Source organism: Uloborus diversus, unplaced genomic scaffold (assembly GCF_026930045.1).
Source record: "Uloborus diversus isolate 005 unplaced genomic scaffold, Udiv.v.3.1 scaffold_853, whole genome shotgun sequence".
NCBI classification, from domain to species: Eukaryota; Metazoa; Arthropoda; class Arachnida; order Araneae; family Uloboridae; genus Uloborus; species Uloborus diversus.
The window spans coordinates 11,293-83,381 of NW_026559070.1; the positions used below are offsets into that span (position 1 = coordinate 11,293).

General features: G+C 33.1%; 1 protein-coding gene across 1 annotated transcript; it reads left to right on the plus strand.

Annotated features, from left to right (window-relative positions):
- Nucleotides 1–10,120: 10,120 nt before the first annotated feature.
- On the plus strand, nt 10,121–49,868 carry LOC129233976 (protein ced-11-like). The gene is made up of 16 exons (XM_054867886.1): nt 10,121–10,240; nt 11,408–11,551; nt 21,955–22,182; nt 25,078–25,252; nt 26,715–26,780; nt 28,054–28,162; nt 28,243–28,420; nt 30,727–30,866; nt 30,944–31,089; nt 32,317–32,497; nt 34,991–35,149; nt 35,287–35,373; nt 36,554–36,647; nt 37,134–37,235; nt 38,632–38,847; nt 49,733–49,868. The coding sequence occupies exons 1-16, from the start codon at nt 10,121–10,123 to the stop codon at nt 49,841–49,843; spliced, it is 2,256 nt and encodes a 751-aa protein (XP_054723861.1). The 3' UTR covers nt 49,844–49,868.
- Nucleotides 49,869–72,089: the final 22,221 nt, after the last annotated feature.

The window sequence follows — 72,089 nt, forward strand, 5'->3', positions numbered from 1 at the left end:
TACCTTGATGAGTGATTTTCTAGTAAAATAAGATGTTTTAAAAAAAATTGCTTAAATCAGAATGATTTCATTATTTCAGAAATGTTTTGCACCAACATTTCGTGAAATTCATGCGAATGGTCATAGTTCTACACGATCTGAAATCTCTCTAGAACAAAAACCAAATACTATTCTTTTTTATGTTAGTTAAATAAATAAAAATATCCATTTATGCGTCAGACTTCTCCCGCACTTAACCACTGCTATTTAAAAACCATCTCACTCAGGGAGCTAATTTAAACGCTCTGTTAGTGGTTTGCTCATCTTCCTCAAAACGTGCTTACCTTATCAAATACATTATCGACCCTGGATTGAAGCTCGAAGAGAACTTTTACGACTCACACGATGGTGATATATTTTATGCGATATAAATATGAAATTTTGTGTCACATCAAATTAACGCGCTTTTTCAATAGATGAACAGTTTGCGGACCATTAGTATGTTACTGTAAGTTGTTAAACGTATTTCACCTGTTTTTCAAAAATTCTTTAGCAAGCAATTACATGTTGTTCCAAAAAAAACGAACCATTTTTATAATCAGCAAGTTTATTTAAGTAATTGAGTACATTAATAAAACAAGAGCATACATACAATATAAGGAATTTAATAAAATCCAGCATAATAGCGCACGAAGATCTACGTCCCATTATGGGACGGTGACATCCTTTAGATAAGTGGTTTTTAATCTTTTCTCTGCTGAGGACCACTTGGTACCTATCTGAAATCTAATTGTGAAGACAAAAAAATTCATTTTAAGCGTGTGTTAAGAGCAATCCATTGCAATTGACTCTGTTCATGAATGTTTTGTCTATGACCACTGACATAGATGTAAATGTAATTAACCAATGTTGTCTTTGTTTTGCAAGAGGAAAAATAATTCATCCTAAGTACGGTGTAGGAGTACTTCATTGTAGCTGACTTTATTTCTATGTGTGTCGTCTCAATGACGTAACATCTAGCTTGAAATTAATTAAATTAAAATATCGTTTGTATTAAGAAGACTAAATAATTCATCCTAAGCGTGAGTTAGTATTCCATTGTAATTGGCTCTTTGTTCATTGATGTTTTGTCTATGAACACTGACATATCTGTTAACGTGTTACTTATCAAACATGTCATTTGTTTCATGAACACAAAATGATGCCTCTAAGCATGAGCAGAGAGTATTTCAGTGAAATTGACTCTTTGTTCATAGATGTTTTGTCTATGACCATTGACATAACTGCTGAAGTGTAACAAACCAAATAGGTCATTTGTTTTGTGAACACAAAATAATTCCTCTAAAGCATGAGTAAAGAGTATTCCATTAAAATTGACTCTTAGTTCGTAGATGTTTTGTCGATGACCGCTGACATAAATGCAACGTGTAACTAACCAAAGATGTTGCTTGCTTCGTGAAGACGAATAATTTATCTTAAGTACGATGTATCCATTGTACGATGAGTAATCCATTGTAAATGACTCTTTATTCAAAGATGTTTTGTCTTAAACCGATGACATAACTGCTAATATATAATTAATTAAATCTCCCATGTCGGTTCGTTTGTGAAGTCATCAATTCATCCTGAGCATGGCGTGCAAGTGCTGTTTTTGAAATAAGAGATTTTCTTATCTTTAACTGACAGAATATTTGTCATTTATTCTTAAACTCTCTTATGATGCATGACGAAACTGCTCACACGTCATCCATTTAATTAAGAAAAGCTGTCGCGCCTTTTGAGAATATACAAAGTAATGTTTCCTATGTGCAATGCATGTTTCATGCTTTTTATCACAGACATAGTTTCACTAGTTTAAAATACAGATGTTTAACCTTTTAAGCACATCTTAGCTTGAAATAAATTACGAAATCGCTTAACTGAAGCATTTTAATATGTAGAGAACGTGTCAGTATAGTTCTTGGTATTTTGTACAAATTAAATCATGCTGAAAATAGAGTTAAAGTTAAACTAAAACTGGAGCCGTTTTAGAATCAAGAAGAGCTTGATATAAAAAAAAACTGATATTTTATTGCATTTTACAAAATTTTATTCTATTTTTTCTTGAATTTTTCTTTTAAATTAAAAAATAAACAATTTTTAAAGTGACCAAGAGAAAGTCACAAAAATTACTTCTCATTACTTATTTCTTTAATTTTGATTTGTATACTAATTGTGCTTGGGAAAAAAAATGGTAATTTAAGTGGGGAGGTGGAGCAAAAATAAAACAGCAATTTTATTTCTTATCCGTTATGTGGGGTGAAAATAGTTCTTCATTTTTAAAGAGTTTTTTCTTATTTTTTGAAAGGCACAATGTTTATAAAAGGAGAAGGATTATTTGGTAAACACTTAGCAGAGAAAAGAAATAATATTTAAAAATTGCTGTCCATTAAATTGCAAGAAATATGTATTTCATTCTTTGAACTAATTTTTTTTACTATCATTCTTTGAATGACCAAGTGATTGTACATGAAAAAAAGAAGAATATAAAATTGACAAAATTTAAATTTAATGTTTTAATTAAATTGCTATGCATACTGACTAATTGCAGCAATCGCACCTTAGTTCTATTATTTGCTGCGTTGAATTTGTAAGGTATGAAAAAATTAGATTTCATGAACTGTGAGATGATGAAATAAATATTCATTTATTAATTTTTTTACAGACTTTGACTCAGATGATGAAAGCGACAATAAAACTCTCATTAACGACTCATCTGATCAAAATGATAAGTAAGTTTCTGTTTTTATCATTGCTATAATACAAATGATTAGTATGGGCTAAGGCACCGGCACCAATGCTGAATATGAATGCCTTAAAATGAAATAAACTATGTTAAGTCAAAATCAGTAAATTAGTACTGTTAGCACTTAGTACCGTTCAGCTCGATTCAGAATGGGGCACATCTGCTTGTACCACCACCTATTGGCTGTTTGGTGAAAAATTTAACTTAGTAATGTTTACCATTGGAAAAATAATGGAAGAAATGTCACATAAAGTGTTCCAATCCAATGTTCAGAAAAAATGGACATAACACAGTTTACTTCTGAGGCACTAATAGACAGGGGCGCCTAGAGCCAAGGCGGATCCTTTGTCAGTCTATTGACCGGGTCGATTCAAGGAACAGCCTTTTCAAAGCAAAGTAAGTGAGCCTTTGGATGTGAAGATATTTGATAAAAGCCAAAGCTAAGTTTAACTTACAGTTAAACTGATGGAATCTTCGGTAAACAACTTAAACCCAGCTCAGATTCAGTCTTTTTCCCGTTTAGCTATTTAGTTACACAGTAATACAAATATGGTACATTGTTAGCACGTTTCAATTCCAAAGTCCTAAATCCGATGCACTCTGTGAGCGACAGTAAAAAAAGAAAATCAGAGAATTGTCTGACTTATTTGGGACGCTTGAAACAAGAACTGGTAATAAATTCTTCTCACTGTTTAACCTATGTTGATAATCACTATTAACAAGACATAGCGAGTTATGAAACTAACAGTATATGAGTTGCATTTTGAAATGCTTTTTCGTTTTAATTTTTGAAATATCATTCTATGTACCCGAATATTTATTGAATGAGAAATAATTTACTTTAGTTAGCAGTCAAGGTGCGTAAAATCTTTAATTGGTTAAGTATTCTCTTTTTTGCAGCTTCTATTCCAAAACCGTTCATTTACTGCTAACATTTCTCATTTGCAAAACTTAGGCTAGTAGTTCTCAATTTAATATAGGGTGCATTTACTAACAAGCATAGGGTTGTTTGCGATTTCAATCACGGGCGCCCCGATAGTAGGTTACGGGAGGTCACTGTGACCTTTCAAAAATTTCCTTATTCCGCAAATTTTGTCTGACGATTCTGCAAAATTATCATCATTGAGCAAAATCTGGAGTTCCATTCGGAAAATTGAGAGTTTCCGCGCTCCCAAATATTTAACTTCGGGCGTCCCAGACTTCAATACTATAAAATATCGATTATGTGCTCAGATTTGAAATTATATTTTTGTACTAATGTAAGACTAAAAAGAGACATCTCAATTGATCACAAGAAGCATTTTGTGACTATAAGTATTTATTGTGATTTTTTAACATTGAATGGGAAATTTAAAAAGAAGCAAATCTATAAGTGCTCATGAGAGCAAGTGGTCAGGGGCAGCAGAACTTTTAAATACTTGAAATTGGGTAATTTATTGAATGGTATTTAAGGAAAAGAAGTAGCTATGTGAATGTACTAGAAGTATTTGTGACTTTAAAAGTGTCTTAAATTAGGACCGGATTAAAATTTTCTTTTTCTTAAAAAAAAAAAAAAAAAAAAAAAAAAAAAAACAGGAGCAGAGGAATGTGGGTCAAAGTGAAATGGTGAAGTATTTACTCTGCTTTGAGCGTTACGTATCTGGTAATATTTCAACTATTTTGTTGCACATGAAGTCTATTCCAGTCAAGAAAAAATTGCATCTAAAGGTCAAAGCAGATGATAATGCAATCAATTTTCAAAACTTGATACTCATATTGTAATATTTTTTGGTAAGGCTTTTTTTTTTTGCCGTCACAAAATGATTAAGTTTCTGTTAACAATATTTTAAATAATATTTTAAAACTACTAATTATTCGGTGCAGCATTTATTTATTTAATATTAAGCATATTTTTATTTTAAATGTTTTGTACAATTAGTCAAATACATGTGGGGCAAAGTGGATGGGGCAAAGAGAAATACTTCATTTTGTTTGCATGTACAATTATTCATTAAATCCCTTAATTATTCATTTACTAATTCATTTATCTATTCGTTCACTCACTATTTTATTCACTTATTTATTGATTAGCATAAATTAATCAATTAATCTATTTATTTATTCGTTTGTTTCATTCTATATTCGTTTACTTATTTATTATTGCATTTACTCCTTGATTTGAGTAAAAATAAGAGTAAAGGTAAGAATTTACTATGAAGAAAACAATGTTTCAGTGCAAGTTTTATTGTAAAATGCATTCATCTTTCTTAATGTACTGTAATTTTCAAAACAAATTTCTAGTCGTTCATTTAAAAAATAAGTAAGTTATCTTAACTATTTCACTTTTCTATACTATATCATTCCTCTACTAAAAGGTTGTTTTAGTGATGGGAAAACATCTGATATTTTTGAAACAGGAATGCCCACTAGGGTGGAGTGAAAGAAATCAAAATCTGATAAATGTTAAGTAATAGTGCGGAATACTTGCCCCTTGTAGAGATATGCAAAAGGATTTCGACAGAAAAAAATATCTTGAGGTCGCCCGCGCCTTGAAGTTGACCATTATTGCATATAAACTGGAAAAAGTTGCAATAATTTCATCAAAAATAAAAATTTGATTAATTTGATGTAGTATCACTTAAGAGTAGACTTTTGTGTAGATTACACACTGCATAAAATCATTTTAATAATAAACTGTACTTTAAAGTTCCAGACATGCTTTGAATTTGACGAATATAGCGTCAAAATTGAATAACATCGTGATGCTCCGTACATTGAGGAAAAAGTATTAGAACTTATTATTTGTTAAAATTTGCTTCCATATGTATTAACTCTTACAAAGATACGGAAAAAATAAACATTTCTTATCCAGTAAAAAAACATAATTCTCCACTTAATCAATAACTTTAGCTCAAAAAGTAAAATTTTCCTACGATAGGGAACAATGTTTAAGTATAAAAATTTGAGAATGTAAATGTAGCTTGAAACAGCCGACATGATAAACACCTCGAAATAAAAGAAGTTGCTAAATAAATTTTAATTTTTTTGAGCCCTCAAACTGTAATCACATTGATTACTATAAAAATGGCATGCGAGTTGAACTATTTGACTCCTGCCAATTTTCGATTTTAGTGTCATATTGTGGCGTATTTCTAGATTCTAATTTGACTCGAATAAAGCCATTTCTTTTGGTTATAAAACAAACTATAGCTAGCGCTTCTTTATCTAATTTTACCTATCGTCCCTCTGCTTTAGTATCACATGTGAGGTTTTGAAAACCATAAAATTCAGTAGGTGCGCCATCAAGCACCATTTCTATCAAAGTTTTATATGAAATTCCGATTTTAGGAAGGTGAAGCTAAGTTTCCCCACTTCTGCTCATCGATGAGCTCATGGCAGTCTCTCCGCTTTGAAATTGAAATCTGAAATTGTAAATTTTCAATGTCCAGTCGAATTTTTCCAAGTTTGTCTTCGTAATTCGAAGCAAACCAAGTTCTCTGATGAAGATCATCTGCATTCTCCAGTGTTATACTCAAAGTAACCAGTGTACAGAACTACAGTATTGTTGATGACCGAAACGTCATTTGAGAACGTGGTTTCCGTCGGAGTACGAAGGCAAAGTTGAAGAACTCGATTGCACAACAAAAATTTATAATTCCAGATTTCAATTTTGATGCTGAGAGACTACCTTACAATGCATCACTAAGGCCAAACATTTTTAGGTTAGGAGTCAGGATAATAAGTCCGACTCGCCAGCCAAAACTATGCTTATTGCGTGAAATGTGGCTACAGTTTGAGAGCTCAAAAACCATTAAAATTTATTTTCTTTTGCTTCAAGGAGCAACTTATGTGGGATGTTGCAAGCTACATATTTATTTTAAAACTTTTATACTTAACCTACGTTCTTTATCACACGTAAATTTTACATTTTACACCTAAGTTATGCGCTTACGTTCTTTATCACACGTAAATTTTTCATTTTGTTATGTGCTCAGGGGAAAACAAACTTCTTCTTTCTCTACGTAAGAAATGCTTTTATTATTATTTTTTCGATATATATATAAGGATTAATTAATACGAGAGCAAATTTTTTCAAATAATGACTTTTGATACTTTTTCTCAAAGTACGGAGCCTTACGATGTTGGTCAGTTTTGAGGATATATTGATTAAATTCAAAGCATGCGCGGAATTCTAATATATAGTCCGTTATTTAAATGATCACATGCGGTGTGTAATCTATACAAAACGCCTACTCTTTAGTATTGCATCAAAGTTATCAAATTTTTATTTTTGATGAAATTATTGTAATATTTTCCAGTTTTTATGCAGTAATGGTCAACTTCAAGCTGAGGGCGACCCTTCATGATATTTTTTTCTGTCGAAATCCTTTGGCATGACTAAATGTCTCTACAAAAGACTTTTCTGCACTATTACTTGACGTTTATCAGATTTTGATTTTTATCACTCCACCCTAGTGCCCACGGAGGTGTTTTCATGGTGAAGACTGCGCCATTGGAAGTTTTTCGGGTCTCTTTCCTCTTTTTTTTTCATATGTAGAAGGAGGGGAGGGGGGAGCATTTTTGGGTATGGACTGTTTAAAACACCCTGGTAAGTCTTTTTCAATTGCAAGTTGTTATAAATTAAACTATGATACAGTGAATAAAGCATGCAAAAATCCAGAATATTTATGAGTGTAAAAGTAAAACAGACGGCTTATAAAACGTTTTTTACCGCAAAAAGAAAAATAACTTTTTATCCAGTTTTTCATAACTGTTCGGGGAAGGTAAAGTACATAAAGTCCTTTTTTCTTTTCTTTTTTTTAAGAATCGAAATTTAAGCACCATTCTATTCAATTTGTTACACTCTATCCAGGGGCATGCAGCACCAATTTTGAAAAACAAATTTTCATACTGTAAGTTACTGAAGAGAAAACTAGTAATACATATCATCAGATAAGAAAGAAGAAGTTCCTCCCAGAACGAAACAAGCCTACTTTCCTGTACACCAACACATTGACTTTCTAGCATCTGTTCAATATTCTCTAAATTAGCTAAAACTGTAGTTTTTTTCACACACTTCTTTTTATCACTTTAAGCTTATTTTTTAAAACAAAATATGCCTCTCTCATCTGATGAAATAGATGGATAAAACATAAATGAACGAACAAATAAAGTAGTATTACATTTCAAGCAATGAAGCTAATATACATTTGTCAATAAAAAATTACTTAATCCTATTTAAAAACGAGCTGATGTGTGCATCACATGACTTCCTTTTACTCCAATTTAATGTCATTTCCCCATTATTCGCTATTTTAATGTGATTCAATATTTATTCTCTAAATATCACCAACAATGGCCAAATTGAAACCAAAAAAAAAAAAACTCCGCCAAACTTGGCGACCAAAAGACTGGCGATATATCGCCAAGTGTCCGACAAATTATAACGCCACTTGAGTTTACATCGAAATTAACAATGATTTCCCCCCAAAAAGGTGCAAAAGACCCCCTTAGGAACATCCGAAAGCAACCAAAAGGGGAGGTGCACAACTAGACCCCACTACGAGTCTATGTACCAAATTTCAACTTTCTAGGACATACCATTTTTGAGTTATGCGAGATACATACGCACATACGCACATACGCACATACGCACATACGCACATACACACATACGCACATACATACAGACGTCACGAGAAAAGTCGTTGTAATTACCTCGGTGATGGTCAAAATGGATATTTCGCGTGTCTATACATTCTTAGGCACTTTTCCGCATGTGGTCGAATCGAAAAAAAAACTCAACATTCATTTGGGGGTGAGCAAAATGGAAATTAAGGGCGATTTTTGAGTGAAAATTTTTTCGTGAATACAATACTTCCTTTTTTGTAAAAGGAAGTAAAAAGGTTAAAATAAAATTAAAATATAAAATAAATAAAATAAAATAGAAAGAAAAGAAGAAATAAAAAACAACGAGCTGATGTGTGCATCACATGACTTCCTTTTACACCAATTTAATGCTATTTCCCTATTATTGCAATTTTAATGGGATTCTCTCTCTAACTCTTTAAATATCACTAGCAATGGCCACATTGAAAGCAGATTTAAAAAAAAAAAAAAAAAAAAATCGCCAAATTTTTCGCCAAGTTGGCGACAAAACTTGGCAACCAAAAGACTGGCGATATATCGCCAAGTGACCGCCAAATTATAACACCACTTGAGTTTGCATCGAAATTAACAATGATTTCCCCCCAAAAAGGTGCAAAAGACCCCTTTAGAAACACCCGAATGCAACCAAAATAGGAGGTGCACAACTAGACCCCACTACGAGTCTATGTACCAAATTTCAACTTTCTAGGACATACCATTTTTGAGTTTTGCGAGATACATACGCACATACGCACATACGCACATACACACAAACGCACATACATACAGACGTCACGAGAAAAGTCGTTGGTAATTACCTCGGTGATGGTCAAAATGGATATTTCGCGTGTCTATACATTCTTAGGCACTTTTCCGCATGTGGTCGAATCGAAAAAAAAACTCAACATTCATTTGGGGGTGAGCAAAATGGAAATTAAGGGCGATTTTTGAGTGAAAATTTTTTCGCGAATACAATACTTCCTTTTTTGTAAAAGGAAGTAAAAAACTTATCAAAATTAATGCATATTATCCAATAAAAAAATCTTTTGCTTCTCTTTCTATTGGGTAAGAAATAAAACCCCTCGGATTTTATTTTTACCCCGATGCTTCCTAAAACTAAGAAGAAAAAACTAACTTTAGAAAATGAATAAATGAGTACTAAAATGCCCTCTTGAATAAATAATAAACTTTGGAATGATATTAAAAGTAAATCATCTCAAGAATCATTGTTTCACGCTACAGACCAGGGCTATGGAGTCGGAGTCAGAAGTTGAGGCTGTAAAATTCCAAGAGTCAGAGTCGGTCTTTTTCCTTCGAGTCTATTTCTGCCAAGGCTGCGGAGTTGATATCGGACTGGGCATTGTTTAAGAGTTGCTATTTATTTGTTCGTTTATTTATTTCTTAGGTATTTATTTCATCAAATGAGAGAGGCATATTTTGTTTTTAGAAAATCAGTTAAAAATGCTAAATAGGTATGTTTGACATAATTTGCACTTTTAGCTAATTAAGAGGTTCTTGATCAGATGCTAAAAATCAATCCTATTCTGTTAGAATAAGGAAAAGTAGGCTCTTCTAGATTTGGACGGAACTTCATGTTCTTTCTTTGATTTTTCGCAAAAGAAAGCTAAAAAAACCCATTTCTTGGAAAATTTTGTTTTTGTGATTCATCAATTTTATCAATCATGTATTTCTAGAAACAAAGGAGCAAAGCAGAGCGCAAAAAACAAAATGATAGACGCAATCTTAAGTCCTTCATCATTTCGAAGATACGCCATACACCATCCGCCCATATGGAAAATGATGTACTTGATGTGGAGTGCTCCAATAACGAAATTTTGGACTTTTCAGGTACATTGAATCTAATTTCTAATGCAAAATAAATTCACTTGGGAGAACCATATTACATTTTTTAAAAATAAGGAGACAGTATTGAACTATTCTTTAAAAAGTAGGATTAGGTAAAAAACAATTTTAACCCAAGCAGATTACTTGGATAATAAACGTGGTAAAGGTTACTGATTACTTCCTGGTAACGTTCCAGGATTTCAAAAGTTTCTATCAGTTTCCTGTGAAAAACAAATTTTGTTGCAAAAAGATATCCTGAATCGCAACAAATTTCATAAATGCCTATTTTACACTGTGGAGCCCCAATCAGCAAAGGAAGTTGACAAGCTATTATTATTTTCATACATGAGCTTTCACTGAAGATTCCCGAGTTATTTTAGCATCATGATTGGCTTTGATTAGGAAGGTTTCTGAATTTTTCGGAAAGACTCTAGGTCAGGATTTCAGGAAGGTTACTAAATTTTAGCGTGAAACTTTCTTGGTTTTTTCCAGATGGCAGAAATCAGGTACATAAGAAACCCATTATTTTCCAGGGAAGTTTCAGATTTTTTTTCTATAAGTCACATCATATGTGTCCTGAAGCTAATATAGTGTAAAAAAATTCTTTCCTCAAACGTTAATAATACAACGTTCAGCAATTTTTTTGACTAAATTTTAAAATTGAACTGGTAGGAAAAAAATGATGAAATGCAATTTTTGGAAGCGATGGTAAAATTTTACTGACGGTATGATTGTTCTAGTTACAACTACAAATTTTTCATAAAAATTTAGGCTTAAAAATGTATCCGAAGTTATCTTAAGATCTTAACTGGTGAAATAATTTAAAGTATACCATCGAGGTGAAATTTGTATAAAATGAAGCTTTTAGTCTACAAGGCTCATGTACATGAAGACTCATGTCTTCAAACCAGTAAGCAGTTTATTTACATTATAGTTTACAACAATCGAACAGTTTACTTTGTATTTTAGCCGTAACATTTTTCTTTCTGGGTTAAATGTATTCGTAGAAAAATTACAGACTATGGTTAATTTGAACTTTTACCACCGGGCCATTTGTTGAATTTTACTCTTCTGATGTATGGTAAATTCCTGAAATGCGTTTCAAAATACTAAGTTCCTCCGTAGATCAATATTATTTTTATGTTGCTAATGATAAATATATTTTATTAGGTGTTTTATGTTGTGTACTTAGCACTATTCAGCATAGCAGTTATGTGGCAGTCATGTGGAAATTATCACCTGGATATGACAGTTTGCTGCTGGACATCTTTAATAGCCTTGGAATCCGTGCATCCGGCAGTAAGAATGAGAAAAGTAATGAAAAAGTTTTGTCCTTTTTAGAACCTTATTGGAATTCTGATTTGCAATTTGTTCTTTTCATTTCGTTTTTAAGTGATGTGAATAAAAATTACCCTTATCAGCTTGAAAAATCTACAGGATCTTCTTTGATTATATTCTTTGTGATGGCCATATTTAAAATCGCTGCTGGAAGTAGGTCAAGGCATATGTTTGAGAAGAAAAAATTTCAAGATTTGGAAAGGAAGTTTGAAGATGTACTTAGTTTGGAAAAAAAGAAAGAAATGGTGAAATTTTAGTAATACATATTCTGATCTATAAGTTTAAGTGTGCATTTCGGGAAATCTGATGCTTCCTATTGACTGATCGGTTACGCACGGTAACAAGAAATTGTGGTCAATGTATATTAAGATATTTTACGCTGCACTAAAATATCCTTCACTAAAAATGCTTTAATTAAAATATCCTACGTTTAGGGACAGGAAATTTTGTAATGAAAATTCAACATGTGTTTTTTTTTCTTTTGAGTAGCAAAGCACAGCGCACATTTATGAAACTAATTCAGTAAAATAAGCATTGTTCTTGCATAGCTCCATGTCTTTGCATTGAAAAAAAAGCGTATATTTTAAACCTAAAACACGTGTGTTGCTATTTACATTGAAAATTCGTGTCGTACTGCATTCGATGTGTTCAATAGCACATGAGTGAAATTTTAGTAGGTAAAGTGTTCACTTTATCTACTTCATTTTGTCAACATTACTCATCCAAACATATAAAAGTTACTTATACTGATGAGCTCTTATTAGTTCCAATTTAAAAGTATGAGATTAATACAATCAAAATTTTTGTCGACGATTATTTAATAAATTTTTTTGAAAATTTTATCCCGCAAAAACAATAAAATGTTTTCTAACAACACGGAAATATGTGACAATTCAATTAGAAAATGTGTAGCGGGTTAAACTTTTCAGCTAATTTTGTGTAGTCGTATTCAAGTGCTGAAGATAGAAAAAATATATTTCTGCATGAAACATCGGACTAACATCGCAACGAAACAAGGGCATAATTTTGAGCAAATATTTCTTTTGATTTTGTTCAAATAAAAACATACTTTATTTACATGAAATACACCGCCAGCTCAGTCAATACCCTAATTGTCCACATTTTCTAATTTATACGTTTCCAGCGGCTTTTTTTTTTTTTTTTAACTGCAGACATGACTGCAGGCATGTTTGTCAACACTGTAAAAAAAAAATCCGGAAACGTTTCTGAGTATATCGTGCAGCTGCGGTTCATGAAATTTTCAAAAACGTTTCTGAGTATTTCGGAATTCTCTTTCTGTAATGTCCAGAAACGTGTCTGAGTATTTCGGAATCCTCTTTCAATGTTTCTGAGTATTTTGGAATACTCTTTCTGTAATTTTCAGAAACGTTTCTGAGTATTTCGGAATCCTCTTTCCGTAATTTCCAGAAATGTTTCTGAGTATTCTGTGCAGCTGTGGTTCATGAAAGTTTCGAAAACGTTTCTGAGTATTTCGGAATTCTCTTTCTGTAATGTCCAGAAACGTGTCTGAGTATTTCGGAATCCTCTTTCAATGTTTCTGAGTATTTTGGAATACTCTTTCTGTAATTTTCAGAAACGTTTCTGAGTATTTCGGAATCCTCTTTCCGTAATTTCCAGAAATGTTTCTGAGTATTCTGTGCAGCTGTGGTTCATGAAAGTTTCGAAAACGTTTCCGAGTATTTCGGAACTCGCTAAACAATTTTCAAAAACGTTTCCGAGAATTTCAGAATTCTTTTTCCGTGATTTTTTCCAAAATATAATTTTTTACTATAGTATTGCATACCATATCAGTTTCAGTTCTTTCATATCTAACAGCAATGAAACAAACAATTTTAGAATCATTCGTGGATTTTTTTTTCTTTTTCTGAATTTCTGATGACAAATAGCATGGTTAACAGCATAACATATGCACAGTTAAAAATTTTTGAAAATTTATGAAATAATATAGTAGTTTCATTCCTATTAACAAAATCGTCAGGGGAGGGGAGGGGGGTACTTTCTCAAAAGTGGGATTGTTTGTTAAACAATCTTAAACTTCAGTTTTTCTCACAATATTTTCAAGACAAAATTATCAACATATTGTATTTTTAATGCAGAACTTAAAAACATATCTTGTATCAAACTTGATAGCTTTTACTTTCGGATGAAATTTGACAGAACTTACCTTCCCTTCGCGTCAAGTCTATTTCTCTGACGAAAAAAGTGTACCGAAAAGTGCCAACAGAGAAATTGGTGAATTTAAATATGACACCAAGTCCTCCTGTTGGAACCATTCGGGGTGATTCTTCTGTTCTTGCCCTTTTCCAGTTCATCACAAATATAAATACTTTATCAAGATAGGTTACTGATTTTATTTTTACAATGTGCGCAAAATGCATTACATATTTTATTTATTAAAACATTGAATTCTATTGCATGATTACTCCATTTCATATATACGAGATCCCCCCCCCCCCACACCATAAGAGTGATGGTGAACCCATAAAATGCTATAAAGCGCCCCCCCCCCCTCCCGCCTTAAAAAAAAGCAATCCCTGAAAATGTCAATGGCAGTCTGCGTGGTGAACGCCCCTCGTCTTCTCCCCATATGTACATTGTATATTTAATTAATAACATAGTATTTAAAAAAGGATCACTTTTAAAACAATGACATGAAATAATTTTTCTTTTTATTTCGGCTTGTAAATGCAGCTGTTCCATTTTTGCCTCTGGCTCATTCCTCCTGACTGTCCTATATTAAACTAGTATATCCACGAAGGAAATGTTATTTACCGAACAACTAATGTCAAGGAATTTTTTATTGTCAACCACATTTAACAAAATGAATAAGCACATGAATTAATTGCATAACTATGTAGCTTACTAATAGATAACTGGGCCATTTTCTAATGGTATAAATATTTTTAAATAAATGAATAAATTATAATAAAAAAAGATAAATAATACTGGCACATTTTTTGTGAAGCATATTACAATACTAGAAAACATTTGCATACCATATTTTTAATGAATTAAACAATTGATTTTTCTTTTTTTTTTTCTTTTTTTTTTTTTTTTTTTTGAACCAATGTATGTTTATTCAAGTATTTCGAAATAACTTTTCTGTGATTGCTTTTCAAATATAAATCTTATTTCTTTTGCGTAATTAATCAGTTTCAATTGGTTACAACAAATAGTACACTGCGCTCACAGGTATGTAGGACAACTTTAAATTAATTCGATAAACCCAAAAACAGTTACAATTGGAGCCTCATCAAATGCAAATCAACAAAAATATAAATGTATATAACAACACGTTTTAAAATATTCATTAACACTTACAAGTGAACATGAGCGAAAGAAAATCTAAGTACCTCCATTACAACTGGATAAGTAATCCAAAGGGTTTCGTTTCATTAAGTATAAAAACGGGTGTTGAAACTATTCACGCTTGAACACACAATATAAATGTAATCATGGTTGCACCGGAAATTGTAAAGAAGCAAATCGTTATTAACTAACTTAATAACTGCGTACATCTTCTAAAAAATCAAGAGCAGCCCAAAATGCAAAGGCGTAAAATAAGTTTCGACACAATTTACTACTCTCTAGACATGAAATAACTTGCAATCCAATGCTTAACAGTTGCTGACTGCAGCAACCATAGAAAAGGAAAAAAATAAGCTCTCGTTATTTTCGACGCACTGGCGCCGAAGGATAAAATACGTTTCGAAGCATTGCGCCTCACTTCCGCTTCTAGATGTCTTGAAATAACAAAAAGCTTTCTGAATAATGAGGAGTTCGCTATTGGATGAAGGATTCTTACTATTTCGGAGACGTTTCCGATATATCTAGAAACGTTTCCGAAATTTGTTACAGTGCATGTACAAATTGGAAAGGCAGAAGAAACCTTGGAATCAAATGAGTTCCAGACAAAAGTGATAATTTTCATGTATTTGGACATAAATTATTTAAAAATTAATTCTCAAAATATAGCATTTTTCTTTTGGTTAACAACTTTTTCAAGATATTTTAAAACTCAAAAATACTTATTTATGCATTTTTATTTTAAGATTGTACATAAATTATTTGAAACTTCTTTCGTCAGTCTAGTAATTGAATAAAGAGGTAAACTTTAAATGCAAGAAAAAAGAAGCTATGCATACAGCCATAAAATTCATACATGGTCATGAAAAATGCATCAATTAAAATGAAGTATTAGTAAAAGAGCATCCTGCAAAAACGTTTCGAAAACCAAAATTAACATAAATGTTAATTTAGTTGAAAATTGCTACAGTTAATAATCATGTTGTCCGAACTTTTGGTGTAAAAAAATACCTGATTGCTTTGCTTTAACAGTCATTAGGTATTCTAAAATTTCACTCCTAATTTTAAAGGATTTATGTCACAAAAAGCGGAGACTTTTTAATTTTTTAAAAATGTAAAAGAATTTTCTCTGGTGGCAGCAGGGCCGACAAGAGACCACGTCAGCTGAGTCGGAAACAAGGAGCCTGACCCTTGGAGGGGCTGGCTCGGAAAAGGAGCAGCATAAATGTTCTAAGTTTTATAGGGTTAGGGGGCTCGTAGATCAAACTGACAAGAAACCCGCCTTGGCGGCCCTGGGTAGCAGGAGACTGAGATTGAACTCCAAAGCAAGAAAGTAGGCATGTCTAAAAATATAGTTACTGATTTAAGCTACATGTACATTAAAAATATTAACTCAAAAAACATAAAACACAAAGAGATGCTGAGTCATGTCATTTGCTCCTCCTTATATTTTGTCTTTTATTTATGAGAATAAATTCCCATAATTTCAGTGTCACGCCATATGAAATTTAGTGTCATTTCCCTTCGCATGCTCAGTCCTGACAGCTTTAGATCGTGCCCATAGATAGCGTTATTTTAATGCCTCCTGACCTTGATGGCGTGGCCAGAATATGCTTTTCTACAACTTACTACTTGTGATTTTGCTCATCTTTCCTTCTCTTAATCATACTCCATTCACTCACGTTTTAGTGTGTTTTGTATTTTCTTATTTTAATTTCGTACTTTCCAAGTTGATTTATCCTGTTATAATAGTTTTTTAGTCGTTTATATACCAAAGTAAGTTTTGTTTTTGTTTATTATTTCATTTCGAAAGAAAAGCATTGTTGGCTCATTCCATGTCAATTCCACACACACAAACAAACAAAGGCAATTGTCATCTTCGCCTTCTCATATTTTCTAGAAAACTTTTAGTACACGTGTGCAATCGATATAGCTAGAAAAATGTGAATTTTTCTCAAGATTTATACGTTGGTTCTTTTTTGATATACAGGGTTGTAAAATTCGTTAATAAAGAGGTAAAAACAAGAAAGGGTAGTGTGAATTGTTGTAAAATATTTCCTAATTCAGATATAGTAGTTACATTTTTTGTAGGTTCTTCTATGAATACTAAGTATTTTCCCATATCACAAGTGAAAATATTTAATGTAATAATGGATTCATTGTTAAAAAATTTGAGAACTGAAGCCGCAGTTGCAGTAGCTAAACGTTGACTTCTGTTTCATTAATAAATTAAAGCTAATATTGACATTATTATGGAAACAAACATGGGTATGAGTTATAAAATATCCATTCCACCCAAAATTATAAAGTAAAGTTGCAGTTAAGTTAAAAGATGTTCCTGACTTTTCAATTCAAATGTGAAACACTTCTTTTTTTTCATGAACATCATTTAAAAGTTAATGGGAGATGCAAAATGATTGCTAAATATTTTTTGACTCGACAATCTCGGATCATCAATTGGTTTTAGAGTGTTAATAATCTTTTTAGTTTTATTGTGCATGATTGTTTACCTAAAAACTGAAAATTATTTTACTGGAGAAAAGTATCATGAAACCAAACCTGGTTCAAAATTGATTTTTAATTTGAGAAATACTCCCTTTGAGTATTAAGTAAACAAAATTCAAACGAATCATAAGGCTTTTAGGTGTAATTTCAGTTAATTATACAGTGGCCGCGGCTTATATGAATCACTTTTGTTCTAAACAGTTTTGACTCCTTAAAGCGGCTGAGTCAATAAAGCGGCAAATTCAATAAAGCTGGATTTTGTTCTGTTTTTGGCAATTTGATTTATTGAAGCGGTTGATTCAATTAACCCCTGATTCAATTAGTTGGCGTTCAATGTATAGCTCAGTGAACCTTACTGAATCAATACCAGTTAATCCACTTCCATTGTTTATGATACTTCTACAGAAATTTGTATTATCCATTAATATTTTTCTTTTTCTTGAGGTACGAAATCAAAAACAGCTGTTGTTTTCTCAATTTTTCGGTGCTATATAATTTCTATATGCTAGTGGATTTTTTGGTAAAAAATGTTTGAATATTTCTCTTAGTCGCTAAAACAAAAATTTTTTAATTGCTCAAAAAAAACTCTTAAAATTAAAAACCCAGAAAATCCCCCTTTCTTTTTGCATATGTTCAAGAACAAAAGTACTCTCGACAAAGTTTTTGTATCTGATCTGAGACAAGTTCTTTGCGATCAAATTTGTTCGACGCAACTCCATATTTTAGACCGAACCTGAGATTCAAGTTTCCCTACGGAGCCAAGTAACAATTTTTCAACTGTTAGAACGAAAAATCATTCAGATGAAAAAATTAAACTATGAGACTGAGATTTCCCGGCCGGCCGAGATCTTCGAATAAAAAACGGTTTGTTTGCAGTAAGATTTTTCACAAAGGTTATTTTAATAAGGGTAGGAGTAACAAGCAGGCTAATAGACATACATTCAACCCACGGTTTTAAAATATGATATTTTTGAAAATATTGAAACTATCCGATATTTTGATATGTATTGAATGTTTTGATATATATCCGGTATTTTAATCAGCACAAATTAAAGTCTTCAAAATAGTAAATGCATCCTTAAATCAATCTTTCTTTTCTTATATTGTTATTACAATATTTAGGCTTAAAATTAAGGCTTAAATTAACTTTAATCTTTCATTATTTACATTGAATATTTCATTTAACATTTTAATCAATTTTAATGGAGTTAATTTAGCATTAACTGTGTCATTCACTTTTCTTCTGTTAGCAAGTTTTACACAGTTAATGATTCAGAAATAAAATATTATGTATTAATCGGTGCACAATCATAAGACATTTTTTTTCTGACCATTGTTTAATATTTAATTAAGTACTTTTACTATAAATTAAAATTGTTACACTGCTAATAATTTTTAATAATAAATGAACAATATTACTATGATTAATATAATTTTTATAGTGAAAATACAGTAGTTGAAAAATAAATATCAAAAATATTAAAATATGATGATATCTTCAAAACAAATATCGGATGTGTATTGATATATATCATGATGCATATCAACTGATATATATATATTGGCAACCCCTGATTCAACCCTAATGAAACATTTTCATTTGAAATTTTTTTGACGTAGTGGAAAAGGTTGCACATGTGGAGCATGCTATATTTTACTACGATAATGTGAAGCAAAAAATCCTAAAAAAACTCAAGTAATAGCAGTTCTAGCCCTGCATTTTAACCAAACTTTCATAGCAATGAGCCAGTTTGTGTTCCTGTGGTGACAGCTTATTTGTTTCAGCAGATGCTGATGTACTTTTATCACTGTCTTCTTCAGGTAAAAACATATTTTAAACTAATCAATATAAGCTACATTTAATTATTGAAAACCATTATATAAACATTCACGTAAATTTATGCCAATGTTTAAATTTTGTAATTAAAGCTTGCATATACTCTCCGCAAATATAAATATTAGTATAAGATTATATATATATATATATATATATATATATATATATATATATATATATATATATATATATATATATATATATATATATATATATATATATATATATATATATATATATATATATATATATATATATATATATAAGTGTTAAAAAAGATTTATAATTATTATTTTGCTGAAATCAGTTTGCAAATTTATTGTTAATTATTATTACAAAATTTCTAATTATTTATTTTATTGTTTTTTATTTTTTAAATCGTTAACTAATAAATAGTTGGCCAAAAATTTAGTAGTTTCTTTTAAGGGAAATAAAGGGCAAAATATTTTTTTTAACTAAAAACTAAAGTGTAGAAAAATTTTAAAACTCATCATCACATTGTGTATGAAGCTTAAACGCATACTTTACATAATAAAATATTCCATGTATTGTTTAGTCCTATAAGATTTTTTTCTTGTCGACCCATTGATCAGAACATGCTATGAAAGTTTAAAATTTGACAATGAGCAGAGTTCTATAATTCAGAAAAAATATTTTCTTAATGACAGCTACTGTACAATTCAAACGGACACAATATACGTTATAAACCATTCAATGTAATAAGTATACAAGGTGTTCCGTTTTAACCTGTAAGAAGTTTATCTTTGCAACCGTTAGTCCTAGATGTATACTCCCAATTGCAAAAAGGTTCAAAATCAGATGCAGGGTTAAGATATTGAAAGTTCGAAACAAAAATAAAAATGAACCAAAAAATACAAAGTTTAACTTTTTATACGTGTCCCAGGTTCCCTAACTAATATTTAGAGAAAAAACTATTACTGACACAGAAAACTTGACATTTGTGCGACCAAAACTCAAGGAGATATTAGAGTTTAACGTTTTAAGGGACCATACAAAAGATGAGATTGCAACTTATCGCCCTTTCAGAGGAATGTCAGGTTGTCGAAGTAAATAAAATAATTATTTATATTTTTCATTGCTAATGTCTGACCATCGATTGCATGGAAAGGCTAATATCCGGTTTATAGGCAGAAATGGACGTATCTATTAGTTTATAGGGGTGTTAGTTTGTTACAGATGTTCACTTTTGGCTCTCTATTATTTAGCCCAGGTTTTGTAGAAATGAAAATTTGCTCACGGCAATGCTATTTTAATCCAAAGTATATTCGATCAATATTCTCACTACAAAAAATAATTGATTTATTTATTCACAATATAGTTTTGAGCTTACCATTTTGCGTTTATATTCCCGAACGAAACGAAAACATTTTATTTTCTTTTTGTTGTTTCCATAGTAACTATTTTTGTTTCCTCTCATTTGATTTTAGAGAATGCAATAATGAATAAGGCCCTAGTGACATTATAAAACGCGTGTGTCAATATCCCATCGTTATTTTCCCTTCTCCCCTGCCAGATTCTTTCAGATGGAATCGTCTTTACTTGGCCGATTGCCAAATCACATACAATCCACGCTACAAAGCCTCGAACAATTTGAAAAATCACACTATATGCACACATATAATTTTAAACCCTTGTTAATTGCTATATTTTCCCCCAAAAGGTGGTATTGATTGCGAGTGTAAAGTGGTGTAAGTCACAAAACGCTGCGTTTTATAGCTCGGCGAATATTGGTCGTACTAATGTCAAACGTTTTCTGCTGGAATGATTTTTCAATGGAGAAAATTTCCCTAAATATAAGTAAGACGACCTGGGGCCCGTATAAAAAGTTACATTTTTTATTTTTCGACTTATTTTAATTTTTACTTCAAACTTTAAAACCCTGCATCTGATTTTGAACATTTTTGCAATTGGAAGTATACATCAAGGACTAACGGTTGCGAGAAAAAGCTCTTGCAAATTAAAACGGAACACCATGTGTACGTATACGCTTCATTACAACGAGTTTTCGTTGAAATATGAAGCTCGTCCTGCATTTTTCAATCGTGTTCACATGTGCCCCAAGCTTGTTCACATCTGCCCCCCTATAGGAGCACATGTGAGCAACTGAAGACAATATTAAAAAATTCCATAAAATATGGAAATATATTTTTTTTAATCTGAAAAAATTCCATGGTATAAAGAGAAGACTATTCAATCATGGGGACCCTATTTCTGTGAGAAATTCAAATATTTTCTGAGAAATTAAGAAATTTAAAAAAAAAAATGTTTACATGTGCCCCTTTTTCCTCTACATAATTTTATTTTTTCTTGATTTTTTTTTTTTTTTTGTTTTTTGTTTTTATATGAATGTTTTAATAGAAACGAAACCCGCTTTAATGTTTTTATTTCATGATTTGTTCATTTTGAATTTATTATTTATCTTCAAAATTTAACTTAAAATATTGTATTTCATTGTGCAAAAATGGCGATTTTTTTCTAACATACTGAAAGAAACAAGTTGGAAAATTCAGATTTTAGCAAAAGCCAAAAACAAGTGTTTTGCATTTAATTTGGTCAAAACCTTTTTCGTAAATTGAAACTGAATTTAAGAAAAAATAATTACGGGAAAAAAACTGCGTTAAAAGTGTATAACAACACGTAAAACGTAACTATTACCTTGATTATGTTTTTTTTTTCTTTTCAATTTTAGAAATATAAAGCCCAAGCATTTGTTTTGAAAATCTTAGAGATCATCATAATGTTCATGTTTGTTTTACTGTATGCCGTCGGACGCCTCATCGAGCCAAGACAAATTGATCCTTACACCACAAGAGTCATTTTATGTTTGGGTCTTCTGTACTTTTATTACCGCATCATTGCCATCTACCTCCCCATCTCCCCAACATTGGGACCATTATTATACAGAGTGAAGCTTATGGTATGTACTCACGGATGGTATGTCTTTCGTCCCCTTATGATTCATCACCATTGAATTTAACAACTTTAGTGAAGAAAAGTCTAAGAAATGTAATGTTTCAAATGTTAGAAACCTTTACTTAGTGTTATCAATTTGAAAGTTTTTATAACTTAGTTACAAACAGGGACGGGTACAGCGGGAGGGTTAATGGGGTCATGACCGACCCCCCTTAACCGTCGACACTATTGTGCATCCACATTGTGCTCAAACATTTTATAAATGAAATTAAAATGATTGCAGTAATAGGGGGAAGGTTGCCGTCAATGAACCGGTTCCATGACTAGAGCGCGAAGACATTTCCCGTCCCAGAGTTTGTGCAGACGCGTAATCAGTTTTATTACTTTCCTTTGTCTGAAAACAGTCTACTGCAGAGTCATCAAGTGGCTAAAATAATTTCATCATACTGTTAATCGGTCAGAAAAGATTTCTAGCATTATCTTACTAATTATTGAGATTTTCATTTAGTTATAACATGCTTTGAATATCATTGATCAATTAAACGTGAACATTAACTTAAAAGAGTGCCTTTTCAAGTGCAATTCCCCATACTTCATGTTTCATCATGATTCATCACAGCTGTAACACCTATAAGAATATTCAAAATGATGCAGTTGCTTTCCTTGGACCGCTAGGTGTTTTCACGAATGGACTATCTGACAAAGTGGGTCATTCATGGAAAATCTCAAATATTGTTGTAACTTCAGCTCAATTATCTTTGAAAATTGCTCAATTGTTTTAAAATAAATATGATAATGAAAAAAAATAATCTCAGTAATTCATGAAAACTCTTAAACTTTATTATAATTTCAATTCAAAATTTTTTATAAATTGAATAAAAATTTAAAACTCAGTATTAGAGTTTCAAATACTTTTGCTGTTCCAGAAAAATACAAAAATTAGTAAAATATGGCCAATGGACAAGTGAGAGCATGTAATGTGAAACAGTAGCTTACAGAAATAATGGCATGGACCGTAACGAAGTCTGCCGACAATATAGAGTCCTGAAAGCAACTTTAAACAGTCGGAAGGATGATGAAAACCAGTTTGTTTTACCTTAGTCAATTAGTAGAAATTTAGGAGATAAGCCCTTCGAAATAGGAATATAATTAGTGAATCATATTTTGAAACTAGAGAAGACTTTTAGAATTACTTCCGAAAAATTGGGGGAAATCGCCTTTCTAGAGGCTGAGAAAAATAACATGTCCCACAGATTTAATTAAGATAAAGTCTGTTAGTACTATATTTTCTGGTAGTTTGAGATTTAAGCTTCTGTTTCAGTAATAAAATGGTCAATAATTTCTCTGGCATTTTAGAAAGCAAGTACAATTTTGCGTCGAACGATAATTTTTAACAAAATTCTCAACAGTTCAAAAGAGGTTGAAAAGATATTAGCTTAGAACAGTGTTGCAAAGGTTGTGAAATTTTCAAGTGGTGACCGAGGTGTGATAACAACAGCTGTGTGTTGTGTGAGTGCTGCGGTTTTTTTATGTTTCTCTTATACGAAAATAAAACATTTTAGAAAACAAATCTATTTTTCTATAACTTATTTTTATTTTTTGTGTTTATTGATCACCTGTTATAAATACTTGTAAGTTACGCATTGATTTTTTTTATTTAAGAATGCGGTCCGTCGATGGAAATTCGATGGTTCATCCATAGCAACCGGTAGGCATGAATGGAACACATATTAAAATATTTATTTTAAATATGCTTTCTTTATTGTGTATATTTATCACGAAAGTGAATAAATTATATTGTATAGTAATATAATTTTAAATAGTATTTTATTTCATACTTAAAGGAGGTATATTTAATGGTGCAATCGTTAAGATTTCGAAAATAATCGTTTCATGCGGACAATATCGGTAAGAATGCAACACATTTCCTCTTACGATTTTTCCCCCGTTATAACTTTACTTCGCTGATGAGTTGTTTTCTCTCTGCCTTGGAGAAAATTGAAAAATAACTCTTATATCATCGCCGGTGAAATTTTCGCCAGTGACTTTTCGGCAAACTGGCGAAAACTTCTGGAGCTTTGAGCACGAGTTTCTGGCCGAGCGAGAAAGTGTCTAGCGATATAAGAATTCGCAAAAGTAAGCGATGCTTTTCTGAGAAAGTAACAGATTTTGAACATCAACGACAATAATTTCAATTACAACTTTTTAAAAAAATATTACTACACTCTTGAGCAATTTTTAAATTGTGCTATGAGCAGTTAAAAAAAAATATGCTTAACCTACAGTTTGTATGAATGAGTGACATCGTGTTTACATAATTCATACATTAGCTAAATTAGTAGCTCGCATAGTTAGCATTGGTGACGTTGCGTGTTACTATAGATTGTTGAAATTGATTTTCTTATCTAGAGCATACTCTGAAGATATTAGGGGCAATTTAAAGGGAAAATATTCAACAAATTACTGCCGTGGGAGCCAGGTAAAGAGGAGTAACTGCAAAATTTTCATTTTTTGCAATTTTGCTATCTGTTGTACGTTAGCTTTATTGTTTAAGTTTTCTTATTTGGATTCCGCTGAAATCAAAGCCTGTTGGCGACTGGAGATCGCTAATCTAGAGCTTTAGAGAAAGAATGAAACAAAGTAGTGCGAAGCGAACAGAAAACTTTTTAAAAGAGTTATTTCAACATTTTGATATCTCATATATAAAGCGGCTATATTCCTTCATTCCTAGGCTCCAAGGCACCGAATCCATTTGAAAGGGTTCAACTTGAAATTTCTGACTATCAGTTTATAGGGAAACATTTTTAATTTAATAATTGAAACAGATTCATACCTCCGATTGATGACTTAAATCATCGAGCCTTAATTATATTAAAGACTTGGTATTTTCTCTGAACAGGTTCTCGTCGATTTCATCAATTTCATGCGCATGACCATCCTCGTCATCATCAGTGGTGGAATCGTGATCCATGCCGTCATGTATCCAGATTATCCTTTTAATATTGAGCTTTTCAGAAGAACATTTCACAAGGCGTGGTTTTCGCTCTTCATGACTCCAATTGATGACCTAGGAAGTAAAAATTCTCACTTATTAGTCCCTATTGTATATATACATACATAGAGAAAAAAATTCTAAATAATTTTTTGTTAATATTTATTTTAATTCTTTTGATTTCTACTACATTTTATATCAAGAAAAACCATTAATTATGCGGCAAAAGTTTTACACACACACACATACCTATTCATCTCTATTACTTTAAATCATAAAGGGCTTTGGCGACATCCAAAGTTTAGCCAAATATTTTGGCAGTAAATATTATTTTTATTTTTTTTGTCTGGTCTTATAAATAGTGAAAGAAAATTGTCTAGACATCGAATATCGCTAAAAACGGTCGCACCTGGAAATCTAAAATTGTTTTGTTGCTAAAGAAAATATTTTTATTTATTTTTTTTTACAAATGATCTCATTTCTGTCAACAGTAGACGATCGGTAGGGATCAAATTTGTCCCAAATGCAGAATGCATATTTTTCCGAACTACAAGAAATATCTTCTTCTTCAGTGTGGAAATGAAGTTATATAGTTAAACTAGGTTATTTTTGGTACAAAGCGTAGTTTTAATTTTAATATTGAACGAAAATTTTATAATATTTATCTTTTGTGTTTTTTAGGATAAATGGTTTAAGGATTAGGATTTTTGGGGATCACAATGTCCTTCTTTTAAAGGTGTTCATTTATGCTGTTGGACCTCTTATGATGAAGATTTTCGGATTTATATAAGCGGAGATTTTTAAAGGGTGGTTGACGTTTTTTCCCATTTAAAAAGGGATTCTTTGAACTTCTAAGATGCTTGATATTAAAAGAACATACATGATTTATCACGTTGGTTTTCATTCAACATATTTATTACTTACTTAAAGTATTGTAATTGTTGTAATTGTTTTGAAAATTCGGTTTCAGCTTATCGACATTTTTAAGAACATTTTAGTACTTCAAGCAACAAACGAAAAGTTTAAGTTTGCTGGTTAGTGTAATGTTATGTTTATGAAATCGAAAATGTACTGTGGGAGGAAAAGCAAACAATGAAAATTTCGCACAAGAACTTTGAAAAAAGTAAAACTGCGATTTCACGGCTGCAGCCGTTAAAAACATCTACTTCCGAAAAAGTGAGAAAAACTTCGTTTTGTTAGACTTGTCAGACCAGGTAGACATACTTAAAAATTTTGCGCAGAAATCATTGCTTGTCTATGAGCACGCATTCATTAAATTTTAATTGCATTCCATCAATAAAAGGTTTACATGATAAATAAACAAATTCAAAACTATTAAAAAAAGAACTTAAAAAAGGACGCAAACTATGAGCCGTATTGGGGCGCAGTATATTTTAGCTACGCCGTTGTAGCGATTCCCAATTTCAATGTTCTTATCGAACTATGGATCTGATCTTGTAAAACAAAGTTTGCTATGTAATTTGCTGTGTTGCTTTAAAAAAGGAGTATACGAATTTTAAGAACACAATTTCTTGATTTTTCAGGAAATTTCAACTGTCAGAAAACAAGTTTAAAACAAGGGAATGAAACATTTTGCTTGTCAGGTGCATGTAAGTAGATTTGATCTAATTTAACAGTTATTAATTTTACCCTTGAAATTCTAATAAGGATAATATTTTTTAAGTGCCCGAAGACAAGGATCTTTGTCTTGTGGATAAACGTATGCTTAAATTTATGAAATAATTATGACGTATTTAACATGAGACGTTCAAATTGCATTCCACAGAGGTAGTAGCGAAGCCAGAAAAAAATCCTGGGGTGGGGGTGGGGGAGGGAAGAGGTTTCAAAATCGAAAATTGTTGCTTTCTTTACCATTAATTTCTAATGTGAAAATCTCATTCAAAAAATAGAAGCAAACTTTTAAAGTATCTCAATAATTATTCATTATATCACATGCTTAAAAAATTTAATTATTTATACATTCGTATTGATATCACAATGGCTTTAAAAGGAAGAAAGGGGGCAGTGGAATGAGGAGAAAACCATTTTCCTCATTGCCCCTTCCCCAAAGGTAATCATATTAATAACTACCATTATTTTAATCTTATACCAATTTTTTGCGGTTATTTCACGAGATTATTTGAAAATTGAAACTTACTCTTTAAATACATCTTTGTTTTATAACTGCACATAGGAGGGAAAATGTTGGATAAAAGGGAAATAATAATGGGATGTATAACATATGTATAACACATATATAACACATAATACAACATAATAGGGAACATATACAACATAATAGGGAAATGTTGGAATAAAAGGTTTTTCTCTCTCTTTCTTTCAGTGGAAACCAAATAAACATGCTTGTACAATAAAGCTAGCGTTTAATAAATGTCAAAAATGAAGAAAAAAAAATTAAAATGTGCAGTTATCGCCTTTAACCCACCCACGGCAGAGCTGATTGATGACGTTATATTTAAGTAACAGTTCGCACATCATGCAAAACCTTTAATCTTTGCCAATTTGTAATTAAAAGCTTCAAGCCCGCCCTGTCTTGTGGTCGGAGGGGTCCCGGGTTCGAATCCCGGCTCGGCTATGGATATACTTTCTCTCTCCTGTCCTTTTCCTTCTTTCTGGGAATGTGTTGTTGTGATGTGAATGGCTGCCTAAACTATAAACGGGTTCTTGTGGCCTGTGTGAACTGTGGAAGTCGGACTTCCCACCAAATTACGGTCCAGTTGGAAAAGTGAAGCAGCACATCCCAAATTGCCAGCTTAGCTGGCACATGACAACTACAACAACAACTTAATTTTAAACTTCTAAAATTGTAGATCTATCTGCGAGCTAATTTTCATGTGCGTAATCGATTCTCTGATTTTACAGACGATGACGTTAAGTGTCCAAATGTTGGCTGGTGGGCATACATTTTTAATATTCAGTATTTCGTGTTACTGAAGTTGATTCTTCTCACCCTTCTATACGCACTTTTCAGGTATGTCATTACAGACATATGTTTAGTTTAACTGCATAAAGTATTACGAATTACGTCACAAGTTTTATCTTTTCTTTTAGTGCGACAGCATCTAAATTGTCAGCTGAAAGCGACGCCATTTGGAAATTTCAACGATATCATCTGGTTGTTGATTTTTCTAACCGTTTGCGGCTACCGGCTCCTTTGAACATTGTGAGCTATATCATTATCGGCATACAATTTCTGCACTGGTGCTTTTGCTGCATATTTTTCCGAGAAGTAAGATGCTTTTATTCATCTCTCGTTAAGAAATTAACTTCATGACCAAAACTAATAAGAACATTTCGGGTAGGATCTTGTAAAAGCAAGCATTGTTCAGCCAACAAGCTTGAAACAATTGATTTTTTTTATATTTCAGTAATATTTTTAACATTTCTAGTCATAATTGCCAAAATTGATTCATTATTTAATGAAAAGCTACAAATACAAATCATAAGAAATAAATACATACTTCTGTACTGAGAAGTAAAAGGAAATAAGTTTTGTAACACAAAATTACAGATTACTGCAGACACGTGTTTCGGAGTTTCAAAGAACCCCTTTTTCAATGCAAAACTGAGCTTTTAGACCTAAGCTTTTATCGGATATCTTTACATTCCAAAGCTCACTATTTTGCATTGAAAAAACGGGATTCTTTGAACTTGGAAATACACATCAGGAGTAATCTGTAATTTTCTGCAAAATTATTTCCTTTAAATTTAAATCCATTTTGTTATTATTATTATTATTATTTTAGCATTCTACTCCAAAAGGTGAGGTTAGGCGAAATGTTTAGAAGAGTTTAAAAATGAATTTTACATATCGAGTAAAAACTTAAATTATTAAATATTTGCACAAATTGAAATTAAGTAACGAAAGGAATAAATATACAGTACAACATAATTGGAGCTTTCAATTAAATTAGAAATTGCTGAGGTTAATAACTTATAGGTGGTTTGGTTATCTTTTGTTTCTCCACCGCTATTTGTCAATGTTGAGGTATAATAAGATAAGAATTTGATATTTCGGATGTCCATGTAAATGCCGATAAAAGTTACATCAAGTATGCGATTTAATTGGGTCAAAGACTTCACTTTCATCAACAATAATTTTACACATCAGAATGAAGTAATTCCCAACTGATAGATTTCACTCGGAAAAACTGATTCTAATTTTCTTTTACGTAGTTGATTTCTGCTAAATTTTCAAAATGGTAGGCCGAGCCTCGTTATGCTCGATTTACTTGTGATACTGTTTGGTCTTCATAATAATGATCTAAAATGAGCCCGAAAGTGAATAGCATTTTATTTTAAAGAAAACACTTCGAAAAAAAACTATTCCACAGCACTATGTCTTTAAGCCTAACATCTCTCCATTTAACGACACTTTAAAATTTGAAGCACATTTCATAAGCTTTGTCTCACCTGATTTTATCAGTTTTTGGTGATCGTTGAGACAAGCAGTAACAAAGTGATACCAACATTTAAACAAAGACCAGAAAACAAATTCTTACTGGTCGTAGTAAATGTTACAGTTGGAGTGGTGATATAAGTATTTTTATTTGGCGCAACTGCTATATAGAGCAGGAGTTGCTAAATTGGGTGCCGTGCGGTGAGACGAGGGATGCCGTCAGAAAGTCCTAATGGGATTGTTTCCTTTAGTCAAAAGTACTACTTTTAGTCACTGAAATTGGTAGAATAAGCAAAAAAAAAAAAAAAAAAGACATAGACCCAGAAAATATTTTTATTTTCCCAACAGTTGTTTTTTAATTAATTTTTTTAAATGTCCAATTTTTCAAACAAGACGTAGTCTTGATGACGTCACAAATGATGCATTTTGGCGCATCTTTCTACCATGGTTCTACGTTATGACAAACAACAAACGAATTAAAATTGACCACGCTTGCTCTCAACCATATCATTGCCAATACACGAGAATAAAGAAGCGAATGAAATATTTTGGTCTGTGAATGGCAACACTGAATGGCAATTCATCATTTGTGATGTCATCAGGCAGAAACATAAACAATAAAAGCGCAGCGATTTAAGTAATTTTTTAAAAATATTAAACTTAAAATAAATTATTTAAAAAATGGTCATATCCCATGCATGCTCTTTCAGAAAGAAATACTTTTAAAATTTCGGAAACAACCCCATTCTTCAAAGGATGCCGAGAATTAGAAAAGTTTGGGAGTCCCTGGATAGAGGACTGGAGAAGTTGGACAACGACATGAAAATTATTATTGTCTCTGGACGTCAATACGCTAAAGAGCGTGGGAATTGGTGAACAATTGAAGTTTATGAATCTATAGTTTCACCTATGCAAAATAAGGTTTCACACTAAAAGGTGAAGTGAGGGTGGAGAAAAGTGTATCCTGTCATAGTCTGATGTTGTTCATTGGCTATACCAATAACTACCAAAGCAGTATATCTGATAAGCTGTCAGAATTAGATTAATTAATAGCAATTTTAGTGCAAAAAAGTAAATGTGAGAGTACCTTTAAGAATATTTTTCTAATGAATTTATTTCATGGATTGATTTTTCAGGATAAAATGAAATTTCAGTCCGATATGCATCAGGTTACAGCAAAAGACTACACTTATTGGAACCAACTGGCTCACGAATATGATGCCGTTCAGCAGACCAAAGAAATGGAGAAAGACGTCATAGAGAAGCAAATGGACATGTCAGTATGAAAGATTATTTCGACTTTAAAATTTAAATCTGGCGATATTGTGTCATCTAATCATATTATTTTCCTAGGACTCGAAGTTTGATTGAAGATTTTGTTTACCACAAGCAAATGATGCAAGGTTTAAAAAGTTCCGTTAGAGAACTCGAACGCTTGATGAACTATTCGCACGTTCATTTGGAGAACATTCGGCATTTGACAAATCGAGATGCTGGGTGTAAGTATCTTCTTTATCGCAAAAATATCTTAAAATATCGCACCGAGTTTGTCCAAAGTATCTTTTTCATGCACGTTCAGCAAATGAATATTAAGCTAATCGCTATAAAGTAGCTGCTTAATTATAGTGCCGAATCTACATTTTTTCCGAAACCCAGCAAATCTTGAAAAAAAAACTGCCTCCTCTACCAATATTCATTCAAATTTTTATATTGACTTTCAACCAAAAACCCCCACAGAAATAGGGTGAATTTGCCACCCCGCACAAGTTGCCACCCGGGGCAAGAGCCCCGGCCTTCTCCTTCCTGGACTCGGCACTGGTTATTAAGCCGATGCAGATTTATCTGATGCACAATAATTTTAGGCCAAATAGCTTGATAATATCGTTCAACTTATCCTAAAAAACAAGTTAAAATGTTAGTTTAAAAAAGTTCGCATTTAGTTTAGTGCATTTCTCTTTAGATTGAATACCATTAACAATTGAACTATTTTTATTTTATTTATTTATTTTTTGTTGTTGTTTATTATATTATAAGAGAGATTTATTATTCACTAGTGGTAACGGCACGGCTTTGCCCGTAGTAGAAAATTAAAAGGTCATTTGGTTCGCCTGTATATTTGCAAATAATGGATGATGAATTTCTCGCCAATTGGCTATGTTCATTCGCTCTCTCATGTTACGGTTCTATGTCTTGATAATTTCGTAATTTACTTGACCATCTTTGATAATTTTGCTCCGGAAAATATTCTGAACTTGAAATAGAAAAAGAACAAAATTGACTTTTCGAAAAATCGCTTCGAGGTGCACCCCCCCCCATGCTACAAACTAACTTTTTGCCAAATTTCATGAAAATCGGCCGAACGGTCTAGGCGCTATGCGCGTCACAGACATCCAGACATATCCGGACAGAGATACTTTCATCTTTATTATTAGTAAAGATAACTATAACAATTACGGAAGATTATGACACTGCAACCAGCAATTTAAATTTTTTTTTAGAAAAAAGAGCACAGTAGTTATACTATTTCATAGTTCAGAGTACACAAAACTTGCTCCCAAAAATTATGTATTTAAAGATATTGAAAAGATTTCTAGCGTGGTAAAATATAAGTATAATTCTCTAATAATAAAGAACAATTTTAAGCATATTATTTTTTTTCTCTGTGTGCTTTACAGTGACAGCTTGGGACAACGTTCCTGACACAAATAATCGTGCTTTGCCACCAGTTATGAACGTATTATCACGTCGTTCGCCATATCCAGGAACTCGAGTACAAAGATTCCCAGTTCCAGATAAGTATGTTCCATGGGAAGTAATGTGGATTTCTTACGACCCAGTGGCATATACTCTACCACGACAAGATTTTCCTGTTGCTCTACAGTCCTTTGTAGATGAAGACTTGTTATTGTAAGTTCTTTTATACTTACTAACTGCAACTGCAGTGTGGCTATGATTAGCTGAGCTGCGACCTTGACAATATTTACCTCTTTTTAGGGAGTTCAATACAAAGGGACGTGTTATTGGCGTGGATTTGAGTTGGAATATTTTGACCCAGCCAAACACAGCGCCAATTACCCTTTTCTATTACTCCAAAAAGTAAATATTGTCAAGTCATGACTCAACTTATCAGACCCACATTATAGGCCAGGGCTGTCCAACTGGCGGCCCGCCAACATATATTGTGCGGCCCGCCAACTTCTTATTCAGCATATTTCTTTTTTCGGCATTTTATGGTATCAAGAAGCATCCGAGACTATCATTCTTGGTCAAACCGGGGTCTCCGAAATTTCCTCTTGATCGCTCTTTTACTCCGGTCTTTGTATTGGGAGAAAAAGGTACAGGACATCTACAGGTCAAGGTCAAGCAGTCCTACACGCTGGTGTTTAAACGATTTCCCAGAAATAGTATTGCCTTAACTTTAGCGGGGGTAGACAGGGAGGGAAGAGAGAAACATTTCAGATAAGCAAAACCTGCCTGCAATTATTAAAAATATCCCTCCCCCTCCCGCCCTCACTGACTCTACAGCCTTTGTTGATTTCGAAAAAGAAATTGAAAGCTTGTTCTGGTCAACTCTCCGCTCTTTTCCGTTGATGATATTGATCTGACTGGTTGCGATGATAGTTAGGTTCTCGGATAAGCTTGCAGCTTTTAGATATGAAGTAAACTTTCTGTGTCATTGTTTTACAATAAATAATTCAACTATTACATAAAAAGTAGTCGAAAACTTTGTACTGCATAGTGAATAAAATATGACAACGTATATAAAGTACAAATTCAGAATGAAAAAAGGTTAAAAAACCAGCAAACAGCTGTTTCGGCACTCTAAAATACAAGTGCCATCATCAGTGCAATTAAAAACGAAGACAGGTTCAACCCGACTAAAACACAGTCGAGGCGAACATTGGAATGAGAGACGAGTTGTAAAAGATATGAGAGCAGTACCGGAAACGATGACGTCCTCAGGGGTACGATAGGATAGGTTTGTTAAGATTTATACTCGCTGTCAGATGAAAAACTTTTGTTAATCACAAGTACTCAAGCAGAAAAGCATCCCAGTTTTGCCACGAACAGGTGCGCCTAAAATCAGAATTAGCTATCTACATTGTTTTAAGCACATTTTCTGGATATTTGCAAGCTGGTGTGAATAAAAACGATTTTACAGTTACGCGTAATGTATAAAGACTGTTTATGAGGTAGTCGGGTAGACCGGGGCACGTTCATTCAGTACTCTTGTTTCAAAACGAATTATAACTGGAGAGCCAACTGTCATAACCGATTGATGCTAATCCCTGGCAAACATTCTCACAAATTTTTGAGCATTAGTCGAGCTTCGGTCCAGCATGCAGAAAGAATAATCTGTTTTCTATCAAGTCGAGTAAATTTTGTGTTGAACATTTTGAAGCTTATTGTGAATAATTAATACTTAGTTAAGAAAAACAAATATGTAAAAATTAGCAGAATTTTATCCTTTTTTGAGAATTGTATTTGTATGAACTAAAATGTTATTAAATTTATTTGTTCGTTAAAAATAAGTCCAAACATGGCGACAGGGCAAGTTTACGCGTTAAACGTCAGAGCACTTATACGATCGTTCTTACTGTGTCTTACTTAAACGTGCCCCTGACACTTTTTTCGCTCCAAACTGTCTCAAACATTTTTAGTATTTGCCGGCTTTTGAAAATTACCATTTAATTTTTAAGTAAGTTACCCATTTGTATCTTATAGCTTTCAAGCATATAGTGCTGTCTTCATGCCCCTTCAGCTTCAACTTTATACACTATTCAGTCTGTAATAAATTCATTTTATTTTAGCGATAAAAAGACATTATGTACAAAACACTAACAAAACACGTTAGGTGTCAGAATAAATATGCGTAAACGTGCCCTGTGTCCGGGGCAAGTTTACGCAACCGACTTGGACTCAAAAATAATTTTTTCAACAGTTAAAACCACAAGCTGAGCAACAACTCCATTGCAATTTTGACTCCATTAACTGTTTCATAAAACCGTAATGTTTAAAATTTCCTGTCTAAAATTTCCTAAGTTAAAACCTAAAAATTGGAAAATTCATTGAAAAAAATCCGTGTAAACATGCTCCGGTCTATCCTATACTTTTCAGAATACACTCCAAACTATGGAAATAAGGTTATTGCTTCTATTAAAAATTTGAAATTACGTGAACTTGAACTACAACACTTATCAGGAAAACCTCAAGGTTACTCATTGCTCACCATTTACATAGCGAGTAAAACGCAAACTTTCTTATTCTTCTTCTTATTATCATTATTTATACTAGATTTATAAATATGAATCTGTTTTTTCTACATTATATTGTTACTATAGTTTTGTACTCTGAACGAGGAAAAAAAATGGTTGGTAATAAATATGAGCTAATTTTTAGACTTCAGGAAAAACAATGCCCACAGGAGGCTCTTCCGGTATATTCTTGGAATAGTGTCACGGTCAATCCAGCAGGCATTGGATTGGACAGATTATCTTGGATAACGAGTAATGATGGTTCCAACCTGGTGTACAAGTTGGATAGCGAAGGAGTTCCAAAGTAAGCAAAAGAAAACTGAAACATTTTCTTATATTTTAGAACTTAAATTTTTAAAACGATTCTCAATGATACTGAAGGTTTTCTGTTGATCGACTGTCAAGGGAATCTATAACAGATGTATGTATTATCTGTTACAGGAATCCAATGGGAAGAACGGGATTACGCGGAAGAGGAAGTTTGCTTCGCTGGGGTCCCAATCACTACATGCAGATTATAATAACAAGGTAAAATATCAAAATTAAAAATTTTGGTAAAGTTCATACGAACATTTATTTTAAGCTTAACAATAAGTCATTTTAATGTAAAGCGTAAAAATACTGTTCCGAATTCAAGAAGTTCATCTGAAGAAAATATGTGCTTATCATGCTTGTTCTCAGAGACGTTACTTCTAATTTTTTTCTCATTTTCATGATCGATTTTTCTTTCGAACAATGCAAAAGAAAGAATCTCCAAATGACTTTAATGAATGAGATGTGTTAGTCCATGTACATAAGCATTCCCCAATCGAAGACAGACTAACAAAAATGATATAAAGAACTATACGCACATGCAATTGTTTAAAAATCATCCGCTTAGACGTGTACCTTCACTATGCGACCAAAAGTATTGGGACAATTTCAAAGCTAACATTTTTAAGGATTTCTCAAAAAATAAGAGATTAATTGCTTTGTAACTTTTGTCACATAAAAGGTATGCTCCAGACGTTATTTTACCAGAAAAGTTATATCCCCCTTGCGTTTCGGGGATCAGTAACAAGTTGAGGAAAACAAAATGGTTTTTGTTCATCATTCATTGTAAATAGCTGAGAATGAGCTGTTAATTTCGTACGTTCGAGAAAGTATCACTAATATTCACGAAGATATAAGCATTTCTTGAAAAACAACGAATTCTATTTGAAGGTTTTTCGCTTATAACACGCTAAGTTCTCCATCAAAGCTTACCAAACTTCCAGAAAACTTGACAGCATATGAGAAAAGCATAATATTAAAATTCGAAATTAGAATGGTAAAAATTTGATAAAATATGGACATTTAAAGTAATTGATGTTTCACTGCGCATACGTGAAAAATAGCAATTTATAACATTCATAATCTAAATCCCAGCTAGATTCCTCAACTCATAATAAAATTATATCTGAATATCTTAAAAAATTAGAAAGTAATCAGCGATCTAATGTGCCGAATTTCAATAATTCTCGGATAACGACGAATTGTAATGGGTCGTTCGCAAGTTTGCAAAATTTGCTTTGCAACCATTCAGTGTGTTTCACGATAAAAACTGATTATTTGCTAACGATCCTTCACGATTCGTCGCCTATCCAAGAGTTATTCAAATAAGGGGAGAGTAATGTTGACTCTAGATCAAAGGTTTGTCTTTGCTGTAGATTGCTTTTTTTACTTACAGGTATCAAAAAACTAGAGAGTATTTCTTATCAACTAAAGGTTTGGAATTCGTGGTTTTGTGGTCTGAGAAACGATTCCAGCTGTCAATACCCGGGGTGAGTTATTTCTCCAATTTTAACTGCTATACTTCTATGTTTTTTGAATGGCCTTTTAAAACTATTCGATAAGGATTACAACATTTTAAACCGAAAGGAATACATATTGGCACATATTTCTTTCTATGAAAAGCGTTGTTATCCCTACTGCATACTGTACATGCACTTAGTTTTGCGAGGCTTTAATTTTCGCGAATTTCGCGAACTCGTTGGGATCGCGAAAAGGAAAGCCTATAGCGAAATATTTTTTACGTATAAAATTTACTTTTAAAAAAATACTCACGAAATTTTCTGCTTGCAAAACCACTGATATCACTTTCATTTTTGCAAAAATTACAGCTCTCGAAAATAAATGCTTTTACAGAAATGTAACGTAATGATACAAAAATTTTCTTTTAATTAGAATTTTTGGTGTTAATTGGTTTCTGACATAAACGACTCAACGATATAGAAGTGTGCATCATCTATCCTCGTTATTTTTTGCAGGGTTTTGTATCCGGCGAACACAGGTATGAAGTCATAAGATCCATGTTTAAATCTCAATACACAGGAAATACGATTTGGTCTGATGCGAAAGAAGTAAATAAGGTAAGATAAGTCACATGCCGGAATTACTTTCTCACTGAAAAAAAATCTTGTACATTATGTATAGTTAGAAGTGCTGTATCAAAGGGGGGGGGGGTGCAGGAATACGCCTTTCTTGGATGTTATTGTGAAGATAATTCAAATATAGTATAATATAGTTCGAAACCACCCTTTGTTTAAAAGTATAAATGGCTACTTTTTAAATCAAAGCTGTCTAAATAATCTAAATTTATCTATTATTAATCAAAAATAAATCCATCAAACACGACATATGTCCCGCAAAAATTTAAGTTAGCTAATATTAACAAATTTTATACACGATTATAGTTAAGATAAATACTAAAAGGTATTAGTAGAAAAGGTTAATAATATTCTCATAATTAGTTGACATTTATTGTACATTTAGTTGCTGCAGAAATTTTGAAATTAATGATCATTAAACACTTTATAATGAAACATTGTTTTCAATGAAAACCTTATAAAAGGCAAACATATCATCTAACTTGAAAAGAAATTATACATTAGTTGACATCTATGTAAAAAAAATCTTCAAAATGAAGTTTTTTTCATTACTTTTACCTTATTTCATGGCTATTTTATTTTTATTTTTCATGTTATTAGATATCATTATGCTCTAGATGAAAAATTATTATTTTTCAAACATCGTTTTCCCTTTTGGGGGGAATTTAGGAATGGCACTAACATGAAATGAAAGTGAAAGGAAGCGAAAACAAATCTAGAGTTGAAATTCTTCTAACTCTTCTGGTCCAAGATGGCGATAGTTCAGCCTGAATGCATTTAGTGGGCTCTGCTACTAAGCATCTTGAAGCATAATAGAATGCATTTGAAATAATGTAAGTGTTCAGCATTCTGATTGCTATACAATCCAATCATAAAGAGACAGAGTTTACTTTGCGCAGGACCTCATCTTCTGTACTTTTAAGATTTTATGTGTATTGATGGTTACTACTGGGCAGAATTCGGGCTTTTGAGGTTCATAACTTAGTCCTGAAGATTTTTGAACTATACTATCATCCCCGGACTGGCAATATCTACCAAGTCAATGCTGGTGCCGTTGGATACAGGACATCCAGGGAAAGCCATTCCGCCCTGTCTCACCCTTCTAAAACTAAGGGAGCCAGACATCCATTTCTAAAATATATTGAGGAGATATAGAGATGTCTTGAGGACATCCAGGGAAAAAGCATTAAAATCAATTGTCACCCGCCGCATGCGGCAGTGAGCCACTGCAGTTGGCGAACGGCGGTTTATGTGAGCAGGGGGAGGCGTCTCTAAGTTTAAAAAAAAAAAAGAAAAACTCACTGATAAACTAAACAAATAATACATTTTCTGTTGTTTTGATTGTGAGTCAAAAAAAAAAATCAAATTTGCATTTCAGTTCTTTTTGGACTGTGTGGTGCAGAAGATAGAAAAATCGGACAGCAATGAATCTTTGGACAGCATCATCGATAACGATGAGAGCAGCAAGGTGCTTTGCGAGGTGGTCTGTAGGGGATACATGGATGATCCCAGCAACACAGATCAGGCCTGGAAAGAAGTTGAACTGTGGCATGTGCATTATGACACTGCTGAGAATGTATCGGAAAGATTGCAGGTATCTATTGTCAATTTATTATTCGTGAATTAAATACATGATGTTTAAATAGTAAATATTTGACGCCTCAGTGTGTCTAAGGGAGATAAGAGCTTAACTCCGGTAGCTGCCTGCGTGGAATAATGAGGTGGCAGATTTAACTCCCTCTCTTACTTTGAATTAAGTTTCACTCTATTCTGGGAGTGTTAATTCTTCTCTGTATTGTCTGCATGCGCTCTATATTATACAGACTTTAAAAAAAACCTTGTAAAAGAGGATAAACGCTTCGTACTACACTAAGTCTTCATCAAATAGTGAGCTGAAAAGCTCCTAAAGTAAGACGTAAGAACAAACATTTTTATTTACGAAATTCGTGGAAGTATCTGGCAATAGTTACAATAACTCACAGTGCTTTTCAATACAATATTTGGGGCCGTGGTAGCCCGATCGGTAGAGTGTCGGATTCGGGGCCGGAGGGTCCTGGGTTCGAACCTCGATGGTCGAAGACCCACCGTCGTCATTAAAGGGGACTGGGCGACGTTAAATATGCTCGTGGTCCCAATGTCCTCCAAGTGAAACGATACCTCTGGGGGTGCTAGTACTAGGCAGCTATTAGCTCCTGGACTAGTTCAAAATTCACATTAACTGTTTGATTCGGTGATGATGCTGCCATCTATTGGTATATAAAATAATGGAGGCAAGGCACTTAGTATGCAGTCCTCGACATAAATACAGTTGCAGTCAGTTGTGACTCTGAATAGGGATAGGAATAGGAATACAATATTTAGATTAAGCAATAAGTTACTTCCGTCGGACCAGAGCTACGTGCAATATACCGGGAGCCCGGTTATGATATAGAGACTGCAGCTTCGTCCTTGCTATAGACTCAACAGTTTATAGTAGTCAGTAAGCGAGCTATACCCAAGCTTTGCCTTCTTTTGATGATCTGAACCGTACCATATCTGGGGACTCTCGCTGGTGTACTAAATTCATTTTATCAACCAGTTTGTTGTCACTCTCAACTTCAATAAGAGGACATCTGACTCCAGCTCCGTTATTTTTAACCGACGAAAAAACGGAGGAGGTTCTCAATTCGACACGTATATATATATATATTTTTTTTAATGTATGACCACGCATAACTTTTTACAGAACAGTCTGATTTTGATAATTCTTTTTTTATTGGAAAGGGTATACCCCGAAGGTGGTCCCATAAAAATTTTGAAAAAAAATTACTACCCTAAGGGTGGGAAAAGGGGGTTGATTTGTTGTTCACTCACAGATTTTTAATGTATGACCACACATAACTTTTTACAAAATAGTCCGATTTTGATAATTCTTTTTTTATTGGAAAGGTTATACCCTGAAGTTGGTCTCATATAAATTTGGAGAAAAAATTTCTACCCTAAGGAAGGGAAAAGGGGGAGATTTGTTGTTCACTCACAGATTTTTTTATATATGACCACACATAACTTTTTACAGAATAGTCCGATTTAGAATATTCTTTTTTTTATTGGAAAGGGTATAGCCTGAAGTTGTTCCTATATAAATTTGAGGGAAAAAATCCTTCCCTAAGGGTGGGGAAAGGGGGGCGATTAGTAGTTCACTCTAAGATTTTTTGATGCTGAATTGGGTATAACAAAAAAAAAAAAAAACCTCACGATGAATGAGATGCAGACTTGTATGTCTCTCGTGTGTACTCTCTTGAGCAGGTAAACGACAGTATCTGCAGAAATGAGTTTTCGAGATATTTGAAGAATTGTGCGCTGGATTCAGTACTATCAACTGGGAAATGTTGGAATTATATTTTTTTAGCGGAAACCAAATAAGTTAATTTGTACAACAAAGCTAACGTACAAACAATGATGACAAAATGCAAAAAAAAAAAAAAAAAAAAAAAAAGATAAAATTGCAGTTATAGCCCTTTACCTGCACACGTCAGTGTAGACCTCTTAATCTCTGGTACTTGTGATTAGGGTTAGTTTTCAGTGCCAGTCGTCAAAAACATTTTTTATATTCAGGATTTGTATGAAAAAATAGGGCGAAGTTTAGTGATGGTGACATACTATTTTTAACCGACGAAAAAACGGAGGAGGTTCTCAAGTCGACACGTATATTTTTTTTTAATGTATGACCACACATAACTTTTTACAGAATAGTCCGATTTTGAATATTCTTTTTTTATTAGAAAGGGTATAGCCTGAAGTAATTCCCCTATAAATTTGAGGGAAAAATTCCTACCCTAAGGGGGGGGGGGGAGAGGGGGTGATTAGTTGTTTACTCCAAGATTTTTTGATTCTGAGTTGGGTAGTACAAAAAAAAAAAAAAAGCTCACAATGAATGAGCTTCAGACCTGTATGTCTCTCGTGTGTACTGCCGTGGGCAGGTAAGCGGCAGTATCTGCAGAAATGAGTTTTCGAGATATTTGAAGAAATGTGTGTTGGATTCAGTAGTACTAACAATAAGAAAATGTTGGAGTTATATATTTTTTTCAGCGGAAACCAAATAAGTTAGTTTGTACAACAAAGCTAACGTACAATAGATGACAAAATGCAAATTCGTCAGCAATTTGTGTTATCGTAGAAATATCGATCACAGTAGGAAAATGCACACGAACATCTTTATACAGTGCATTATTCTTTAGGAGCCACTGCAATGCCACTTGAAGTTTACCTATATCAATTTGAAACTCCCTAGAATGTTCTAAATTTTCACGACTTTCTACTACGAGCACTAATCCAGTTGGATTAGGTTCAAGCGGAAGTTGTTCCGCCAGCTCGACCACATCCTGAGCAAAAAGGATTGCCTGCCCTTTGCACCAGTCTTGGCTCAAACGATTTTGAACTTTTATTATTTTAAGAAATGGCACTACTCTGCAAATAAAACGTTTATCAATTTCCGATAACTCATCAATTTCTGTAGGTATTGCAGCTACCGACATTTTGTTCCAATAGGCCTGGGGTGGAGTTTTATGTTTTTTAATATTGTTTGAGCATCGCGAACAAGTAATTATATTACCTAAAGCTACCAGTTCGTTAGGCAAAACAGAGCCTACATTTTTAGTTTGCAATTTCCTACGTTGCTGAGGATACAAATTTTTTTTGCATATTGAACACGACAAGTCAGCATAAACATTAATTGATTTCTTAAAGTTTTCTGCGTTACACTGGTTTCTTCGATCGCGAGCTGCTTGTCGCATGGCGCTCAGACGATTAGTTCTCTCCTCGGAGGATTCGTGAAGTACCACCATTGCTGAACGGTTACGAGCAGCATCCAAACGCAGCATACGTTCGTCCTCAATTTCATTTGAAACTCGCTCTCTTATCAGATCTAAACGATGAGCGCGTTGCTCTTCACTCTCATTTGAAAGTCGCTCTCTTATCAGATCTAAACGATGAGCGCGTTGCTCTTAACTCTCATTTGAAAGTCGCTCTCTTATCATATCTAAACGACGAGCGCGCTGCTTATCACTTTCTTGCAATAACCTATCGTTATTGTAGCTTCTCATTCTAGACAGTCTTTCCTCGCGCTGACCTAAACTCTCCTGTGAACGTGTTAATGTAATTCTCTTTCTGTTTGCTTCCAACCTTTTTTCTTTCTCATTAATAGATTCTTCTAAACATCTTTTCCTCATCCGAGCAGCATTTTTTGTAGGCCTACCTATGTTAGTATATAAAGCCTGCTTTTTTAAAATTATTTATGTAACACAACAGATAATTGTTAAAATACGATTATATATATATATATATATATATATATATATATGTTAATAGCTAAAGTAAGGTAGGTAGATATTTTAAAAGTAATCAAAAATATAAGCATACAGATTATAGCCACATTAGTAGCTTATAGCCACAAAAAATTATAAAATAAAAACTTTTTAACAAAAAAATTGAACCGCCGAAAAAACTGAAAAGCAAAAAATAATAAACCATTTTAATTAAACCTTAATAACTAAGTTCTTAAACTGATGTAAGTATACCTAAGTATATATTTTTGTAATAATTTAGAGTTTTTAATTAACCTTAATAACTCAGTTCTTAAATTAATGTAAGTATACCTAAGTAGTTTTGAGTCGGTGCCAAACAATAAATAAACAAAGATCCCTAAATTACCTAAATTTAAAGAAATAACCAAATAAAATTAGCAATGTAATGTGAAATGTCCGGCGATAAACATAAATGTTTCAAAAAATGCTCCCTCCACACACCATCATTAAATCATGAATACTAGTAGATCGTATACAACAAAAAGTACCTCTCGTTGGAGCTTTGAAACCTTTGGGACCTCGCACGAGAGAGGCAAACAACCAGTGAGAAAAATCTTCAGGATCATGTATGCAATTAACGGCTACAGTTGTTATGCCATACTTACGCTGAATAATACTATGACCCACAAAACCATTTATTTGAGCTTTTAACAAGATGAGAAATCCTTCTTCAGTATGATGAACAATGATATAAACATTTTGACTGTTGTATATGAGGCAAAAGCTCAGTAGCAGCCACTCGACACGTGCTTCTTCGAGACCACTCGACGACGTTCGGGTTTAACTTCGTGAACGCTCGGCATTTTCCGCCGCTGCGCCTCACGCTTTACAAAAATAATTAATTTGCTTGTTTGGCACCGACTCAAAACTACTTAGGTATACTTACATTAATTTAAGAACTGAGTTATTAAGGTTAATTAAAAACTCTAAATTATTACAAAAATATATACTTAGGTATACTTACATCAGTTTAAGAACTTAGTTATTAAGGTTTAATTAAAATGGTTTATTATTTTTTGCTTTTCAGTTTTTTCGGCGGTTCAATTTTTTTGTTAAAAAGTTTTTATATATTCTAGACTAATGAGTCCATAACAAGGACGAAACTTTAGTCTCGGGTCGTCTTAAACAGGCTCTCGGTACATTGTAAGTAACATTTAGATTGTTTATGGAGGCAAAGAAGTGTACTGCCGTGTGCAGGTAAACGGCAGTAACTGCAGATTTTTCGATTTTCATTTTTTTTTTTTTTTTTTTTTTTGCATTTTTGAAATCTTTATTACTATAGTTTTATGGTACAAACATTTTTATTTGGCTGCTGCAGAAAAAAAAGCATTTTTTATTATCAGTGGTATTTAGCAGTAACTGCTTTTTTAGCAACATTTTGCGGGAAGTCGGCAGTATGTACTTACTGCTCTTTACCTGCCCACGGTAGAACGAAACCTTTCTCCCGTGGTCTGGTAAACGGCAGTAACTGCTTTTGTCGCTACATTTTGCAGGTAATTGGCAGAATGCACTTACTGCTCTTTACCTGCACACGGAAGAACAGAAACTTTCTCCCGTGGGCAGGCAAACGGCAGTAACTGCAAATTTTTTTATTTTCATGAAATTTTTTGTCCATGATTGTTCTGCCGTGGGATGGTAAATGGCAGTAACTGCAATTTTTTTCCCATTTTCTTTCTGTTCTTTTCTTTTTTCTTTTTTTTTAGAATTTTTCAAATCATGTTTTTTCAGTTTTATGGTGCAAACATGTTTATGTGGTTAGTGCTAAATAAAAGCAATTTTTTAATCAGTGGTGATTAGCAATAACTGATATTATCGCTACATTATGCAGGTAATCAGCAGTTTCGTTTGTCGATTAAATATCTCGCCAGTTTTATGGCAAAGCTTAGTTTAAATTAAAAGAATCACAGTTCAGGTTCAGATTGCTTTAGGATTTTAGATTGATTGATGTGAATTTACGAAGGGAGCCGCTGGCCCTTTAATACCAGCAAGAACCATTCTTATGGTTGTAATTCTATTTGTTTTATGTTAATAAATGTTAGTTTTGTTTAATTGATAGTTGTAGTGTTGTTACTTGTCTAACATTGTGACCAAATGAACAGACTTACGAACAATTTTAAACCTGCAAAATTTGGAGCTGCTGAGTTCTTTTAAGCAGTAACGCCCTGATGGGAGGTCATTGTGTGACCTCTCAAAAATATCCTTGATTTGGCAAATTTACAGAAAATATTGCATTTTTTAAAATGATCCCTAGTCGCTTCTCATTAGATGTAGGTATGCGTGCCAGGTCGTATTTTATCTTTTGGCAAAATTTGGGAACCTTTTGAAGAATTAATATTTTCTCACGGAACCCTAGTCCATCCTTTTTTTTTTTCTTTTCTTTTTTCTTTTTTTTTTAGAATTTTTCAAATCATGTTTTTTCAGTTTTATGGTGCAAACATGTTTATGTGGTTAGTGCTAAATAAAAGCAATTTTTTAATCAGTGGTGATTAGCAATAACTGATATTATCGCTACATTATGCAGGTAATCAGCAGTTTCGTTTGTCGATTAAATATCTCGCCAGTTTTATGGCAAAACTTAGTTTAAATTAAAAGAATCACAGTTCAGGTTCAGATTGCTTTAGGATTTTAGATTGATTGATGTGAATTTACGAAGGGAGCCGCTGGCCCTTTAATACCAGCAAGAACCATTCTTATGGTTGTAATTCTATTTGTTTTATGTTAATAAATGTTAGTTTTGTTTAATTGATAGTTGTAGTGTTGTTACTTGTCTAACATTGTGACCAAATGAACAGACTTACGAACAATTTTAAACCTGCAAAATTTGGAGCTGCTGAGTTCTTTTAAGCAGTAACGCCCTGATGGGAGGTCATTGTGTGACCTCTCAAAAATATCCTTGATTTGGCAAATTTACAGAAAATATTGCATTTTTTAAAATGATCCCTAGTCGCTTCTCATTAGATGTAGGTATGCGTGCCAGGTCGTATTTTATCTTTTGGCAAAATTTGGGAATTACGTCTCCCGTCCTTGAGCGAAAGAGATACTTAAAAGGGGGAGATACTTGGGGAAAATAATCATACTTTATTTAATCCTTTAATATGCATATTAGTATTGCAGTCAGTATAGAAACACATTGTTTGAAATATTTTATTTTATTTTATTTCATTTTTTTGAGCTTCAAAATTTGTCAAAAAGGTAAAAAATGGCCAATTTTCAAATGTGTTTATTAAAATTCAAATTCTTGAAATTTCTGTCTAATACCTTTTAAAGGCCTATTATTAATTTATTAACATTCTTTTCCAATTTCTTTGAAAATATTTACATTTCTTTACAGTTTTTAGTTGATAAGTAGTCAACTTTCGTGAAATAGACCAAATTTCGGCATTCTTAGGTTATCTTGTACATACCATATTTTCTTCATTTAGATTCTAGTTATATTTTTTTACAATAAATTTACACTATTCAGCTCTTTGTTGGATAAGCAATTATATTTTACTACATAAACAACACAGAACCCACCATTTTTGTACAAGTTTCTACTTTTGGATCAAGGTTTGAAGTTGAACTTGTGACTTAATTCTCGCATTAATGACCACAAGCATAATGTTTTTCACGAAAATGCATGTCTTGTTTTTGTGTTCGTAGTATGACTTCTACAATACACACGTGCGATAAGATCCCGGTTATAGGGTGAGTAACCATTCGCAGCATAAAAACACATCCACACAAAGAACGGACAGGAGAGAGAAAGTACATCCATGCCCGAGTCGAGATTCAAACCTCTTACCTCCCCATCACAGTCAGACTCCTCTGACCACTAGACATGGCGGGTGGCATCCATGTCTTGTCTCGTCCCTAAATACCAACCTACTGTCTTACTCTAACCCAGGGGTTCTCAAACTTTTCTTATTCACTGCACCTTTTGAAGAATTAATATTTTCTCACGGAACCCTAGTCCATCCTTTTTTTTTTTTCTTTTCTTTTTTCTTTTTTTTTAGAATTTTTCAAATTATGTTTTTTCAGTTTTATGGTGCAAACATGTTTATGTGGTTAGTGCTAAATAAAAGCAATTTTTTAATCAGTGGTGATTAGCAATAACTGATATTATCGCTACATTATGCAGGTAATCAGCAGTTTCGTTTGTCGATTAAATATCTCGCCAGTTTTATGGCAAAGCTTAGTTTAAATTAAAAGAATCACAGTTCAGGTTCAGATTGCTTTAGGATTTTAGATTGATTGATGTGAATTTACGAAGGGAGCCGCTGGCCCTTTAATACCAGCAAGAACCATTCTTATGGTTGTAATTCTATTTGTTTTATGTTAATAAATGTTAGTTTTGTTTAATTGATAGTTGTAGTGTTGTTACTTGTCTAACATTGTGACCAAATGAACAGACTTACGAACAATTTTAAACCTGCAAAATTTGGAGCTGCTGAGTTCTTTTAAGCAGTAACGCCCTGATGGGAGGTCATTGTGTGACCTCTCAAAAATATCCTTGATTTGGCAAATTTACAGAAAATATTGCATTTTTTAAAATGATCCCTAGTCGCTTCTCATTAGATGTAGGTATGCGTGCCAGGTCGTATTTTATCTTTTGGCAAAATTTGGGAATTACGTCTCCCGTCCTTGAGCGAAAGAGATACTTAAAAGGGGGAGATACTTGGGGAAAATAATCATACTTTATTTCAAATAAAGTCGAAGAAAACGTTTTGTAATTTCACAGCCATCAAACATTAAAAAAAAAAATCTTTGATTCTTCATATCCGTGTTATAAAACAATAAAATAAAATTATTTTTTGCTAATGTACAGTTATAGAAGATAACTTACGAGTAAACACAAGTAATGCTCGGCAGACGATAAATAAACGTGTAGCAACAGAACGATTCTGTTCCATTTGTTTTGTTCCGTCGCAGACGATATTTTTCACAATTTTTAATATATACTAAGCTGCTGCACTTTTAGTAGTTCGATGAGAGCCATTGTTAACACAGGAAGCATTTCTTTCGCCTAAATTTTCATGAATATTTATTGCTTTATTGCAAATTGCAGAACATTAAGCGTTTTGTCGTAGTTTTAAAAATGCCTAAAGAATCTTCCAGATGCCAAGTGACAACGCAGAGACATTAAAAAGTTTTCGACAATGCCGTTAAGCAATCAAAACATGTGCCTTGTCGACTATTCGTTGTCAGTATTTGAATTTTGAGTAAATGTATCTGATTTTCACGATTTTGAACATGTTGTGGCTTCCTCCAACAACAACAAATTGACTGTCATCAGCATGACTACAGATGACTTTCGTGGGTTCCCTGCAGGACACTCTCAGTGGAAACTGAAATTCATGTCAAGACCGTACATAGAGGACATCGTCAAAGTTGAGTTTCGCCGAGGTTCCCGGAATCTCCACTTTTACAAAGTGGACCATGAAAATAATCAGTTCAAGGAATTTGATTTCCTAAAAAATAATTTTCATCAGAAGACTTCTTCATCAGAAGTCTGCACCCCCCCCCCCTTCGTCCGCGATTTTGAGAAATTTCAATTAAGAAGAAACATGACAAAAAATTTAACAGATGCGCAAAAAAAAAAAAAAAAAAAAATCACCTACGGAATTTTTTTTTATTCAGTGTTTAAAAAGGCAAAACACAAAAATGAGTTCGTTGTAGCAAGGACTGTTTAAATCAGCAAGTATATCTGGTATCTGAGGAGGTACGTAAATGTGTTTTGGATTAAATTTATATCAAGTAGATCTAGGTCGATACCCTATTTAAATTTTTTCATCTTTAATAATAAATTTATAACACATATATATATACATGTATATATATTAATTTATTTTTATATTGGCATAAAAACATTTGTGTAAAAAAATAAATTTTTACTTTATTTTTAAATTACATTTCATTTATTTTTATTAAATTTATGTCAAGTGTACACACGGTATTTATTTATTTTTTTAAATAAAGTATATTATTCACATTGCAATAAATTTACTTCGTAATGACATATCTACTCCGTATTATGTTGAATTTGTAATTATTGGTCATTCAATAGTACATTGTGCAGTTACTGCTGATTACCAGTAAAAGTGCATGAAAATTACTACTGCGAAGAGCGGGTAAACGGCAGTATCTGCTTTAATTAAAATTTTGATTTCAAAATCAAAATGAAACAGACTGCCCAAAAAATACTTCGATATAAACACATAGAATAGAATAAAATCAAATTTCAATATTTTATTGATGTTTGTGGGAAATCAAGAACGCGTTTCTTCAAATATCTCAAAAACTCATTTTTGTAGATACTGCCGTTTACCTGCACACGGCAGTGTATGCAAAGTGGGTAAAGCTTAACTGTCTTTGCAAACCCATAATTATTAGCATATTTTTTAACACGAGATTACTGAAAGAAAAGAATCTAATAACATATAGCCGAAACGGCAATGATTTTTTTTGTTTTCTGTATTATCTATTACACTACTAAGCTTAAACGCGTCCCTCGTTTTGCTTTTGCTTTTTGTACATTTGTTGTTTGGTATACACTTACTAGTAACTGAAACACATACATTTTAGCTCACTTAATACACTCGTTTTGGATTTTACTATGTATAACAACTTGCGTTGTTCTTAATTACAACGTTGAAAGTGAAGCTTAAATTTAACTTATTTCATAGATATTATTTTTACTGAAAATATATCCTTCATGCATTGCTGAAACTGCTGAATGTGTGGAAATCTTTCATAATTAAGACTTGAAAGACATTTAAATGGTTTGATTAAGGATATTTTGAACTCTGTCACAATCGTTTCTTATTCTGTTACTTTCGTTTCAACAGTACTACCAAGTACTACTACGAGATGCAATTGAATTATTTAAAATTTGCATGAGAAGACTTATTCTCCGCATTTTCCCTTTTTTCGACCTCTATAGTACTTTCGTATTCAAAATGAAATATAAATAAAAATAAAACTTCAAATTTGGAGCTGAAAGCGATTTTCATTCTTCGGTTATTATTTAGTTAGAGCACGATTGCTCATCGACATTCCAGCCAGTAAATGAGTTTATTTTGCTATAGTAAAAATGCTATAAAATAATTAAATTTCACTATATTTAAACATGTTTCTATTTGTTCTCCTTTTTTCTAGGCTCAAATGGGCTGGAGGTTGATAACAGAGGATGCATTTTTCAAGCTTCCAGCAGGACAAGCAGTCCTATTACAAGACATAGCTAGGAAGATGAAGGCCACCATCTTGTAAAAAGATATTCTAGATTGTACTTCATCGTCATACGCACAGTTTGAATGTATCGCACACCAAGATGAATAGGGGCACAACTCAAAAGGTTAAAATTTCAAATGTTTAGGAATGCTTACGAAGCCAGGAATAAAAAATCAAAGAGATTGACGTCATGACTCCTCCCTCGAACTGTCTCCGCATAGAATTTCCGCAAACGGTGACAGTTTAATGGAGGAGTTATGGCATCAAATGGAAGTGGAATGCTGTCGATTTTTTCTGGAACAGGGCTCTCTCACTTTCTTTTTTTATGTCCAGAAATTTTCAGTTTTTGAGTTGTGATACTTATTCTAGGTGCACGAGATATTTGTACATTTCAAAGTATTACTTTTTAAGTTTGAATAATTATACAAACGATGAAAACCCTTCACTTTTTTAGTTGAGAGTTTTAACTTACCAGTTACAGTACTTACATATTCTAACAACAGTAATACGGGTATCCCTCGTACAACAGGGTTAATTCGTTCCGTGTAGTATCGCAACCGTGTTATATGAGACTTTTTCATAAATGGGTTTTTTACTCATTTTTTAACCTAATTAATCACGTACATATCATAAATCATGTTAATGTGTACCGTGTTATATCGAAACCATGTTCCGTGTTATATCGAAACCGTGTTATACGAGGCCTTGAAATAATGTAAATCAAGGAATGTGTACCGTGCTATCGAAACCAATTCATAAAGTGCAAATTTTATAATAAATGAAATTTCGGCTCAATAGAAGAGATAAACGAAAACTGGCAACCAGAGAGAGGACATACAAAGACCCACTGATTTAAAAATAAGAGTTGTTATAAAATTATTTTACATACTTCAAACTAAAACTTATGCGCAACAAGAAAAAACTTTGTCCGCTTTTCTTTCTGTATTAAAAACAAAACGCATTCCATAAGAAAAAAAATCTGTAGCAATAAAGTTCGTCTGAGCAACAACAACAAAACAAAATTTAAAATAAAATAAATAGAATCATTCGATTTATTTTATTTCACATTTTGTTTCGACTACATTTTTTTTTCGTTTGCCAAATTTAGCTTATGTTTAACAATAATGTTATTTTCTTACAATGCATTGGAAACAAAATAATATTCACCTTTTTGCTTTTAGAACACTAATGAAAAAAATCAAGTATTATGCATTTTAAAATTGAAAGTTAGTTTTACACGGCGAAATCAAACTTTTTAGCCCAAGACAGACAATTTTTCGTAAAAGTTTCATAAAAACAAAGTAAAAACTTATTACAGATGTTATCATACCTTTTTTAACAGTGTATTGAACAAAATTTGAATTCTTTCTTTTAAAATTCGTGTTACATAAAAACCGTGTAGTTATGAATTAGTTTCGTGCCGTCTAATATCGAAACAATGTTGCAATAATCGCAAACTTGGTACCGTGTAATATCGGAACCGTGTTTTAAAAGAACCGTGTTATGTGAGGGACGCCTGTACTTCAAAAAGATTATCAAAGTGTAAACGTAAATGCCTCGGACGGGAGTGAAAAATCATTGAGAAGATATAAAAATTTAATTCCTGCTCTCTAAGAGTGAAATAAGACTTCGCAAAATTGTGATGCACAAATTGCAAAATACTTTACATACATATGCTTCGAGGTTACAATGAACTCTTCGTTCGATGCAAAAAGGTTTTGCTCTTTCAATTGTTTGTGACGTGAGCAACAGTGACATCTTCACTCATAAATCACAAGTTTGATGGCAATTAATTCCTACGTATATCAATTTACTTCAGTTTGCATGTTGAAGAGTGCAATTTTTGAAGTGAAACTTGATTACATACGACGGCTTTGAGATTCTGATCCACAACCTTTTTGTGTGGCGGAAGTGACGTGGTTTTTTTTTATTGTTGCCAAAAAGAATGAAAATTAATAGTATAATTATAAAGTAAAAATACTTCGTCGTTTTTAATTGTTGTCAAAGACTGAAAAATAATAGCAATTGTGAAACTACTTTTGTTGATGAATTTAAAATGATTCAAACAAACAAAACTAATATACCGGTGTTTTAGTAAAAATACTTTCAAGACATTTCATTTTCAGCATGAGTCTCTTTTTGAAAATTTGTAGGAAAAAATAATGCTTCACTTTAGGAAATTACTTTTTCTTTTCATATGGACCAGGTTTGTAAATATTGTAAACTATTTCCGGAAATAAAATTTATTGCCGAAATTGGAGGTCAAGTTTTTTCATTAAAATATTGTTACAAATCATGTAAATAGTAATTGTTGTAGTAACGTAACCTGTAAATAGTTTCCCGTAATGAATATACAACCCCTTTTCATATGGCTAAAGTATACGACCCCTTATTTTCTTTTCTTTTCATTGATAAAATTTGATAAAGGTCTACGCATTTCGAGAAGAGGTAAGAATGTTGTGGAAAATTCCTCGATGTTTATAAAAGCCGTTAGCGATGGATAAACAGGGGAGTTTCGATTGAGAATTTGTGCTGAGTGTGTATTAGCTCTGTTTATAGCGAGGCATTTCGCTGTGTTGTTTTCGATTTGGACTCATTGAATACCCTAACCTAAGCCATAGCCTAAAAGGAGTGCTGGTAGCATCTAAGCTTGTGGACCTTTCTAAGGATGTAATTCCCGTGAGAGTCGCCAACGTGAGTGAAAGGCCAAGGAATATCCGGAAAGGTGAAGTGTTAGCAACTTGTACTCCAGTAAACTGCATCATTAGAAGAATCAATTCCCCCGAGACTGTGTCTTCTGAGTCCATGACATCGAAGTTAATTGGGAGTGCACCATTAACGAAAGATCAAAGAACTGCTGCGGAACAATTGGTGGACGACTTCAAGCATCTGTTTTCATCTACATCGGAGGATGTGGGCCTGACGAATTTAACGCAGCATAGGATCTACACTGGAGAACACCCCCCTATTAAACAGCATCCAAGACGACTACCGTTCGCCAAGAAGGAAGAGGTTGAGACCCTCCTGAAAGAGATGAAGGAGAATGATGTAATCGAACTCTCATCCAGTCCTTGGGCCTCTCCCATCGTCTTGGTCCGAAAGAAAGATGGCTCCACCAGATTTTGTGTCGATTACCGACGGCTGAATGAAATCACCAAGAAAGACAGCTACCCTCTTCCACGGATAGACGACACCTTGGACACTCTTTCCGGACACAAGTGGTTTTCGACCCTGGACTTGAAGAGCGGCTACTGGCAGGTTGAAATACACCCTGACGACCGAGAGAAGACAGCGTTTACAACTGGACAAGGCTTGTGGCAGTTTAAAGTGATGCCCTTCGGCCTCTGCAATGCACCAGCTACGTTCGAGCGTCTTATGGAGACAGTGTTAAGAGGACTTTCCTACGAATCCTGTCTGGTCTACTTAGACGATATCATCATCGTGGGACGCAGTTTCGAAGAACATCTGGCAAATCTTAGGAAGGTGCTGCAAAAGCTTAAGGAAGCCAATTTGAAGTTAAGCCCGTCCAAATGTAATTTGTTCCGCCGGGAAGTGAACTACCTTGGTCACATCATCTCTTCTGAGGGTGTACAAACCGATCCAGAAAAGGTATCTGCGGTCAGGAGTTGGAGTCGTCCCGAAAACATCCATCAGCTGCGAAGTTTCCTGGGGCTCTGCACGTACTACAGGAAGTTTGTAAAGGGTTTTTCCAACATCGCACGACCTTTGCATAAGCTGACGGAGAGCAAGCAAAAGTTTGAATGGTCCAAAGAATGCGAAGATGCATTTCTACGACTGAAGGAGGCTTTAACATCAACCCCTATCCTCGCCTATCCTCAGCCTGAAAAATCCTTCATCCTGGACACTGATGCGAGCAACGAGGGCATCGGAGCTGTTTTATCCCAAGAAATTGACGGAAATGAACATGTCATCGCTTACTGGAGCAAATGCTTATCAAAGTCGGAGCGAAATTACTGCGTCACCAGAAAGGAGTTACTGGCCATAGTGAAAGATGTAGAACACTTCCATCATTACCTCTACGGCCGAAAATTTCTGCTTCGGACAGATCATGCCTCGTTAACTTGGCTTTTGAACTTCAAGAATCCAGAAGGCCAGATAGCCAGGTGGATACAGCGGCTCCAGGAATATGACATGGAGATCAAGCAGCGAAAAGGGTTATCTCACGGTAATGCTGACGCTTTATCAAGGAGACCCTGTCCTGAGAACTGCCACTATTGTTCCCGAATCGAGAAACAGTATGGAACGACTAGCCCTATCGCCTATCAGGTGACAGTGACTCCAATATCATCAGAACCTGATCCATGGAGTGACGACCAAGTTCGAAAAGATCAACTTGAAGACCCCGACATAAAACCAATTTTGGAGTTCATGGAAAGTGACAGTCGACGCCCTAGCTGGCAGGACGTTTCCATCTTCAGTCCTGCAACAAAAAGATACTGGGCTTTATGGAACTCGCTCCATTTACGGAACGGCGTGCTGCACCGAAAATGGGAATCTGATGACGGCAAAACGTCTAGGTGGCAGTTACTACTTCCCCGATCAAGGATTTCAGATGTTCTGAAAGAAATACATAGTAGTGCAACTGGAGGACATTTTGGTGTCTTGAAAACCCTCAATAAAGTTCGGGAGCGCTTCTTCTGGAGCAAGGCGAAGGATGACGTGGAGAAGTGGTGCCATTCTTGTGACGCCTGTGCTGCTCCAGGGACGTAACTAGAGGGGGGCAGACGGGGCTTGTGCCCCGGGCGCCAGATTTTAGGGGCGCTAAACTGACAAAGTAAATGCTCAAATTAATATTTGTAAAAAAAAAGAACAAATTATTAGAAGTCCAAAAAAAAAAAAAAAGAAAACACTCTCAGTGCGGGCGCAGGCAGAAAGCTTGAATGGTTTAATGGGATAAAGAGTGGTAAAGATAGACCGAAAGAGAGCGAGGATGGCGCAGTAAATAGCATGAAAGTATTTTCTTAGAGTGACTAGTATTTGTTATATCTTATTTAAAGAACCTCCCTTTCGGAAGAGGAATATAGGAGCAAAGCTACAAGAAGTACAAAACAGCGGAAATGCTCAAATGTCATTTTTATACAATTAAACGTTATAAAACTGCCAACATGATGTCTTCCTCTCATTTACAATGACGAGAGCTTGTCTACCCCAAGAAATTTTAGACTTAGTTTCAAATAATATACAATATTTAAATATGACAATATTTAATAAGCCAATCTTACTATTATTATATATGCGAAAGTTTGTCTGTATGGATGTATGGATGTATGGACAAGGTGGCGACAGATCAGGGAAATCAGGGAGATCAGGGAAAAGTCAGGGAACTTTATTAATCAGGGAAAAGTCAGGGAAATATCAGGGAATTTTGAAAAAATTACAAAAAATCAGGGAAAATTGATTTTATGAAGAATTTTTTTTTTTTTTTACAGAATTAAGTACTCTAATTCCCTACTTACTTTCCGCCAATCATCTGTTTAAAAAAAAGTAAAATAAATGAGGTGCGATTATACACTGCCGCATATTTGTACATCTTTTTTCCTCAACGTCTAAAGTATTGAATCTTACTTATTAACCACAGTATGAACTTCCTAAGATTGCTTCTGTGTCTGTTAGGTTGTTTATTTTACCTAGCTTGAAATTTCCTTTTATGCTTTCAATGCTACGTAAAATAAACAACCATACAGGCAAAGAGGAAGCCTTCATTAATGCCTTAGCTCCTTTGCCTTTATTCCATTTTCTCGAAGTAATTAGCCTACTGTTATCACGATTTCAAGAAGAAATCTTTGGTTTTTGAATTAATACTATAAAAGCTTAAAAGTTATTGCTTCTTCGCGTTTTTAATTTAATTGCTAAACTTGAACTTTCAATAAAAAAAACTTAGTTTTTTGCGGTTATACTATTTGTTGTCACCGCAGATTATAAAGGTTTTCTTTTCTTCAGACTTAAATGATTCTTTAATTTTATAACCAAGTTGTATTCTTCTTTTATATATTTTAAAATTAACTAATTGCTTTTTTTTTTATTTTTCTTTTCTTGCATTTCTAAGTTGTTTGTTACAAAAGCAATCTAAGATTTTTTTTCGTTACATACTGAAATCATTTGAAATAGAGTTAACTTGTGTACTTAAGTAAATATCTTTATTTTTTTATTGTTAAAATGCTGTATTCATTCATTAAAACCTATGTTCTTGATTAGAGAAAAGCTCCCTATGAATAAATGTCCCCCCCCCCCCTCCCTAGTCAAATGGTTTCATCTGTTTTGCATAAATATGTCAATTAGTTATATAAGAACTACATTTTACTTCTATTCTTTCACTATTACTTGTTATTCTTGCAACAATTATTATACTGTTTGAAAACTTAGTTCAAAATGATTTCAATTACTTTTTAGTTCTATCATAAATACACATATGTTTTTAAGAGTAATTTCAATAGTTTAATTCTTATGCTAAGTGGTTTCTGGAAGTAAAGTTTTTTTTTTTTAATTTTCTCTAATCTTTCCGTGTAGAAAAATTTAATATACTGTTTTGTAGGGTTTTTTCCCAAAAAAATTGACTTGATATGTTTTTTTTAACCATTTTATTAAAAAGGTAGTATCTTTTTAAAATATATCTTTAGTTCAACAACATTACACAACTTAAAATATTTAAAATACTGCATTTTATACAAACATACAATGGATTTCAAGTAGAGCAAAGAAACAAAACCATTATTATTGGTAACGTAAATCAGGGAAATTTGGTGAACTTAATCAGGGAAATCAGGGAAAAGTCAGGGAACTTTTTTTTCACAGATCCTGTCGCCACCCTGATGGATGTTTGTTACTCTTTCATGCAAAAACTACTGAACGGATTTTTATGAAACTTTACAATAATATAGCTTATGCATCAGAATAACACATAGGGTAGTTTTCGTCCCGTTATGGGGGGCAAAACCCCCCTTGGGGGGCAATAAAATACAATTTTCGTATAAATTCTCTAATATAGGGATGAAAAAATACTTGCACATAGTTACATTATATGTCCATCGAAAGCTCTGATTTTTCTGCTGAAGATGGCACCTATTCGAAATTTCTAAGTAGAATAAAAAACGAGTTATGATCTTTTTAGTGTCATGTTCGAAGGCTTTCCTCAACTCAATACAGAATTTAGTGTATCAACTCAACTCCCTGTCGATAGCGGCAATTGTTGTATTGTTGGCTATCTTTGCTTTTCGTGACTGTTCAAGGCTTTTCTCAAGTCAAATCTTCAAGTAAGATTTTTGCACAAGATTGGCAAATAATACATGATTTGGCTGATCATTTTCCATTTAAACGGAACTTTAATGTAATTAATAGTTTTTAATATTATTTATGCTGATTGAACACTTACTCATTATCTAATCAATCAGCAGATCGCCAAAATTTTTGCAGAAAGATTTCCGTAGCTGATGCATTTGGCAGTTTTTTTCAACGTCGCTGTTTTTGAAGCCGAAGACTACGTCATAATGTTTCTCAGCTTTCACCATGTAAACAAAATATCGCCAATCAAAGAATCTTTAAAAGACTTTTTTTACTGTGTTAAATAATCCAGCAACTAAATTAGGCAAATCCATAAACAGCACAAAAACTTCCATTAATTTTCCTTTTTGCACAATCGCCAAGTTTTACTACTTATTTTGGAAACATTTCGGATGAAACTCTTTAGAGCCATTTTATGGCGACCAAAAGTATCTCAGCACCTGGCGATAATATCTCAACGAAAATTAATATCATACCGTTTTACAAAGTAAGGAAAGAAGGAGGGAGCGTCATCGAAGGTATCCCAAAACGATTCAAGCAAATTCGTTAAAATCGCACCAAGAGCCCACAATGATTTAAATTTCCCAAAAATAACTAAAGCAAGTATAAGGGAATTACGAGCGCGGCTATATTTTTTTTTAAACTTTGTACTTCAATAGCCATACAGAGAAGGTTTTAGACTCCATGTTTAAAAAAAAGTATCAAGAGATTAATCTTTTTAAACACGAGAAGATTAATTTCATGTTTTGGAAATTTGTATATGCTTAAATATAGTGCTTTCGTTTCTAAATCAACACTACTTTGTTCTTTATACTTATTGCTATTTTAGTTTTATGGGTAAGGTAGAAACTTGATTTTTAATCACGTCAAAAAGATGTGTTTTAAATTCTTTCACTTAAAACAGAAAACAAAAGCAAGTAACGATTTTTTCTCATAATTATTACTGACCCAGGCAGCGCCGGGTATTTTTGCTAGTATTTTATATATGCTTAAATCATCTACTTCAATTAATATAATGTGTTAGAAATTAACTATTTTTTACACCTCTCAAATTTTGCTTCGATACTTTTGATGCATATTTATATTTACAGTAGAACCTCATTTATCTGGCTCCCTTTTATCCAGACGTCCGGCTTATCCGGATCAAATTTGTAGAGTTAAAAAATATATTTACTAAAATGATAATTCTAAATTAATGATAGTAAGAACGAAACTATAAATGTGCCAAATATTCGATTATTTTGATTAAATACACAACTGCTATATATAGGTCGTGCAACCAATTAAGGTCATCTAATGAACTATGTGACGTATTTGGAGTGTCAGTCTGACACCACTGCCAGCTGAACTATCAATGAACAAGTATTTGCGAGTAACAATTCTATGTACTTTTGCTGCAAAAGATCGGTTTTCCCTGCTAATAAAAGATAAGTCTTCTTATTTGCGAATTAGTTATTGCTTATTATCCGTACTATCCGGATTTTCGTTTATTCAAATTGACATCAGTCCAAGTTAGTCCAGATAAATAAGGTTGTACTGTTAATGGAAATAACCAGAAAAGAAACTCACTGAAAACATGTAATGTTAATATGTTTAAAATTTGTGTGTGTGTGTGTGTGTGTGTGTGTGTGTGTGTGTTTTTTTTTTTTTTTTTTTTTTTTTTTTTTTTTTTTAAGGTTAATAGCGTTTTGATATGAAGCACATTAGGTATCTTTTTCTAAAAAATGTTTTTCAGACCTATAACTAAATACCAGAGGTGGAGAACGTGCGTCCTTTATAAAAATTAGCTCTTGTAATAATTAATATTTAATTATACAGATTGCGACAATTTAAAATGTGTTGCATATAAAGTTTTCAAGGTAATGTTTAAATAAGACAATCTGTTCAATGGGGTGTTTTCCTTCAGTCAAAAGTACTACTTTTAGTCACTGAAATGGATAGAATGAGCAAAAAAATAACATGGACCCAGAAAATACTTTCATTTTCCCCAACAGCTTTTTTAAAATTAATTTTTTAAAATGTCCGATTTTTCAAACAGGGCGTAGTCTTGATGATGTCACAAATGATGCACTTTGCCGCATCTTTCCACTACGTTTCCACATTATGATAATTAGGCAGCAAATTAAAATTGCGCTCTACGCTTGCTATCAACCATACCGTTGCCAATACACGTGAGTAAAGATGCAAATTAAATATTTTGCACTGTGAATGGCAACACTGAATAGCATTTCTTCATTTGTGATGTCCTCCGCAGATGCCGTAAATAATAAAAGCGCTCCGATTTAAGCAAGTTCTTTAAAATATTAAATGTAAACAAATGTATCAAAAAATGGTCAGATCCTATGTTTTTAAGCATGTTCTTTCAGAAAAAAATACTTTTAAAATTTTGGAAACAACCCCCACTCGAGCTATTGTAAGTTGTCGAATTAAAATCTATATACTAAGTAGCAGCAATATTCAATTAATTTCACGTGAGAAACAAAAACAAAAAGCCCACTAAATTTTTCATCGGAGTAAAAAAAATTTCACACGTTATTGCGATATATTGTTGAAAACTGTTATTTTTCTTGCAAATTTCTTCACAGTAGTATAATATAAATATTTAAAAATAAATAAATGAAAACATTTTTGTTTTATTGTTTTCATTTAAAGTGGTAATTTCAAATTCGCATCTCGATACATTAAAAAAAAAGTAACGTCAAAGAAATTGTGAAAAGATGCCTGTGGTGGGCCTGCGTCCAGGAGATTTCAGATCACCTAGCCTTAAAATTTTGTACAAAATTACTTCGAGCCCAAAGGATTTGAACCTGGGGTTGTTTACTTTAAATTTCTAATTAGTTTTTTTTTTTTTTTTGTAATTAATTTTTTAAGCTAAAATTTCACATAAATTGCCTTTCAAAGGATGAAAGATTTCTCACATCCCTTAATATTTCATGTTGTTCCAAAAATATTTTTTCTACATCAAATAAAGCTTGTAACAATTTTATCAACAAATTAGAACAGCAGGTATAAGGGTTTCTATTTTAACGAAAAGTCCTTTGTTCAGTCCGGAGCTAAAGAGCAAAATATATTATTAGAGACCACGAACTTAAAAGCAGTTTTTCAAACGTACAAAAGTGCCGTTTTGCAATGCTCAGGAGCCCCTTTAGTACAAGCGCCTATAGCTGTGGAAGTTGGTTCAAGTTAGTTTGGAACGAGGGAAAATGTTCTTCAAAGCGATTTTTTTTTTTTTTTTTGTCAAATATCATCTCATTTATGCATATTTCAATCAAATTATCTTTATATTTTTGAGTAGGAGTGGGATTGTGCTCAAAAAATTAGCTCTTCACTTAAACTCTATTTTCAATGGGAGGGAGAGGGGAATTTTCATTTTGTTCGAAACGGAACTCGTAACGTGTGTTTCAATCTGATTCTTTCTGACAGACGATTTAAATCTTCGCGAATCAAATAAGGTTGCGAAGCAATCTTCGGGGGTTGGTATGCGTCAGCGAGCAGGAGCAGAGCCACCTGATAAAAAATAATAATACAACAAGTTGTTAATTATTCTCTTGTGAAAATACAAAATAGTTTTCCTTGAAAAACTTTGTATGAAAATAATAAATGAAATATTTAATTCTTTTTACCCACTATCGAAATTTTAAAAAAGAAATCTAGTGATAAAACTATAAAAACATAACTACGTAAAAGTCGCATTTATAAGTTTATCAACACATGCGGCCTCCTTATCACTGCTTAATTTAAATTTATATATTCAAAATAATAACTTTTTGATATTTATTTTATGGGGAGGGGGGAGGGGCGCTGAAATGAGGTCTTGCCCCTGCTTGAAAAGGACCTAGTTACGTCCCTGTGCTGCTCGTAAAGGACCGAAGAAGAGAAGCAGAGGGAAGCTACATCTGTACAACGTTGGAGCTCCTTTCGAACGAATTGGGATCGACATCCTGGGTCCTCTACCAAGAACTGCTGATGGGAACAAATACATTCTTGTTTCCATCGACTACTTCACCAAATGGCCGGAAGCATATCCCATTCCAGATCAAGAGGCTACCACCGTAGCAGAGACTCTAGTCCAACATTGGATCTCGAGATATGGAACACCTTTGCAGATTCATTCCGATCAAGGGAGGAATTTCATCTCTGCTGTGTTTAAGGGCCTATGTCAAATTCTCGGAATTGAGAAAACTAGGACAACACCACTACACCCACAATCGGACGGCATGGTGGAGAGATTTAACCGCACAATCCTGAACAATCTCTCACTTATGGTATCCAGAAATCAACAGGATTGGGACAAGAAGCTACCTTTGTTCCTGCTGGCCTACCGCAGTGCTGTCCACGAGACTACCGGATACGCCCCATCTCAGATGCTCTTCGCACGAGAGCTTCGGCTACCTTGTGATCTCGTATTCGGTCGTCCTCCAGATGCGCCTTCATCGCCTGAGGAGTACATCCAGGATCTCCAGGCCCGGTTGGAAGACGTTCATAACTTCGCACGAGAGCGAATCAACGTCGCGGCGGAGAAGATGAAGACCCGATACGACACAAGGTCTACTGGACATGAATTCAACGAAGGCGACAAGGTTTGGTTATGGAATCCCATCCGACGGAAAGGTCTTTCACCCAAATTGCAGTCGCATTGGGATGGACCCTACAAAGTCCTTAACCGATTGAATGACGTCGTAGTGAGGATCCAAAAATCACCTAATGCAAAACCTAGGGTTGTACATTATGATCGGTTAGCCCCATACTATGGCCCTAGTTCATGAGTATTACGTAAACAACCATGGTTGATAACATAAAAGTTGTAGATAATTTTTGCTTTTAATGTTTAGTAATATTTCTTGTTATTATTGTGTTTTCTGTATCTGTTATTTATTAATTAATGTGTATATTTGTAAACTCGTGATAGAAGTTTGGCACCCTTTCTGGGGATTGTACTGCCCGGGACGTGCAGTCCTTAGGAAGAGGGCAATGTTACAAATCATGTAAATAGTAATTATTGTAGTAACGTAACCTGTAAATAGTTTCCCGTAATGAATATACAACCCCTTTTCATATGGCTAAAGTATACGACCCCTTATTTTCTTTTCTTTTCATTGATAAAATTTGATAACGGTCTACGCATTTCGAGAAGAGGTAAGAATGTTGTGGAAAATTCCTCGATGTTTATAAAAGCCGTTAGCGATGGATAAACAGGGGAGTTTCGATTGAGAATTTGTGCTGAGTGTGTATTAGCTCTGTTTATAGCGAGGCATTTCGCTCCGAATCCGTTACAACTTGCCGCCCAACGTGGGGCGCCAAATTGTAACGGATTCGGTGCGACTTCCACTTTCTTGTAATGAAAACACAGTTCTTGATAAAAACACAGGAAATTTATTTACACTATGTACAGGAAAGATCGTCAACAACTGCTAAATTATTCATCAGCAATTAAGCAATTATCACACAACACCGTTAACTCAACGTTTACACACGTATTTACTTCCAAATACGAAAACAACACAGCGAAATGCCTCGCTATAAACAGAGCTAATACACACTCAGCACAAATTCTCAATCTAAACTCCCCTGTTTATCCATCGCTAACGGCTTTTATAAACATCGAGGAATTTTCCACAACATTCTTACCTCTTCTCGAAATGCGTAGACCGTTATCAAATTTTATCAATGAAAAGAAAAGAAAATAAGGGGTCGTATACTTTAGCCATATGAAAACGGGTTGTGTATTCATTACGGGAAACTATTTACAGGTTACGTTACTACAATAATTACTATTTACATGATTTGTAACAATATCAATATTGTAAAACATTCAAGTTCAGTAATGATTTGGAATTCTAAGCTCAAGGTAGGGGAAGGTGGGGTACCTCGGACCTATTTTCACTTTTCAATTTTCAATTTCATAATTATTTGCCAAATCCAAATACAAATACCTTTAGTTTAAACTTTATAATTTTTTGCACAACATATAAATTTCTTAAAAATTTATTTAACTTTTTTCAATTGTATTTTCAAGAAAAAACAGAAGAATGCAATTAGTACCGAGGTACACCACCGGTGGTGTACCTTGGGTCTTGGCATGGTGTACCTTGGACCAATGATTAACAAGTAGAGAAAACGTGATTTTCAGTAAGAACATCACTATTTATCAATCAGTAAACCACACATAATTTTAGAAATACATTTTTTATTTGTTTCAAAGATAAATAAAAATTTAGATCTTATTATCTTATTACGGTGCACTTTTTTAATAAAATGACAAGACGCTCTAGCTTCTGAAAACCATACTAAAGATTATTTTTTTAAGCTACACTTATTTCTAACTAAGATTGTAATCGGATAAGTCAATTCCAAATGTTAACTTATCGAGCTGCCTTTCAGATCTACCAGTTAGTAGTGGGTGTGGTAGCTTGAATATGATATCCTTTTTGTCAACTTCATAAAGGGTAGCATCTTCTCGGGTGAACTTCTGACAGTTTGGGTCTTTTTTCAGATATTACACTTCATATTCGTCATCAGCAGTAGAAATAATCTCTGCAAGAAAATAATTGACAGTTTTCTAGCCAGAGAATTTCACCAATAAAAACACCAATCTGAATATTGACGTTATCGGGTTCTTCTAGCTCATTAAAATGATGATCTGAAATATCGGTATCCTCATATAAATCTTTGATATTCTCAGATTCAGACTCTGAGGAATAATAAAGTTATCTTTTACCTGGCATGGTAGGAGGTTTTTACTGTATTAATTTGCTTTACTTTTCTATTTCAAGATTATCTTTCTCGGGTGTGTCGGTCAAAATACAAGACTTTCTTTTAGCGATAGTGCCTTTGGATATGGCCTTATTTCTTCAGGAGTGACAAGGTTTGGCAAAGAAATACTAGCTTCTGATGTTGACACACCAGTAAAATCATTTTCTGCGTTATTTTCTTGTTACTTTTGCATTGAGAGATTAGTGACATCTGATAAGAGGAAATTAAAATCTTGAGAAATATTTTCATTCAGTATATGTAAGCCAGTGACCTTAAAGCAATTAATTAAATTTGATAATATGAAGACCAACTATTCCAACAAACTGGAGAACATGTAATTTTAGGAGTTGTAATAACTATGCAGAAGTGTGTACCTTGGACCAGTCCAAGGTACACCACTTGTATTGGGTTCGAGGTACACTACTTGGTTATAAAAAAACAAAATAGCTGACCATCATGTTACAATTAGGCCTAACTTTGTTTCAAGCACATGGTGTTATAGCTAGAACAATACTGTATAATGCATGACCTTCATTTCAGAATAAACAATATTTGTTTCATAATAAAAAATACATAAAAGTATCTGTAAAAACTTACTTTTGAATGGTATATTTCTTTTTTTTAATAATATTTCCATCAGATGAGCTTTCAACAAAACAGAAAGGTATGCAATGAGACGTCTAGTGGCAAATACTACACATGTTACTATTCAAATATTTTAATTAGCAGAGCTATAACCAGCCTAGGACCAAGGTACACATATGTCCTAGCTACACCACTTACCCCTAATCCTTTAATATGCATATTAGTATTGCAGTCAGTATAGAAACACATTGTTTGAAATATTTTATTTTATTTTATTTCATTTTTTTGAGCTGCAAAATTTGTCAAAAAGGTAAAAAATGGCCAATTTTCAAATGTGTTTATTAAAATTCAAATTCTTGAAATTTCTGTTCTAATACCTTTTAAAGGCATTTTAATTATTAATTTATTAACATTCTTTTCCAATATCTTTGAAAATATTTACATTTCTTTACAGTTTTTAGTTGATAAGTAGTAAACTTTCGTGAAATAGACCAAATATCGGCATTCATAGGTTATCTTGTAAATACCATATTTTCTTCATTTAGATTCTAGCTATATTTTTTTTACAATAAATTTACACTATTCAGCTCTTTGTTGGATAAGCAATTATATTTTACTACATAAACAACACAGAACCCACCACTTTTGTACAAGTTTCTACTTTTGGATCAAGGTTTGAAGTTGAACTTGTGACTTAATTCTCGCATTAATGACCACGAGCATAATGTTTTTCACGAAAATGCATGTCTTGTTTTTGTGTTCGTAGTCCGACTTCTACAATACACATGTGCCATAAGATCCCGGTTATAGGGTGAGCAACCATTCACAGCACAATAACACATCCACACAAAGAACGGACAGGAGAGAGAAAGTACATCCATGCCCGAGTCGGGATTCAAACCTCTTACCTCCCCATCACAGTCAGACTCCTCTGACCACTTGACATGGCGGGTGGCATCCATGTCTTGTCTCGTCCTTAAATACCAACCTACCGTCTTACTCTATCCCAGGGGTTTTCAAACTTTTCTTATTCGCGGCACCCTTTGAAGAATTAATATTTTCTCACGGAACCCTAGTCCATCCTTTTTTTTTTTTTTTTTTTTTGAGGTAAGGGCCTAAGTGTGCCAAATAAGGCTACCCCTAGGTTCAAAACTTAATATATCGTTCTTTTACGATTGAATTGCTCCGGCTTTTGCATATGACTCATAAGAACAAAGAAAAAAATAAAACCAATTAAAAATTTAAGTTTCAATTATGTTTTTCAGCAAATAAAAGCGATATATCCTCATTTGCAACATATAGACCAGGGCAGAAAATTTAAAATCACAGAAAAATTGAATACAGAATTCTGACACCGTGAAAGGGTCTTAAATCTTGTATAAATAAAGGGAAAAATTCGTGCTTAAGCGAATTCGTTGGGTAAGGGTGAAGGGGGTGTATTTTAGGGGTTGAAAAAAGTTTATTTTTTTTCATTAACGGCAAAACTATTGGTTTTATAAAAAAAAAGTTAAATGTAAAAGTTGTAGATAAAAAAAAACTAAAACTTTTACAGTTAAATTCATTTGAAAAAATGCGGACTTCACGGAGAAAAATTAAAAAAAAAAAAAAAAAAAAAAACGATTTTTCGGTTTTTGACTTTTTTCTATTACAAAAATAGTTCGAATTGCATGAAATTTGGTGGAAAGTTTGCTTTTAAGGTTTTAAATAAACAGAATTTTTTTTGGAAAAAAATATTAAATTTTGATTTTATTTTAATTTTTAATCGAAAAACAGACCTAATATTCAATCGAATGTTTCTACGTTAAAACCTTAGTTAACTCAGCTTTAGAAGTGGTCTTTTTATTCGTTGAAAGTTCAACTTTCATATGGTGAGAAAAAAAAATGTTTCCATGGAAAAATTATTCGGAAAACGGAAAAAACTAAAAAATGCCCTTTTCGATTTTCATTTTTTAATTATTTTTTTTGGTTGAAGATTATTAACTTAAAATTTTTCTTCTCAATGGAAATTTTCGAAAATTTTCAGAATCTTGTTTTCTAGAAGGTGTAATAGGTACATTTCTCAAAGTAGACCTCTACACAGGACCGAAGGGGCGGAGTCGACTCTTTTCTGAGCAGCTGCCGAAACCGTCAGACAGTCTCAAAAGAACAGTCAAACCTGAACAATTTTTATCTAATGATAAAAATAAAAATTAATTAATTCAAACTTTGATGGTGCCATTTCGATCTGAAGGATTTTCTTGTGAGCAAGCGGTCGAAGATGCGGATTCAATGATAATCAATACAGCAATAGAAATAGCCAAAACATACAATAAAACTGTAGTTGTTGTTGGCCAAGATATCAATCTTTTAGTTCTTTTGCATCAACTTAATTTAGATAATTTAGTTATTATTATTTTTTAAACCCGGATCAGGCAAAATCAAAGATTTGTTTTACAGTTCTAACTGTTTGAAGTTTGAAGCTTTAAAAAATATAATAGGTTTTTTGCACTGCTTCTCGGGGTGTGATAATACGTCACGTTTTGCTGGTAAAGGAAAAAGAATGATTGTTAAAAATTTATTAGCCAATGATGATTTGTTGCCCTTAACGGAAATTTTTCATGAAAAAAAAACGCTGATAAAAGAATTATTGCAAAAAAATGGCTTAGAGTTAATAGAAAGTTTATACAAATCTAAAAAACACATAATTCGTTAAATGAATTAAGATTTTTGAAATATGAAGAGGGTATCATACAAAAATCTTTTTCGTTGGAAAAATTGCCACCAACAGAAGACGAGAAAAGCAGCATTGCTACCGATCTTACTATTAATTGCAAATTTATATCGGTAACAAACTAACAGCGACTGACTGGGGCTGGAAAAACTATCAGAATGGCATAATTCCAAAATTGTCTGATGTTTAGTTAATTCCAGAGAAACTATTGCAATCAATTTCTTGCAGTTGCAACGGCCTTTGCGACAAAGGTAATTGCGGTTGCAAGAAACACGGATTGAAATGTACAAATCTGTGCTAAATTGTCACGATCACGAGCACTGCAATAATCTAGAAAAAGTCTTTTGAGGATTTCGAATCAGAATTAATAGAAGATATAGCAGTGAGCAATATACAGCAAGAGGAAGTGCAGGAAGAGGAAGTAAATGAAGAGGAAGCAAATGAAGAAAATGGTGACCTAGAAGAAACTGACAATAATATTGAAGGCGAAGATGAAATTTATGAAAAAGATAATCCATCAAAAAGAAGGAAAAATATTAATTCATAATTTTTTTTAATTTAGCAACAGTGATATAAATTTTGTAATGTAAGGAACGATAATATTTGGACGATGTATATTAATTTTTAATGTTTTATGCTTAATTTTTTTTTCAAAATCATTTTTAATATTCATTTTTTGTATATTTATCAATTATTATGAATAATTTATTTTTTGAATAAACAAATTTTTACTGAAAATTACACATCAAAATATATATTTTACTAATCCTTAATATTTTGCAGAATGTTTATAAAAAAAAATGTGTATTGTATATTGACATACTGCATGATTTGCAAAAGGAAATATAAAAAAATAATGAAAAATTGAAAATAGAAAAAGGACATTTTACAGTTTTTTTCCATTTTCCGAAAAATGTTTATACAGAAACTTTTTTTTTCATCATATGAAAGTTGACCTTTCAACGAATAAAAAGACCACTACTAAAGTTGAATTAACTAAGGTTTTGACGTAGAAAAATTTGATTGAATATTAGGGTCTTTTTTCGATTAAAAATTAAAATAAAATAGAAAAACTAATTTTTTTTTTCAAAAAAAAATTCTTGTTCATTTAAGACCTTAAAAGCAAACTTTCCACCAAATTTCATGCAATTCGAACAACTTTTGTAATAGAAAAAAATCAAAAACTAAGAAATCGTTTTTTTTTTAAATTTTTCTCCATGAAGTTTGAATTTTTTTAATTAAATTTAAATGTAAAAGTTTTAGGTTTTTTTATTATCTACAATTTTTACATTTAATTTTTTTTTTGATAAAACCAATAGTTTTGCCGTAAATGAAAAAAAAAACTTTTTTTAACCTCTAAAATCCTCCCTCTTCACCATTACCCAACGAATTCGATTACGCACGAATTTTTCCCTAGATGTATACAAGATTTAATACCCTTTCACGGTGTTAGAATTCTGTATTTAATTTATTTCACTTTTTGCTGTTTTTGAGCGTTTCTGCCCTGGTCTATTCTACTATCAATGGCAAAAGTGCTTATTATGGCATTGATAAACTATCAAACTATTATCCGTCACAACAAACAGGCATACGACATACAATAATCCATTTATAACTGAAAAATATTTTCTTCTTCTGCCTGCTACAATCGCAATTTTTTTTTTTTTTTGTCTCATCAGTAAAACTTATCTATCTTGAAAGTTAGGTTCAATAACAATTTATTGAAGTACCCATAGCTGTCTTGGAGATAAGAAATTATCATAATTTCATCTCAATTAACAATTGAACACCTAAACTCCTTGTCTCACATTCATTTCAGTCATCAATGAAATGAGCATATGTTTGAAGAGAAATAGTTTAGAGATTATATTCCAGGCCCCACCATGTATGTCCGTAAAAATTTTTAGGTCCAGAGATTTTCTCTTTAGAATCTTGATCTGTAGGTGTTCTAATGTGAGAATATCTTGGGTAGACATGTTGAATCCTGCGCGAAATAATTTTACAGGCCATCAAAGATAGCGGCCATTTTGGTTCACTTGCTCATTACGTTTTTCGCAACGTGTGTACCTATAAATTTATTTTTAGTTTTGAACTGAAATTTTTAGGCCTTAATAGTTATGTCATAAAAAACGCTCTGGCTTTTTCCACAATTTTTACGTGAGGTATCTCTGACGTTTTTTGTTTAAAAAATTTTAGTTACTTAAAAGTGTACAAAAATTAATAACTCTTAATGAAACCAAGCGATTTTAAAGCGTAAAACCTTTTGTGTAAATGAATATTTTTCAAGGTCACCAGCGCAGCCAGCAATATCTTCTGTAGGGGGTTTTTTGGTCAAAAATACCTTCTGAAGGGGGTTTTTTGATGAAAAAACCTTCTGAATGGGTCTTTTCGATCAAAAATACCTTCTGAAGGGGATTCTTTGATTGAAAATACCTTCTGAAGGAGATTTTTTGATCAAAAATACCTTCTGAAGGGGATTTTTTGGTCAAAAATGCCTTATGAAGGGGAGTTTTTGATCAAAACAGCCCTTTCATATGCATAAGCTACTGTATTAAAATTTGCATTCATGTTAAAACCAGTGGCTTTAGGGATTTTTTCACCCCCCCCCTCGCTCCACGCTGTTCAAGGTTATTTATCGTCTGCTATCAAAGTAATTGTTTTCGAGTAAAAATATTCCACAGTTCCAAAAACTTTTTGTTTCATGTTTTTCTGTGACAATAACTATTTTAGCAATGGCTGATATTTCTAAACTGAGTTCAGAAAGTTTTGGTAGGCAATTGAAGACATCTTGAAGACAGTTTTATCAAACGAATATGTAGTTTGTCAAAAGGAATCAAGAGAAAAATTATGTTCTTCGACAAAAACGAGTTCGGGAAGCTGCTGAAATACGCAAAGACGCAATATTGAAAAACACGGCGAGAAAATATAGTGTGTCATTGCAGCAGCTAGTGCTATTAGAAATACACGAGAGGAAAAACGCTAAAAAAAATGGTAGAAAAAAATGCACAGACAAGTTATTTTGAAAGTGAAAACAATGTTTTAGAAGAATCAGAAAGTACTGAAGGAGGTCGAAATCAAGACGAAGTTTTTGACAGAGTAGCAGATCTTAACAGCACACATTTATGAGTGTTTCTGCTGTGAATTATATGCACATCCAAACTGTATAAGTTCTTATATTCGAAATATGAGCGAGAAACCAATACACAGTCTGCGCAACATCTATACTCAAAATTTGAACTGTTTTAAAAAGGCAAATGAAATATTAAAGCCTCTGTTAAATGCTGGACATGGATTTATTCTTTCAGAAATAAAAGAGTTGATGCTCAAAAAAATGGATTGGTTTTTATTAATGAAACAAAACTATTTCTCGTAACAACGTATAATGAAAGGATTCTTTTCTGTGCTTCCAAAAGAAAGAATGAACCTTTGTTGGGTTTTTTTAGTCATTTATCTCCAAAAGTACTTGCTGCTGCTTTTAGCTCACAAGACGCTGTGAAGACTGCTGAAAATCATTGAGAATCTTGAGAAAATCATTATAAGATGTTGATTTTAAACTACAAGAGAAGTTCTGCTAAGCGAGTAAAGACGGTTCAGGATGCTCTTGGCTCAAAGGATGAGGAAAAAGTCTAATAATGATTAAATCGCTACGCACCAATATTGAAAGCTTGAAAACAGAGATTGAGTTTTTGTTAAAGGATGTAGTGACAAATCAGAACTGTGCAAGTGTTGGGAAGTGTTTCGTTCACTGGTATCACTTGTAAAACACTTGATTATTGCTGATCGCGAAGAAAATCACAAATTATTCGTTCAAACTGTTGAATTACTGTTTCCAGTCTTTCTTGTATTTGATTGCATCATTTATCTAATATATGAAACATGATACGTAGAGAGGATAAGGGCGCTAGAAAATGAGTGTCCCTACTTGTAAGAAAAATTCATTCAAGGTAAATTTGTTGTTAAAATTCAATGCTGTGAAGCCAGAGATGAAATTGGAACAAACGATTCAACGGTCACAGAAAAGTGCCGGAGAAATTGCAGGGCAGACGAGAAAAAGTATGTTGCCGAGTGGCATTTAGAGTATTATGAAATTTTAATGATATGCAAGGTGTTTCGTGGTCTTACTAGTTCTCATTTAATGGATCACTGTGAGAGTGTCCCGCATCCTTATTTTTATAGGCAATCGTAGCCAGTATTTTAATGAAAATGTCAAAAGAATTGTTGATTTTATCTATCAACATGTAAATCCCTATGATATTTCTGAAACAGAGCAACTTCACAGCTTTCTCACTAAACAACTTGTGAATGGTAGTGTCAAGATTCGCCTTCTCAGCATCATGAATTATTGATCAGAACAGTACCGCCAGTTTAGACTGGATACATTTTGTTTAAAAAATTGTCTGATTTACTTTCCAAAGTCAACCTACCATGCTTTGAGGCACACAGTTCTTCATAAATATCACTTCTAAGCTAATGGGAAAGAATAAACTTTAACAAGGGTACAAAGACATGGAAATAGCGAAAGAAAGGGGAGAATGCATTAAAAATATTTTAGCTCATGACTTGTTTCCAACGAACACATTATGTGATGGTCAGGGGCGTTCACAGAAAATTTGGGGCCCGTCACAAATGCCCACAAATGTTTCGGCCGCCCTTCCATATTGTTTAAGCACATATTTCATCCCTAGTTTAAAAATAATAGGCCCCCTTCAGGCTCAGGCCCGGGCCAACAGGTTTCTCTTCTCTCCCCTCCCCCCTTGTGCACGCCCCTGGTGGTGGTGATTCACCTACCAAGCTAGATTGCAGAAATATCCGTTCCCAGAACATTTTTTATTTAGCAAAGTATCCCCAATAAAAACTGCCTTCGTTATATATTTCATGCCACAAGTCCGCTAAATAAAGAAAACTTTTGGCGAAGTTATCAGCAATGTTCTGCACGGA

Coding starts and splice junctions, on each gene's coding strand:
- LOC129233976 (XM_054867886.1), top strand. CDS start 10,121: ATGATAGACGCAATCTTAAGTCCTTCATCATTTCGAAGATACGCCATA. Junction 10,241..11,407: donor CGAAATTTTGGACTTTTCAG/GTACATTGAATC, acceptor ATATTTTATTAG/GTGTTTTATGTTGTGTACTT. Junction 11,552..21,954: donor CGGCAGTAAGAATGAGAAAA/GTAATGAAAAAG, acceptor TTTCAATTTTAG/AAATATAAAGCCCAAGCATT.